Source organism: Coregonus clupeaformis, chromosome 19 (assembly GCF_020615455.1).
Source record: "Coregonus clupeaformis isolate EN_2021a chromosome 19, ASM2061545v1, whole genome shotgun sequence".
Classification (NCBI taxonomy): domain Eukaryota; kingdom Metazoa; phylum Chordata; class Actinopteri; order Salmoniformes; family Salmonidae; genus Coregonus; species Coregonus clupeaformis.
Window position 1 is genome coordinate 2,382,569 of NC_059210.1, and position 72,089 is coordinate 2,454,657.

Below are 72,089 nucleotides of genomic sequence, written 5' to 3' on the forward strand. Positions count from 1 at the left end.
GTAAAACAGTGGTGTGCGTCACACAGACCACGCTAAAACAGATTCATGAAGTAGAACACACAAAAGACAGTGTCCTGTGCCAGCATTGGGAAACAGTGGGCTTGAGTTTTAGTCAACAACTCTCAACACATGCATGCACGCACACGCACGCTTCGCGCGCACACACACACACACACACACATTGAGGACCACAATATATCCACCAAGTTCAGAAATAATCTGTTTTTAACTGTGGAGTAATCGGACATTAACCATTGCATTCCATCCATTCCACTTAAACTTAAACATTGGAGGAGAGAAATGTAATCCTTCCTGCACACACATCCCAGACTCCTTGCTACCCAGACTCCTTGCTCTGGCCAAACGCTACGCCACACCCACGGACGTTAGGTTCTTCTCCGCAATGACTCTGGATCTGAGTACCTCCCCAACGCGAAGACATTTGGGGCCGTCTGATTGGTCCAGAAACCAATGGGTTGGGGCTAGGCTTGGGCGATATACCGTTTATACCAGGGGTGTCAAACTCCATGGAGGGCCATGTGTCTGATGGTTTTTGGTTAAGACCTAGACAACCAGGTGAGGGGAGTTCCTTACTAATTATTAACCTTAATTCATTAATCAAGTACAAGAGAGGAGCGAAAACACACAGACACTCGGACCGCTGTGGTTTATACCATGTACCGGGGTATTTCGAAACAGTGTGCAAAGCTGTCATCAAGGCAAAGGGTGGCTATTTGAAGAATCTCAAATATAAAATATATTTTGATTTGTTTATCACTTTTTTGGTACTACATAATTGCATGTGTTATTTCATAGTTTTGATGTCTTCACTATTATTCTACAATGTAGAAAATAGTAAAGATAAAGAAAAACCCTTGAATGAGTAGGTGTGTCCAAACTTTTGACTGATAGTGTATATTGTGCCCCTTGTGTGCACATTCGGTAATACCGTATACCCCGGTATAGTACAGAAACGGTATGAAGGTATGAAAATCTGGATACCGCCGAACTCTAGTTGGGGCAGAGCCAGAACACACGTGGGTAAAGCAGCGGTTAGAAAATTCCTCATTGGCTTTGATACTCTGATTGGTTAGAGACGATCCAATCGCTGATGACTTTGTTTTGTATAACGCTCCTTGTGCCGCTCGCCACCACAAACGACTTAAATGATGGCAGTCTCAGACTAAAGTATGTAGCGAACGACAGAGCAGTGGAATAATTTAGTGTGAGTTGTCAGGCTAATTCCCAGTCACCTTGGCCAAGCTCCAGATATGGGATCCTATCACCACTTCATCAACGAAGTAATGGAATGGGTGTGTGTGTGGGAGGTGTGTGTGTGTGTGTGTGGGAGGTGTGTGTGTGTGTGTGTGTGTGTGTGTGTGTGTGTGTGTGTGTGTGTGTGTGCTACAGGGGTTAATCTATCCATAACAAGAGCCGGGGAATGGACACCATATGAAAATGACTGCATGAGTACACTGGATTGAGCACCCTTTGCTAGTGTGCACTGCGTAGTGCCTACCCAGCGGAGATCCCTGGACCCCTTCATGCTCCAGAGAGCAGATAGAGAACCTCTTATAATAGATGCTCAAACACATTGGTCATTCCCACTCGGGCCCATAACCTTCACTTCAAGGTCCGCCACACGTCCATTACCCCTCGCTGATATCCAGGAGGGCCGTAAATAATGCCTTAATACAGGGAGGGGTGTGTGTGTGTGTGTGTGTGTGTGCATGCCTGTGTGCAAGTGCTTTCCTGCACGTGCATGTGTGGCCGTGTTGCTATTCAAAGGCACAAAGGCATGCTGTGCACCTGCTCCTGTGATTGGGAAGGTCAGCAGAATAGGTTTGGATAGATTAGCTGTACTGCAGCAGGAGATAATGGATAATGATACAATGGAAAAGCACAGCCCGTACTTGAGCTTTACGATAAAAATGAAATAAACTGTAGGTGACATTCCAAAAACGGTTTACTGAAATGTAATTGTATGGTTTATTGGCCACTCCAAAGAAAATAACGTATATTTAAAAGCAGCCAAATTCTTCTGGTGTCTGGTATGTATTTAAAAAAATGTTTAAAAACCTTTCTATAGACAGGGAAATTCCATTGAGACACAGGCCTCTTTACAAGGGAGCCCTTCACACAATCATACAAATTCACTATATTTACAATACCAACGCAATTAAAAACACACTCAATTTAAGAAAAGTAACTTACAAAAAAATATAATGCAAAACAAACACATTCCTCAGGAAAAAGGTAATCAACCAGCTGTCTGAACTGCCCTAACGGCACCTTACACCTTTAGAGAGTTCTGGAGATCATTCCACAAGTAAGGTGCAAAAAAACTAAATGCAGATCTACCTAACTCAGTAGAGAGCGAAGGGACCTCCAGAGTACGCCATATCTGAGACCGGGTCTAGTAACTCATACAGTGGGGAGAACAAGTATTTGATACACTGCCGATTTTGCAGGTTTTCCTACTTACAAAGCATGTAGAGGTCTGTAATTTTTATCATAGGTACACTTCAAATGTGAGAGACGGAATCTAAAACAAAAATCCAGAAAATCACATTGTATGATTTTTAAGTAATTAATTTGCATTTTATTGCATGACATAAGTATTTGATCACCTACCAATCAGTAAGAATTCCGGCTCTCACAGACCTGTTAGTTTTTCTTTAAGAAGCCCTCCTGTTCTCCACTCATTACCTGTATTAACTGCACCTGTTTGAACTCGTTACCTGTATAAAAGACACCTGTCCACACACTCAATCAAACAGACTCCAACCTCTCCACAATGGCCAAGACCAGAGAGCTGGGTAAGGACATCAGGGATAAAATTGTAGACCTGCACAAGGCTGGGATGGGCTACAGGACAATAGGCAAGCAGCTTGGTGAGAAGGCAACAACTGTTGGCACAATTATTAGAAAATGGAAGAAGTTCAAGATGACGGTCAATCTCCCTCGGTCTGGGGCTCCATGCAAGATCTCACCTCGTGGGGCATCAATGATCATGAGGAAGGTGAGAGATCAGCCCAGAACTACACGGCAGGACCTGGTCAATGACCTGAAGAGAGCTGGGACCACAGTCTCAAAGAAAACCATTAGTAACACACTATGCCGTCATGGATTAAAATCCTGCAGCGCACGCAAGGTCCCCCTGCTCAAGCCAGCGCATGTCCAGGCCTGTCTGAAGTTTGCCAATGACCATCTGGATGATCCAGAGGAGGAATGGGAGAAGGTCATGTGGTCTGATGAGACAAAAATAGAGCTTTTTGGTCTAAACTCCACTCGCCGTGTTTGGAGGAAGAAGAAGGATGAGTACAACCCCAAGAACACCATCCCAATCGTGAAGCATGGAGGTGGAAACATCATTCTTTGGGGATGCTTTTCTGCAAAGGGGACAGGACGACTGCACCCTATTGAGGGGAGGATGGATGGGGCCATGTATCGCGAGATCTTGGCCAACAACCTCCTTCCCTCAGTAAGAGCATTGAAGATGGGTCGTGGCTGGGTCTTCCAGCATGACAACGACCCGAAACACACAGCCAGGGCAACTAAGGAGTGGCTCCGTAAGAAGCATCTCAAGGTTCTGGAGTGGCCTAGCCAGTCTCCAGACCTGAACCCAATAGAAAATATTTAGAGGGAGCTGAAAGTCCGTATTGCCCAGCGACAGCCCCGAAACCTGAAGGATCTGGAGAAGGTCTGTATGGAGGAGTGGGCCAAAATCCCTGCTGCAGTGTGTGCAAACCTGGTCAAGACCTACAGGAAACGTATGATCTCTGTAATTGCAAACAAAGGTTTCTGTACCAATATTAAGTTCTGCTTTTCTGATGTATCAAAAACTTATGTCATGCAATAAAATGCAAATTAATTACTTAAAAATCATACAATGTGATTTTCTGGATTTTTGTTTTAGATTCCGTCTCTCACAGTTGAAGAGTACCTATGATAAAAATTACAGACCTCTACATGCTTTGTAAGTAGGAAAACCTGCAAAATCGGCAGTGTATCAAATACTTGTTCTCCCTACTGTATGTCTGTAGGTTAACAATGAAGATATGGTGGAAGTTTGTGCAAGAGGGCTTTATAAACAAAAATAGTGCAATAAATCGATCTACGAGACTTCAAGGAGGGACAACCTACTTTCTGATACAGTAAGCAGTGATGTGTACTGAATCTGTCGCCTGTAATAAAGCGCAGTGCGATGTGATAAACTGCGTCCAATGGTTTCAATACAGCGGCAGCATTCATATAGATTATATAACCATAATCTATCACTTGTATGAATGTCAACTGAATGATTTGTTTTCTGCTATTTAACGAAAGTCATGGTCTATTCCTATACAGAAGCCCATTTTACTTTTTAACTAACTCATCAATATGCTTTTTGACAGATTGATTTTCGTCAATCCAGATACCCAGATACAGTATTTATAAGCGGGGACATGACCAATGTGGGCACCATCCAATGTACATATGCATAAATCATCAGATACATTTAAGCTGTTTGGTAAGTAACATATACTTAGTTTAACCTGCATTAAGTACCACTTTCAGTTCAACAAAGGCTTTCTGGAAAAGCAAAAAAGATTGTAGTTCTGAAAGAGCACTTATCAAGGACTGCCAGCGCCAGGACTGGCAGAGCTAAGAGCATGAGAGAGTGTGTGTATGACCTTTGAGTGATGCCAAGGTGGTCTTAGCACTGACACTGTAAACACACACACAGGCATACACACACACAGGCACACACACACACAGGCACACACACACACAGGCACACACAAACACACACACACTTCTGTTTTCCACACACATACTTCACAAAGTCATAATCATGTCCACTTGCTAGAGTCTGTTATGATAAGGGCCCTTGCCAGCTCTTACAGCATGTGGAATTTCCGGGCGATCAATCAACTATTTTGTAAAGAGCACTGCAGGTTGGTTTTGTTGTTGCTTTTCTCACTTGCAAAAACCTCTGAAAGACTCCATGTTGCTGTCAATGGGTTCCTACTAGCTCATTAGCATTGGAAGCTAGACCAATACTTATTTAGACTCATTTTCTCTAAGAACTGCCCTATATAGTAAAAAGTGCTGCTGCGGATCCAAAAACAGTACAGCATATCAGTGAACATGGAACTGATATTTTTGCTAGGAGGACACACCCTACCTGATACATTACCAGAAGTCTGCAGTACCCAAGACCTTAAACCTTGAGCGTCTGCTGTCTGTTCACCCCAGGCCTCCGAAAGGGCATTGTATAGGAAACAAGGATGGATGACCACTTCCCACTGATGGCCCAGATTCCTGCAGGCCACTTTTTAACAGAGGCCTGATTTAGCTGTTCAAAATATGTTTAAAAGCAGCCAAATTCCTCTGATGTCTGGTATGGGTTATTAAGGTCTACCAGGACTTGCAGAGCTAAGAGCGTGAGATAGTGTGACCTTTGAGTGATTCCAATGGAATCTTAGCACTGATACTGTAAACACACACACTTCTGTTTCCCCACACACACTTCACAAAGTCATAATCAAGCCCACTTATTATATTGTAATGATAAGGACCCTAGCAAGTAGGGCTGGGACGATACCAGTATCGCGATACTCGCGATACTCGTATCGTGGCAAGGAAACAAAACAAAAAGAGAAAAACAGCCCTAATGTTGGAAATAAACATTATTATGTTGTCATCCAGAGTAACATTTATTTATTTTCCAACCTATAGCACACAATATGTTACAAACAGCAGGTGTTTAAAGGACCAAAGTGTTTGGTCTGCTTCGTGTTTACATTTTTGCTATGGAAAAAATATTGCGATACTGGTATCGTCCCAGCCCTATTAGCAAGTTCTTACAGCACATGGCATTTCAGGCCTAATTTAGCTGCTGCACTGACCTGGGGCTGTTTTTAGCACCTTGTTGTTCAGGGTAACCAAAGCAGAGCATGCAGCCTTTGAGCTACTTTACTGTAATACTGATTATAGTGTTAGAAGTAATAATTGCTAAGATTTACTTCTTTAATTTACAGACTTGAAGGTTTAATGTGTTTAATGAGTGTTTGATTACTGAAAGGTTCTACTTTTGCAAAACTCCTTTGAAGCCTTTTCTGGTGTTAAGCCACACAAACGTTACGATATGACTTTCAATGAAAACTGCTTTGATTCCATTCATGTAGATAGTCAACACAAAGAGCACTTGATGCCTGTTCTTCTAAGCTAAATCAAACTAAATCCCCAGAAAAGTATTAACTCCACAACTTACTTTTGAAATTACATTTGAAGTACATAAGAGTCTGGGGTTAGACCTCTGAGTAGGTTAAGAGGGGCTAAGAGACTGGCTGACCAGAGAGACAGAGCTGGACGGTAAAGCCCTCTTCCTCCACTCCAGCCTTTTCCTCTGCCTCTCTATGAGTCTAGAAACGCCAGTCACTGGTGGCTAAACCCAAGCTGTCAGCCGTCCAGAAAGCCCCAGAAGAATGTCTTCGAGGTCAGACAAAAAACCTGGAGAGACTTAAGAAGAAAGAGCTGTCCGATCAAATGCCTGATTGTATTTTATTGGGAAAGAGACAAACCACCGGGGGGCACGCCTCTCAGCCATAAACACAAGCACTGTCTTTGTCCCATAGGGGGCTTCACAGGGGCCACATGCACACAGGCAGCCATTCAGGCACCATTCCACATAGACACACACACACACAGACAGACACGCACACACACACACACACACACACACGGCAACAAGGGCCTCCGGTTCCCACCCGATGCTATCGATCGCTGTTAGCGCGTTCCGTAACATGGAACTCCCCTTAACATACCGCACCGTTCTCCACGTACACACACATGCACACACTCCACCCGTCAGCTCTCAAGAGGGGGCAGAGCAAAGGCATTCTACGAATGTGAAAGATCTTTGGAACACTGTGCCTTAGGGGTGGGTTAAATAACTTTGATCCCACACCAATACAAATATGCTATTAGCTGTAACCCACAGGTCTCTGAGTGAATCCATGAGTGGGAGAACAGGGTAGGAGCAAGCAGCAGACAGTGATCTAGTGAATGTGAAGTGAATGTGCCTCGTAGAGGAAACCCACATAAGACCTCTCCTTCACCCCTAACGGTCATCATCATAATCATCATCATCTTCATCCTGTTGTCTGACCTGGGGTTTACCCCAGTCTACTGTACTGTACAGTACTGTACTGTGTTATAGGACAATATTATTTTATTATTTTCATTCATTGATCAGATGTTTTACTTTGGTCCAGTGTTTCCCCTACCTAAAATAGTTAGGCTTCAATAGGCGATATGTACAGGCGAGCATGACGTATTTCCGGTTAAATCTCAGGACGGATGTAAACCTCCGGTTATTGTAGAATGCTGTGCTACCGTATGCTAGCATTGAATGCTTGTCGTCAAAAACATCCGAAACGGTTAATTTTCGTCGTTGTTGTTGTTGATCTTAATGTTTATCTTCATGTTTTTACTTGTAATACTTCGTCTTGACTTATAACACGATGACGTGTAAACATACGAAAGTGTCCTTTCAAAAACGGGATGACAGCTCTTCCAGCCATTACTGCTGTGTGCCGCAATGTACAGTGTCTGCCAGATGCAATTCTTCTGTTAGTTTTTTTACTTTTCCCAAAGACAGTGAATTACATAAACGGTGGGTGATTAACATTCGACGAGTCAACAGTCTGATATAGTAATGCAACCAAATGATTGCATATCCCACACCCAGCCACACAGGAACAGTAGCTTTTAACAAGCACAACTGGCTGTGAATCACGCAATGTCATCTGAAATACACAGAAGCATAATTTAATGGGTTTTGAAAGACGAGGGTCTACAGCAGCAGGAGTAGGAGCAAAACTTGTTCTTTCTACTTTTTACTGGTGTAAGCAACGTATCTACTGTCTCGTGTCACTTTTGTGCTTTCTGCATCACTTTCCTACTGTCTTGCACCACTTGGCTATACTGTATCCCACCACTTACCTATTGTCTTGTGCCATTTACCTACCTTCAAACAGTATTGGCAGAGCAGTAGGTGTGTGGTGCAACATTGTAGCCTAGTACCAATAACAACAGTAGAGTGAAGGTTTTGCTCCTAATTCCTCTTGAAAAGTAGAAACATCAAGTACAAAAGCAAGGAAGTTGGGCCATATGTTTATAAGGAAAGAAGTAAAGATGACAGGACAGTTTCGAGTAGAACATCAGCAGTTTGAAGAATAGCTGAGTGGAATATGTTACTGTCATTGCAGTCATCAAGTCAGGAAAAAGTAGTAATCTCATTATTGTTTACATTTCAAACCAGACCCAACAACAAAGCATGGCAATTCCCACTCAGCTACCCTGGTCTGTATTAGGCTACCACTGTTCAGCTATCGTGAAAACCACTAAAGTTCTAAAGTGTTCTCTTAGCAATGGCAATCAAAGCTGTGGTAACATTAAACGAGTAAAACATGTTGAACTGAACCTTGACCAAGTTCAACAGAACTTTGAACGTGTCACTTAATCTAGTCCTACTCTCAGCTGGTGTGGTGGCTTTAGTTTCTTCATTGAGCGGTAGCAGTGGGCTCTCACAGAGATCTCATTTGTAGCCCTGTTTTTACCTGATACTTTCATAAAAGTACAAACACATGAAGTGAGAGGTATATACACATGATTAAACTTTAATTAAAGCAGGATTTACCTGAAGCAGGACGGAGTCATGACTTAAAACACCAAAGCAAGGCTTCTAGCTCAGGCTAGCTAGTGTTAGCATATTACCTTCAAAGTTGCAAAGAAAAGAAGAAACGTAAAATTTGAAGCCTTTATCCAGTTTGCTACGTGGTGTCGTACTGGATGTCCGGACGACCCTCCGTATATCATTAACAGATACTTTAGGCAACTCCAGCAAACACCTTGTAAACTTAATCTCTGCCATCATAACGGTCTACTGTCACTGTCTAATGATTTTTTCCGGTAACCGGAAATGCCCAAGCATCCTTAAGCCAATGCGGAAGTGATGTGTGCATAGAGCCTATTGGTTTCAATTTAAATATTGGTGCCAGCGGTCCTGGATGTTGCTTTGGGTGCCTTTGGAGCCCCACCTAGAAATAACATTGCACTGACGTTGTCCTAACTGATCCTCTGTTGCTGTCTGTCTCCCGCTCTCTCTTTGATCTTTTCATCTGGTCAGTTTCAGTCATCATGCCCATTTCATACTTTACAGACAATTGGTCATGTCCTAGAATAGGAGACCCACAGTAATAAGGAGAGAGCGAGGGAGAGATGGAGAGAAATAGAGGAATGAATGAATGGATGGATGGATGGATGAATGAATGAACGAACCAATGAATGAATGAAATCGATACCCACCTACTAGCTCTTTGCCATCAGTGGCATACTCAATGGTATTGACAAAATGGAGAGTGCTCCCTCATACTATATGAATGGGCAGCTCTCACTGTGTGTTCATAACCAGGGCTTTAGTAGTAATAACACCACCACGCCCCATGAGACATGTGTAAAGCTGGGTACTCTAACACTCAGCAGGGGTATATACCACACATGATATGATGAGTGAGTATGTGTCATCTCCATCAAACCTGTCACACCCTATGCTAATGTCTGCCCCATTTTGGTAACTTTTAAGCTAATCGAGGCGCATTAACATGATGTCATAGGGCAAGGGACAATCAAAGCTAGCTTTTTGCTATTCATCTGATGATATATAGCCAGGATTCTGATGAGGATGACACAGCAAAGATGCTAACTAAGACCAAAGGACAAAATGTACGCACATTGTAATTTACATCTTATTACCGTGCCATGCACCATACTTCGTCTTGAGCCTTGGCAACTGCTAAACTCAGAATAAAATGCTTAGTCATATCCACAGATTGGAGAGACACAGGAGGGAGCATACAGGGCTCCTGCTGCAGTAGAGAGAATTAACCCTTGAGCAAAACACTTTAACCTGAGTCTGGACTCACTAAATCTCCCGAAATATGGCCAAAACACGCAACCATTGCATACGATGCACTCTCCCTCACGTCTCCTTGGATACGCTGCATTAGGCAAGCTGGAGACCAAAAACACAGACTGAAAAATGTCCCAGTCAGAAAGTATGGCCACACACACTGATAAAATATACACACAAACACAGACAAATAAACACACACTCGTAGAATGGGTATGGGGTCCACTGTGCACACATATGTGGAGTCCACTGAACACACACGCCCACACAAACACACACACACGGGTACACATAGCCTCAGACCGCTCGTGCCCTTTGTGGTTTCACGGTGGAAGTAATGGCGGTCAGAAGAAAAAAGAGAGAGAGAGAGAGAGAGAGAGAGAGAGAGAGAGAGAGAGAGAGAGAGAGAGAGAGAGAGAGAGAGAGAGAGAGAGAGAGAGAGAGAGAGAGAGAGAGAGAGAGAGAGAGAGAGAGAGAGAGAGAGAGAGAGAGAGGAGAACAGAAAGTGGATTCACTAAGTTAACCTGACACACAGCAGCACTGTTCTTCTGTCTATACCACACCTGTCTGTCTGCACTCAAAAACTCTCGGACAAAATAGTTATTCTGATCATTATTGGGCTGAACTCCATCTGGAGAAGAGTCGGTTTCTATTCGTATTATGAAAAGAACTTGTACAATTAGACTGACAGGAATTGAAATGGAATTGACCCTAACTCTGATCCAAAAACAGATCTTAATGACTGTTATGTTATGGCATACGCCAATGCTATTCCGTGTTCTCTCAGTTTTGGGCAACAGGAGATCTTGCAAATACAGCTGATGTTCCATAACTGATTGCCTACCTGTTATGTATTTATTACATGTTAAATAATGCATGGGAAGAAATATATTCAGAAGTAGTATATATTTTCCACATGGCAGTCTATGTAGCAGTCATAGGTAAAGACTGTGGCTGGGTGGGATGGGGCATAGAGACCATGCAATGACTGTTCTCTTGTGTCCCTGGTGGTTGCATGGGGTGGTGACTGGTGGTGGGATCTGCTTTCCGCTAAAAGCATGAATCGACTAGGCGATTTCAATGACATCATTTCAAAAGTCATTGAGATGAGATACAGACAGGGCTGTACCCTCAACCTGACGGTCTCTCTCTCTCCCTCTCTATCTCCATCCCTCCCCCTATCCATTCTCATCCATCACTTCTCTCTCCCCCTTCCCTTTCTCATTTCTCTCCAGCCCTCCTTATCAATCATGTATGCCTTTCTCTCCTTCCCATTCTCCTCATCAATTAGCCACTGAGGAAATAGAATCAGATTGGCTGCTATGGCGACCACTGCAAAACAACCGCCTTCTTTTCTAAAATAATTGATCCAGCATTACCAACACAATGATATTACCACACTCATCATAAGATATCTATCTCGCTGTCGCCCCCTCGGCCTTGCCTCCTCTCTTTCCCCTTGTTGTATCTTTCTGTCTCTTTCTCTCTCTCCCACACGCCACACATACGTCACACACATGTGCATGCACACACGTCACACGTCACTGTTGCCGGTCCTGATTTTGTCACAATCTGGCCTTAACCGAGCCGGAAAGTGTGGCAGATGTCCTCCACGTGAACAGATCTGGTGACAAATGGCCTTTTACCTCACACTTCCGCCCATCCCATCCCCTGTCAGACTATCCTACTCATAAAGTCAAACGACCTACCATAGGTCCCTTGGTATAGGTACACCCATTACAATAAAGTACTAAGAACAGTCTTATAGTATTTCTAAATGTGTGTGTCTGAGGGTGTGTGTGTGTGTGTGTGTGTGTGTGTGTGTGTGTGTGTGTGTGTGTGTGTGTGTGTGTGTGTGTGTGTGTGTGTGTGTGTGTGTGTGTGTGTGTGTGTGTGTGTGTGTGTGTGCTTGTGTGTGTGCTGGTGCGTAATCCCACTGCCATATTCTCGACAGACAGCTCTGCCAAACAATCTGCTGCCATGGTGCTGGACAACTGTGCCTGCCCCCTGAGTGACACTGTGCCAGCTCACTCTCTCTGTGCACCAGCACCACACTGTCCTATACAGCAGGCAGGCTCACATAGACCTAATGATAGAAAGCAGAGATGATTCATATTCCTTTATCCATCATATTTACAGGATTTAGGCTCAGTGATTTTGTGTCATGTTTGTACACAAAATCCTATTTTCAAACTATCTTTGAGAACCACACACCCATAGGCAGCAATTAACTTGTACACAAAAGGTCTAGAGTTTATGTATGAATTTCTTGGATAGAATACAGGCCCACTGAACTGAAAATGTGATATAATAGTTGTATCAATAAATGGCCACGCCTCTTATTTGCATTGTTGTCATTGCATGTCATTCCACTATACTGTCCCTTTAAAATGTTGTTCCAAATAACAGACCATGTTAAAAGGCAACTAAAACCAGATGCATTTCTGCAAAGCCCTCCGCCCAGCCCTCAGCACAAACCTCTGGCTCCCAGGGCACATGACATCAATGTTTCATGCCATGACTGCTTTTACACAACCTCTCCAATTTAGCATGTCATGATAATACACAGGCCTAGTCCTGTAAAATTGTACTGTAATCATTCAAAATCGTATAACTAGTGGTGATCACTGACACTTTGGGGTGAGCTGTGATAAGTTCAAAGGTTACCACCCTTCTAATGACGTCTACTTGTTTTACAGTCTATGGTCAGAACGTAGGGCTGCAGGGCAGACAGTTACAAAAGAACGCAGAAACATACGGTTTCCTATTCCAGCCCTACAATGTGTTGGCTTACCTAGATGCAAAACAGGTGACCGCAATGCAAAATAAAAAAAGGTTGTCATTTATAGGCTACATCTAAAGAGCCGACGCAAATAAGAGTAAATGCCGATTGGTTTGCATGATATAGATATAGCCTGTGCTAGCATAGTTTGTGCTTGCTGCGGTGAATTTGCTGTTTATAAATTATTTGTAATTATGTTCCGGCCCCCTGACCATCTGCTCAAGAAAAAATCGTCCCGCGGTTTGGCCGCTCAATCTAGTTGACGCCACGGCAAATTGCCAGCAAATCCTCTTTAGAACCAGTGACATTGATACCATGATACACCTGTTTACCAGACTCTAAACCTAAGCCTAAACAAATTCACTGTCCAAATGTCATGTGTAAACAACTGTCCATGGAAAACATGCATTTTGGATCGTTTGTCTGTTATGGATGTGATGAATCTTCAATGAAATGCATAGGCTACCCTACTTGCAGAATCCAACAAATCACAATGAACAAATTCCTTAGTCGAGGAGGGAGTACATTGTACAGTGTAGCCGCTAACAACCACTGACACTAAACACTAATATTGCAACAAATAAACTGTAGGACAACTTTGTTTTCGACTGTGCTCAAGCCGAGCACCTTGAGGATTTGGTAACCAGGGGAACGTCTTCACGCTACCATCCTCGGACGTTTGGCAAGCCAAAGTATCTGTGAGCTATTCCACATCAACCACGAGGATACATTTAAATAACAATGTTTCTTGCAACAATGTAGAGCTAAATCGGTAGTACATGTATCCAACCCACCTGACGAGTGGTGGGGGTGGGCTCTTCATTCCCAGTAGGTGACGGTGTCGCTCCTTCAATCGATGCTGGAGTGATTGGGACAGGAGAAGAAGCCATGTTCCAGTCGTATTCACAACCCGTTCTTGCTGTCACATTTCTTGGGTCTCTTTACCATTCAGTGGAGACCGTGGCTGCACTGTCAACGTTCCAGGCCGAAACCTTGAGTTTCTGTCCGGCCTTACAATCTAGGTACTGTCCCCCATACGTCCTGTGCGGCTGCTCGCTTGCAGCGTGAAGTAGAGTCAGTGCCCAGTCGAGTCTATTCAAATGACGTTTCCCGAAGTGTGCGTGTGTGTGTGTGTGTGTGTGCTTCTGGGCTTGCGCTGCATCAGCACAAGCTCTCCCTTGCCAGCCACTGCCGCTATTTTGTCAGAGATGGTCTGTTTCTTGTTTCTGCCACTTCCCTTCTCTCTGTCAATGCTGCTCTGCTGTGACTGAAGAATAGGCTACAACGCTCGCGCACTTAAAGCTCTGATCACAGAGAATCTGATTACAGCTGGGAGTGAGTTAGAATTGTTGAAAACAAGCTGTGCCTGTGACATATTTCAAAATCCTATTCAGCTCGCTCTGTATAGCGAGGGGGAATACACAAATCAATCCTTGACATTCTTTCATGCAGTTGCATTATTTTTTGTGTAAACAAACAAAACAAACTTGTTATGCCTTTTCCATCAATGTCAAACTATACACACATAGCTTACTGCAAAGTCAATATGACAAATATTTTGTATTCACTTGCACTGAAGCCTTTTACCCAAATGAATAAATGCAAGGAGAGAGTTGACTTGATTTTGGCTGAACATCAGCTGGGTCATTAACTTGTGTGGCACTTGGCAGTGAGACTTACATCAGCAGTATTGGTCTACTGCAGAGTCTCTAAGAAAGAGCTAGAATACAAGACAAAAACACCCCATATACCTGCATGCGCTATGCTATTACTGCAACATGTATTTTATGACTGGGTCTATAAGGGCTATGGGGGTTGGGTAACTCAAGAAGGCCAGCCTCAGCCTCAGCCTCTCAACCTCCAATTTGTCACTGGAGACACTGAATGGGTGGGGGTGGGGGTAGGGAGGGGGTGGGGCTGGTGTCCCAGCTGGTGACAGTTTATTGGTCAGGGACCTAGTAAGGGGTAGTAACGTTGACAAGCCTCTCTCTCCTTCACCCCTTTGAAAGTGTCAGAGACAGGGGGATGGGCAGTACCCTGATTCTATAGTAAGCATAGAGGAAGATGAGAGATGAGCCCTCTCCTATCACCAGTAACTGAGACAGATGGATATGTAGGTTACTTTATGTATGTGTGTGTGTTGAACACGAGCTCAGGGCAATAGATTACAATGTAAAAAAAATACAAAATCTACTTGTTTTAACTCAATATTATTAAGTAACTGGTTCCTCAGCCTTTTTTTGGTTTACTCAACTTTTGGTCAAAGTGTTACCTGAATTTAAAGGAAAACTCCACCCAACAACTATATTTTGGTATTTGTTTCATTAATCCATTGTTGACATAAACCCTATTCGCACGGGACTAGTATTATTAGAGAACGTTGATTATGTAATTATTACCACAGAATGTCCGTTATTCCAGAGGACGAGTTGGACAAGATTCGTTTTTCCAAACTCCCCCCTGTAATTCTTGATTTTTTTTCATTAAATTGACAGTTATGACAGAAGCCTGGAGGTTTTTTCTAGGAGTGAAGATATTTCAGGCGATAATAGGGCTACACTGATAACTCGAGCTTGGTTCCCAAGTTTCTAAACCATACCAAACCCTACTATTTGAATTGAGGAAGTGTGATCATAATCATTAGGATATTTTAGCGATTCGCAGTAGACATCCTAAATGCCCGCCCAGCCTTCAGATGTGAGCTAAACAGTGCACTTGTACTTGAGATGCGATTTAAGGCTATGGATGATAAAGTGAATTTATCATTTCCGAAGGTTTAGGTCAGTTGTATGCTGCTTTGCCATTTATTAACCGCAAGATTTACATTAAATAGTCAAAATATTTTTTACTGATGCATTTGGCAATATTCAATTAATATGCACAAAACATACATATAAAAGCATTAACTGTGAAAGGTGATACAAATAGGCCCTTCATAGGCTTTGCGCAGCACTTAGTTAAATTGATCAAATCAGTTATTGTTTTCCTGTCAAACTCAGACATTTCTCTCAAAACACAGGTATGTCGATTCTCACGGGACTAGTATTTTCAGGTAGGTTATTCTGTCTGGAATTGTTACCTCCTGCCATGTATAAATTACTGCCATGGCAGATTCAGATGACACTAAAATTACAAATGTGGTGTTTTGTGTGCGTGCACATAATTACATTACCCGACCACCCCCAGTAAAACTAATCCCACCCGAATCAAGTTTTTAAGACATGTAACTTTCAAAATACAGAAATATATATGGAGACTGTTTAGCGCCAAAAATAAGGGGTACATTTTTTTTATGTGATCTTTCTTATACCTCTCAGATATAGGACAGACACTTCAGAACAAACTTCAACAAATCTACTTTGAAACAAAAGTATACACCTCACACACATGGTTATGGGCTTTTAAAAAAAGAACACCTTATAACATTTCAGACATCCAAATTAATTACTTAAAAATCATACAATGTGTTTTTCTGGATTTTTGTTTTAGATTCTGTCTCTCACAGTTGAAGTGTACATATGATAAAAATTACAGACCTCTACATGCTTTGTAAGTAGGAAAACCTGCAAAATCGGCAGTGTATCAAATACTTGTTCTCCCCACTGTACATCACAGAAGACTGAACTATAACAAAACCGTCTGACATTGAAACACCAGATTTCCGGCTTGTTTTTTAAAATAATGTTAATTAATTATGAAATTCTGAAAGATATTAATAACATTCACCCATGAGGCCACTAGGTCATTTGACTGCAGGAAATGGCTACGGTAACACTTGGACTGAAAAGTTGAGGAAACTAAAAAAAAAGTATGTGGAACCAGTTACTTATTAGTAATTAGTTAAAACAACTACATTTGTGTTTTTTTTTTTTTTTTTACAGTGTACAACATTCTCCGCACTGCTCTAGAATCCCCTGGGTCTCTGACATTGAACTGGATCAATTTCAAATCCAAATGTCCAAAGTGAAATGAACCACTTTGCGGCACCCCAGTGACTGACACCACAGTAGGTATTGGTGTTGCATATTGCAGTGGTTAAGCCACATTCATGCTTAGCAGCCCTGCACGTAGTAGCCCATGTCCTCCCAATGCCTAATATCCAATTACAATGCTGCTAGCTACTCCCTACTGTGCTGACTGGGTGGACGTTGTCCAGATTGATGTGGTCATTACAGCACTATGTCCGAATTACATTTCAGGCTATCGTAACCATACTAATATGATCGAATCACCGAGGTGGGATCACAGAAGGTCACGACGGGGCATAATGGGAATCGCCATGGTAATGCTGACTGTTTTCTTTCCTTCTGAGTCATGTGACCATCCCATTATTGTAGAGAATATTTGTGTTGATGTGGAGGGACCACAATGTCCAGTTCAACTCTGTTTTGCTACTCATACCATCAGGGACAAGTAGGATGGTGGTACCCCTTACCACAGATCTAGGATCAGTTACCCTAACCCCAATCCTAACCACGTTATCTAGTCCTGTATCAGTGGGTGGGGGCAACTACCAAATCCCCCCCGTGGTGCAGTGGGATTTACAGGCAGGAATGGATTGGATTATTAGCCCAATAGCCGGGGTCTTGTGCTGTAACGGGGCAAGAGAGATAATTGGAAGAGTGATGGATTATCTATTATACTTTAAAGGAAGAAGGAAACCATAGAAAGGAAGACCTAACCTGAAAGAGAGATGTCTCGGTATTCCTGAGAGAGACGTAGGCGCCAATAAATCCTTATTGACTAGACAGAGACCTCTCGGCTCTCATTCACTGAAATACTGAGACATGAGCAGAAAACCATTAGCTCACCTGAATATACTGTATGTCATCCATTGGACTGTACACGTGTGTCCATCCCCTATAGAATATTTATGTTCATCGCAGGACCTCCATGTTCTGTGTCCATATATCTGATGCAGTGAGCTGGGCAGAAAGAGAGAGGCATGGTACAGGGTCTATTTTTACACAGTGTTTGGTTGGAATGACTCAGTTCACCTGTCAGTGAGCATCACACTGAGGTGCCCTCACAGTCTAACACTACAGAAGAACCTCAATGGGCCTGGGGATAGAGAGGAGAGGATAGGACAGGATCGACAGAGAGAACGTGTGTGTGTGTGTGTGTGTGTTTATGCATGCATGAACTCTTTAACACACATGGATCTCAATACAGACGTCATTGAAAGTGACAGAAGTGGGTCTGGTTTTGGGTTTGTGTGCTGTGTGCTGTGCATGTACACTGAATACCCAAGGTAGTGTGGGCATACACAGCTATAGGTGCTTGGAAGTGGAATATATTTACCTGCTTCCCAGAATCACCTGTAACCGCTGTAGGGTCACTGTTGTCTGAATGAGTTAGATTTACCAACATTCATTCTGCATGCCAAATACTGTATTACAAATAGCTCCATAGCCCAGTAGAGAAAATGGCTGAATGGAATCTCATGGAAAACGTAAGGGACGTAATGGGAAGCCTGACTGATCTGTGAGGGGGATACCCTTTGACCTTTCATCAGTGATATACGTTTCAAGTTTCAGTTTCAAGTTTTAATGTCACATGCACAAGTACAGTTAAATTACTTTCTTGCAAGCTCTAAACCCAACAATTCAGTAAGCAATATCAATGTAGTACTAAAAATAACATAAGGTAGAACAAAAACAGTTTATTGTATTTTTTATAAGATGAACATAGGAAGTAAGTAAGCTATATACCGGGTCAGTTCCAATACCATATTTACAATTTGCAGGGATACTGGAGTGATAGATATAGATATATATATAGGGGTAAGGTGACTAGGCATCAGAGTAGCAGCAGCGTAAATGATGATTGTATGTGAGTGTGTGTGCGTGTGTGTAGAGTCAGCACAAATGTGTGTGCATGTTATGTGTGTGTGAGCAAATTAAGTGTGTGTGTGTGTGTGTGTTGGAGTGTCCATGTGTGTGAGTGAGTAGAGTCCTGTGAGTGAGTAGAGTCCTGTGAGTGAGTAGAGTCCTGTGAGTGAGTAGAGTCCTGTGAGTGAGTAGAGTCCTGTGAGTGAGTAGAGTCCTGTGAGTGTGCATAGAGACAAATAAAATACAAGGGTCAACTCAGATAGTCCGTGGGGCCATGTTGTTAACTATTTAGCAGTCTTATGGCTTATGGACAGAAGCTGTTCAGGAGCCTGTTGGTGTCAGACTTGATGTACCGGTACCTCTTGCCTGTGCAGAAGCAGAGAGAACAGTCTATGGCTTAGGTCGCTGGAGTCTTTAACGATTTTCCGTGCCTTCCTTTCACACCGCCTGATATAGAGGTACTGGATGGCAGGGAGCTCGGACCCAGTGTTGTACTGGGCTGTCCGCACCATCTTCTGTAGCACCATGCAAAGCAGTGATGCAGCCTGTCAAGATGCTCTCAATGGTGCAGCTGTAAAACTTTTTGAGGATTTGCCGGCCCATGACAAACCTTTTCAACCTCCTGAGGGGGAGAGGCGCTGTTGCGCCTTCTTCATGACTGTGCACATGTGTGTGGACCATTTTAAGTCCTTAGTGATTTGGACACCAAGGAACTTGAAGCTCGCGACCGATTCCACTGCAGCCCAGTCGATGTGGATGGGGATCAGCTCCTTGATCTTACTGACATTGAGAGGAGAGGTTGTTGTCCCAGCACCACACCACCAGGTCACTGACCTCCTCCCTGTAGGCTGTCTCATCGTCGCTGGTGATCAGGCCTACCACCGTCGTGTCGTCAGCAAACTTGATGATGGTGGTGGAGTCGTGCGTGGCCACGCAATCGTGGGTGAACAAGGAGTGCAGGAGGGGACTAAGCACACACCCCTGTTGGGCCCCCGTGTTGAGGGCCAGCGCGGCGGAGGTGATGTTGCCTACCCTCACCACCTGGAGTCGGCCCGTCAGGAAGTCCAGGATCCAATTGCAGAGGGAGTGTGTAGAGATTTAAGAGAGAAAAAGAGAGACAAAGTGATACAGTCTATGTTCCCATCTTTCAACATGTATTTCTGTCAATGAAGTGAGCCATCAACAGTCGTGTTGAGAGTATTTTTCCAATGCTTTGCATGCTATTAGTAAGGGATGGGGATGTGATTCACAATGCTTAACAGGAAAAAACATCTGTAATCTGGAAGGCTCAGAGAGAGTTAAATTGGGCCTGCAGAATCCATCCGCCTATCCATAGCAAGCCTCAGAGATCTGAATGAACACACACACACACTCTCACACACACACACACACACCAATACACACACACACACACACTCATACACTCATACACACACAAACACACACACTTTAGGCTCAGAGAGGGTTAAATTGCAGAGGCCCATCCACAGCTAAGCTCAGAGATCTGAATCATCTGAATCAACATTCACACACACATGGTAGTGAGAGATTAAGACCCTTCCTTTAGAGAGGAAGTACACAGCGCATCACTTCCACATTTTCCATCACAACAGGAGTTACCAGGCGATCGCTGCACAGGAAACACACTCCTCACAACAACACACCCTGGAGGGAGCCACAGTAGGATAGCATGTTATTTGGTACATGTGTTGGATGGAGAGTATTTGTGTCTGATATTGCATGCATACGATAATGTGTGACTTTGCAGTGGATGTTTTGGAAAGACAAACCAAATACTGGTTTGTATCTGTTCAAACAAAATCATGAAATTGTTGATCCACGACAGTAATGTTGTAAATGGTGTATTCCAGAAACACTTGGTGTTTTTGCTGGCACTGTGTTATTTGCTGGGAAATGTTAATAAGCAATTTCAGATACTTCTCTACGGAAGTGTGGAAAGGCACGAGTCAGTAATGAACTGGAATACCAAACCATTGAGGCTTCTCATTTGATTACTCATCGCTATGCTGCCAGCGTGACAGCAACGTGTTTAAAGTAGAGTAGAACTGGCACCTTCATCTGATTTGTGCCTCTTTCCTTGTAGCCTCAGGCAGAGGAACAGTGTGTGTCACTGAGGGAGCAGAGCAGGGCCTCGTTGACAAACTAATGTCGAACACACATAGATACTTTGTACTAACAGGGTACTAGCCCTGCTACACTGAGCACTGCATGCACTTTCTCATTTTCGCTACATAAATGTAACAATAGATAAACAGAATCCAGCAATTTGTCAGACTTCTGCCTTTTTTCCTAGTTGTTTTCTTATTGTCGAGCTATGTGCTGTCCCTACCCTTATGGGCAGCACTATAAAGAATGCAATAGGTTATGAGTGATATCCAAAGGCCTTTGTAACATGACTAGGTTCTCTCTATAAATTATAATAATAATAATAATTGATTACATTTGTAAAGCGGTTTTCATTATACAAGAATAATCTCAAAGTGCATAAAATAAAAGTTTAAATATAATTTAAAAAAGACAAAAAAAATGAATATATACAGTATAACCATATCATAAAAGCAACAATCAAAGTCTAGGAGGAAGGGTAGGCCAGCCGATAAAGATATGTCTTAAGGCCTGCTTTAAAAGCCACAACAGCATGAACACCAAAATTGCACCACCTTTCAACACATGCTGGTGTACAGTATAGAGTAGGCCTAAATGTAACACACAGTCCTTTTATATTTGTCATTATATGGAACGCCAGCACATGATGGATGTCATATGCGTTCTCCCCATCTGTATTCAACACATTATGTTTCTGTTATAGAGTGTATCATAATAGACTGAGATGCCAATACAGTGATTGTAAATTATAAATGTTTTTAGAGGAATCAGTCTCCTACTGTTTTATGACTTTCACCTTCTTCCTAAGGATTTATAAGCCTGTAGCTATTGATGAGCATACAGTATGCACCGAATAAAGCTATAACAAACCTGTAATTCTGTCAGCCAGCAAAAATTAGCGCAAATCATAATAACACGTATGACAATACTATTCATTTGACCTGCCTTAATATACAGTTGAAGTCGTAAGTTTACATACACTTAGGTTGGAGTCATTAAAATGTGTTTTTCAACCACTCCACAAATTTCTTGTTAACAAACTATAGTTTTGGCAAGTCGGTTAGGACATCTATTTTGTGCATGACACAAGTAATTTTTCCAATAATTGTTTACAGACAGATTATCTCACTTATAATTCATTGTATCACAATTCCAGTGGGTCAGAAGTTTACATACACTAAGTTGACTGTGCCTTTAAACAGCTTGGAAAATTCCAGAAAATGATGTTATGGCTTTAGAAGCTTCTGATAGACTAATTGACATAATTTAAGTCAATTGGAGGTGTACCTGTGGATGTATTTCAAGGCCTACCTTCTAACTCAGTGCCTCTTTGCTTTTCATCATGGGAAAATCAAAAGAAATCAGCCAAGACCTTAGAAAAAAAATTGTAGACCTCCACAAGTCTGGTTCATCCTTGGGAGCAATTTCCAAACGCCTGAAGGTACCACGTTCACCTGTACAAACAATAGTACGCAAGTATAAACACCATGGGACCACGTAGCCGTCATACCGCTCAGGAAGGAGACGCGTTCTGTTTCCTAGAGATGAACGTACTTTGGTGTGAAAAGTGCAAATCAATCCCAGAACAACAGCAAAGGACCTTGTGAAGATGCTGGAGGAAACAGGTACAAAAGTATCTATATCCACAGTAAAACTAGTCCTATATCGACATAACCTGAAAGGCCGCTCAGCAAGGAAGAAGCCACTGCTCCAAAACCACCATAAAAAAGCCAGACTACAGTTTGCAACTGCACATGGGGACAAAGATCGTACTTTTTGGAGAAATGTCCTCTGGTCTGATGAAACAAAAATAGAACTGTTTGGCCATAATGACCATCGTTATGTTTGGAGGAAAAGGGGGAATGCTTGCAAGCCGAAGAACACCATCCCAACTGTGAAGCACGGGGGTGGCAGCATCATGCTGTGGGGGTGCTTTTCTGCAGGAGGGACTGGTGCACTTCACAAAATAGATGGCTTCATGAGGAAGGAAAATTATGTGGATATATTGAAGCAACATCTCAAGACATCAGTCAGGAAGTTAAAGCTTGGTCACAAATGGGTCTTCCAAATGGACAATGACCCCAAGCATACTTCCTTAGTTGTGGCAAAATGGCTTAAGGACAACAAAGTCAAGGTATTGGAGTGGCCATCACAAAGCCCTGACCCCAATCCTATAGAAAATTTGTGGGCAGAACTGAAAAAGCGTGTGCGAGCAAGAAGGCCTACAAACCTGACTCAGTTACACCAGCTCTGTCAGGAGGAATGGGCCAAAATTCACCCAACTTATTATGGGAAGCTTGTGGAAGGCTACCCGAAACGTTTGACCCAAGTTAAACAATTTAAAGGCAATGCTACCAAATACTAATTGAGTGTATGTAAACTTCTGACCCACTGGGAATGTGATGAAAGAAATAAAAGCTGAAATAAATCATTCTCTCTACTATTATTCTGACATTTCACATTCTTAAAATAAAGTGGTGATCCTAACTGACCTAAGACAGGGGATTTTTACTAGGATTAAATGTCAGGAATTGTGAAAACTGAGTTGAAATGTATTTGGCTAAGGTGTATGTAAACTTCTGACTTCAATTGGACAACTGTAGCAGACCCATTATGATTGGATACCAGTACCAGTAATTCTATTGTAACTGTAACCCCACTGATCATGTGACTTCCTTTCCAGAGTGTGTGTGAGGAGTGTCTGTCATGGAAGGTTGACGTCAGGAGAGCGTGTCGAATTGTTCCAGGCGCTAGACATTCGGTTGTGGTGGCTAGATCGTGGAAAACTGTCCTCTCATTGAGAATGTCACAGGACAGGAGCAGGCTGGCCTGTCACTCATAGTGGACAGAGTCACCTTTTAACAGTGGGTCTGACATTGACAGAGGACATGTGGGTGTGTTCCTGTGTCACAAAACGGTGTCAAATCACCCTCAATCAGAATCACCCCTGGACACACGCACACACCCACACACACACACATCCACACATTTGCTCTCTCTCTCTTCTCTGTCTTTGTTTCTCTCTCTCACTCCAACTGTGTATATGTGCATGAGTTACTCAATGTGTTAAATAGAGAGCCCTACAGTAATATCTCACTGAATATTTCAACTAAAAAACTCCAAGGACAGCTTTATGTAAGCAACATTTGATTCATGTATTGAAAACACTGAACTATTTGATATGTAGAGGATTGGTTCCGGTATTACAAACCCTCTCTCCAACATAATTTATTCAAATGACTGCTGTGCTTCCAGAATGTGACTACTACCAGGATATGAGTCAGAAGATCTTCTTTAGCTTATTATTAGCTAAAGCAAAGTTTTGCAATTAACATATCTGTCATCCTTTCAATGGCATATCTCCACCACTAGGAAAACCAATTGGATTAATTTATCTTACATGATCAATGGACCAATCACATTTAGTCTATTATAGGTTCTAAAGGGTAAGGCAATGTCACCTATGATATTAGATCAATACATTTCCATTTCTCACTTGGAGAGAGTGACCAGGTAAACAGAACCAAAGCATGGATTGCTGTCTTGCCTTGTCAGACTGTTTACAGGGTAAGGAAACCAACTTGTGATTTTGTAATTTGGTTGAACTATCCCGGGTGTTTACTGAAGGGGCTGAAGTGAAAAACATCAACACTTGACCTTTGAAGTATCACAACATCTCCTTGGGTAAGAGATACTTAACAAGATAACATACTGTATGAGTAGCCTAGATACAGTTTCTATTTACTGCTATTTATCTGTCATGTCCCCCACATGAGGGCAGCATGCAGTTGTTTAATAGGTGTTACAGATGAACAACTTTTAGAAGTGAAACTCAATCTCAAACTCAGCCAGCAGATGAAAATAAGAACTTGATGTCAATAAATGTATCTTAATGAGCATATTGCATTTCATTTCAGTGTGCACTCACTCATTGCACTGTAGAATACATCTGAGACCTTGATGAAGTTACATAAACATTGACATTTTAGTCATTTAGCAGACACTCTTATCCAGAGCGACTTACAAGGGCAATTAGGGTTATGTGCCTAGCTCAAGGGCACATCGACAAATATTTCCCCTAGTCGGCTCGGGGATTCAAACCAGCAACATTTTGGTTACTGGTCCAAAAACCCTCTTAACTGCTAGGCTACCTGCCGTCCATCCAACTGCAGCAGTCCATCCAACTGCAGCAGTCCATCCAACTGCAGCAGTCCATCCAACTGCAGCAGTCCATCCAACTGCAGCAGTCCATCCAACTGCAGCAGTACCATAAACCTGGCTTGTTAAACTATGTATGGCCAACCACCAGGCTATATGTCCCGTGTAGCTCATTTGGTAGAGCATGGTGCTTGCAACGCCAGGGTTGTGGGTTCGTTTCCCACGGGGGGCCAGTATGAAAATGTATGCACTAAGAGCGTCTACTAAATGACTAAAATGTAAATATGTGTAGGCATATGTGTTAGACCTCGACTCACCCTTGATTGGTGGCTATTTCAGGGTGGAAGGGGGTGGGTACTCTGGTACAGTGACTGGCAAAGACCTCCTTATATAGAATGACCTATAATGCCTCCATGACTCACTTTTATGGCATGGACAATTACATAATAGCATTATGTGGTGGAGATGAACCCAAATAATATTTCTGACAGGAAGGACTAATAAAGTCATAGCATTTAGAGTGGGTGTGAAAGACTAATGGATTCAATTGGGCCCCGTGGAGCTCAGTTGGTAGAGCACGGCACTTGCAACGCCAGGGTTGTGGGTTTGATTCCCACAGGGGGCCAGTATGAAAAAAAATGTATGCACTCACTAACTGTAAGTCGCTCTGGATAAGAGCGTCTGTAAAAAAATAAAAAATTTAACCAAAAAATAACCAAAAAAATATGAAAACATTTATAATACAAAAAATAGGTCAACAATGACATCTGCTGGACGCTTGAAGACAATACAACAACAAAGACTTGAAAGCATGGCAGGGTGGCGCTACTTCTCAAATCAACCACCCATTTGCACAAAAATCTGCACTTGGAACTCTGTGGCGCATGTCTGGATGTCTAAACCCAGATGCGATCGGGGGATTTCTATTGCAGAAGCAGTTTCAGCCTATCTTCATATTCTGTACCAAAGACAGTACAATATAAAGATAGGCAGAAACTGCTTCTACAATAGAAACCCTGCTCACACTTGTAGGCGATATCATTGCGACGTTGGCTAGCTAAGCTCATGCGCAGAAACACGTCTTTGGTATCACCAAAGATGTTTATAACTAACCCAAGATATACCACAGCCTGTTGTTTCCAATGGGAACAAATGAGTCATAGTGGGCAGAACAAGCATGAGCTAGCGAGATCCTATTGGCGCGTTCTAGCATGCATTTGCATATTTCCGTTAGGGAACGCATACCCTGTGAAGTGCGCGTGTGCAATAACTCAATTCGCCCTTGCACTCCTAAACACCGCAGTTTTTGGAAACTTTGGCAAAGAGTAAAGTCTACAAAACGTAATCCACTCTGTTCTTAACAGATTCTAGTTTTGGGAACAAAATACAAAACTTCATCCACTCTGTTCTTAACAGATTCTAGTTTTGGGAACAAAAAACTGTATTGAGATCAAATGTTTCATAGATGAGAACATTTGCAGAATGTTGGCCAAAATTCATCTCGTTCCATCTTCTCCCACTGCCAGACGCTGGGCTTCCTCTCACCACAAGTGAGTGGAAACGCCAAGCGGATGCTTCACATTTATACATCTGGTGAAATATCTGTCTCATTGTTCTATCTGTGGTAGAACGGTCGTCTCCCGCCAAACTGCGCATGTGCAGGCCGTCAAATCAAAGGCACTCCTTCGATATAATGTTGTTTTTAACGAAAATTAAAACGTGTCAGTTTGTCACTTTCACGAGGTTGGAGTAATAACATGTTCAACTACGTAAGACATTCGCTCGAATCTAGATGTGCCTTTAGATTTCGAGAAAATTAACAACTAAGGAAGAATTTTGCGGTCCTCTGTAGCTCAGTTGGTAGAGCATGGCGCTTGTAACGCCAGGGTAGTGGGTTCGCTCCCCGGGACCACCCATACGTAAAAATGTATGCACACATGACTGTAAGTCGCTTTGGATAAAAGCGTCTGCTAATTGGCATATTATTATTATTATTATTTAATTATTGACTTCTCTCATTGACTTCTCAAATCCCAAACCCCAGCCTGGTCTGTTTGGTATGTTTCGCAAGCCTTCCCGGAAGTATTGCGATGTTGCGCCTCTGGGTTTAGAAACTCTGACTGTACTGTCACGGCAGCAGCACTAGCTGGATCCTATCCACATCAAGATTTCCGGTTTTCGGATTATGTCTTTAAAATAAAAGACTGCGATAAAATGCGATGTGTATGATACGAAATCAATATTTTTTTGCAGCTTTGCATAGTGCATAATGTTAACATTATGTATAAAAACAGTTAGAACTACATGGGGGAAACATCTAAACTAAAGAGAATTACTACTTTATATAAGATAAATAATTTTATAAGGTGGAGCACATTGAGAAATGGTTGGAGCTTAAGTAAATTAATGACAAGAACATAATAGCCTACTGGTAAACAATAATAAAATAAAATAAAACATTATTATTGTTTATTTACTGGTGCTACTGTTCAAGGATGCAATTTTGAAATGTATTGTTTAAGAAAAGTCTTACTGTATTTCTGTTGTATTGCACAAAGAAATTGCACTGTACAGGAAAAAAGATTGATTGTGTGTCCATAAAAACAGGGTGCAGTCTACTCACTAGAGATCCTAGAATACAAAACAGGTGAGTTTGAACAAAAAGCCAGGTCATAGCAAGTGTTGCTGGACTTTTACTTTGGTTAAATAGGTTGCATGGGTACGGGGACACTATAAGTACAAATATAGCACGGTAAAGAGAAAACGTTACTACCTGCCTCAGCTAAAGTGCGGTGGGAATATAGGGTCTCTACTAACCAAATATGATTCGTTTTTTAGGAGGACTGTGTCATACATATCCAGCAACACTTCGTTCGCCACCCCCTCCATAGCCCCCAATGCAATACACTGTAATACACTGTGCATGGGATACATATTGGCTTGTGGAGAGAAAACTTTTCTACCTGTCTCAGCTAAAGTGGGGTGGGAAATACTCAATAGGGTCTCTACTAATCAAATATGATTAGTTTTTTATGGGGACCGTGTTCACCATTATACTCAATGAATCTGATATACACGTTCTTAAATAACATTCATGCAATAATCTTTTTTTCGGATAATTTATACAAAATACAACATCTCATGTTATTGTGGATTAATTCATTGACGTTATTGCCAAATAGGACTGCTTTAGTGAACCAACACATGTCGGGACCACAACTACTTCCATCTACCTGAGCTTTGAAATTCCCACAATTATGAGAAAATGCATATTTCAGAACAATGTCCACAACCTTTTCATGTAATGCCAAATACTGTAGCGCCAGATATTTCTGTAGTCAGTGAAGAATGACCTCCAGTTCCTTCTCATACTGCTTTAAGGAGTTCATTACTTTAACACTCAATGTTATACTATTACGACCACATCCTTTATTTTTAATGTTTATAGCTATGGCCATCCAATGTGCTTTTAAATTCACCTGTATTATTACGTTCTCAAAACGCCACCAATTCCAGGTACCTTAGGTAGAACATCTATCCTCTCAGAACAGAGATTTTGTAAGTGAATACAGTTTCCTCTGAGTTGGTTTAGGAATGTCTTTATGTTTTGAGGAATCATATTCCTTGCATTTGACGGTGCATAAGTGAATTACTTCTTTCAGACCAAAGTGGAGAACCTCTACACTACATATCCTGTCATATACAACTAGACAAAATGTGTCTGTGCAGCAATTTGTTGAGTAATTCTAAACTATGTCCTTTACACCACTGTAATGAAGTTGTTCCTGATTATTCAGAGCCCCATGAAATCACACCAGATATAGATTCCACAGACCCTACTGAGTACTCCCCAGCAGTGGCGGCTCCTGAAAAAATTCTCAGGAGGGGCAATTTTTCTGATGATTTAGGTGACCTACACACATTTTAAAAAAGATATGTCCAGCAACAACATGAAGACAGGGGCAGCATATAAGTCAATACCAGAAGCATTTATTGACTGATCTGGGGAGATGGATTCCAGTTTCTGTGACAGATTATAAATAATCTCTGATGCCTTTGTTATATTAGCTTTTGGTTGAATGTACTGTCGTAGTAAATATATAATGTTATAGCTTGGTCTGACTAAAATCTTGTGCATGACCCATTTTGTGTTGGGCGTTTGTTTTCAATCAATGCTGTTCCTATCCTATAACAATGGACAAAAGAGTCCTATCTTGTCAGCCTTGTCAGCAGGTGGCCAAGGACAACACCCACGCCATAGGTCTCTCAGTTCTTCCAACTCACGAGTTCTTGCTCTGAGGACACACACACACACACACACACACACACATCATCACTGATAACACACACACACACACACATCATCACTGTTAAACACACACACACACACACACAAAAATCCCCTCTCTTTAGGCTGAACATTTGAAGACAGAGAACCCGACTCAGAGCCAATGCAACAGTGGAGGGGACCTCGCCCAACTCATCAGGACCAATCAGAAGATCAGAACTACTAGATTCAACCTACATCATTTATTGTATAAAATGTCTGCACACAATGTTTTCGGGGCTCTCTTCAGATAGCTCCCTAAGAGTTTGACGAACGAGTCCGTGCACGCGATTCCAGATATCTTTACCTCTGAATAAACTGCCTTTATTATACCATATCCACCCTGTCCAAAGTCTCTACTTGGTCTCAGTTCTCCAGTAAACTTGTGATTATCAACAGTACACAACGGTAACAAACAATTGGGGGAACTCACGGGGCAGATAGTAAGGTCGCAGTGACACAGAAAGCAGTTCAATGTCGGGGGTACAGAGTCGCTCTCTTACCAGGATCGATTTTCCCTGTGACTGTCAGATCGCGGTCCGCTCTGACCAGGGTGAAGCCGGCCGGCTCCACTTCTCTGTCCGGGACTCTGTCATCCAGCCAAGTCTCCCAGCTGTATTGGATTCCGCTGCCAGCAGCGTTTCATTATTTAGTCCGTTCAGTAGCGGGTATGTACACGATCAACAAGATCAGTCCAAAACCCACCACTGGAAATCCATGGTTGGCAGAATGTTTGTAAACTAAGTGTACAAATTAAAAACATAAAATAACGCCACTAAGTGTACAAATTAAAAACATAAGATAACGCCACACTGCAGGTCGCAACAGAGACGCTGCTAGCCGCTATTTTCTTAGTTACGTTCATGGTTACGTCACGTATGACGAAAGCGCGTAAGTGCAAGCCCTCAGAAACACATAGAGATTGTATTGAAAGCTTTGAAATTTGAAAAAAATAGATTTTACATCAGAGTCTATGACAGACTTCTGGGCGATTTTCAACTTGACTGAAATCGCCCCAAAAACGGGCGGGGCCATTTGAAGCACGACTTTAGCCTGATTTGACATTTAGTGGCAGTCAGATCAGATTAGAACACTGATAACTACTGTTGCCGTGATATAATTGATTAGAAAAAAAATCCCTTCCTTTTCCCGTTTGGCAGTGCGTCGCCCATATCGCCCTATTGAACACACCGCCCCTGCTCCCCAGCCACTTTTACATCGGCACAAATAATAGTTTTTCCTCTATAAGACAATATATGTAATGCATATGGGGGCATTTATTTGACCTCTGAGCATGTGCTAAACCTAAAATGTAATACAAATGTCACTTAAATATGAACAAATATGAATCATTGTTAATGTTTAGACAATTATTTTTCATACATCATGAATAAATAAATACAGGTTAATGACACGTTTCTACTATTACCTGGGTACTTGTATTTTGAACGTTTCCGAAATTCCATGACCCGGAAGTTATTTTTTAAGTGTTGCTGACGAGACGCTGATTCTCCCAACCACAGTAGCTAGTCTGCTAGCTAGCTAACTTTAAAGCTTCCAAAGACATGAACCGCAAAAGAAACCACAGTTTCACTGAAACAAGCCTTTCTCCCGACGCTCAAAACGCATTCATGGACACGCCGGGGCCTGCGGTGCGAGCCGACGATGATTTCTTGGAATTCGAGCCCGACGAGGAGATACTCTGCTCGGTGAGCGACATCACCGAACACCTTGGAAGAAACATAAAAGTGGTGCTCGAGACTGCATTGTCCGAAATCAGGAAAATGGTCAGCGTCAGGATACGGGTTCTGAAAATTGAGCTTCGGGAGAAAACAGACGAAATTGAAGTCCTAAAAGCAAGACTGGAGGTACAAAGAGACGGTAGGGACCCGTACCCCGGCGGAATGACCACCGAGGCATCATCTGTATTCCGAAAATCTGACTTGTTCCATTCGGGCAGCAAGCACAACAACGACCCCAAGAAAGCCAAACCAGCCATGCCTGGCGTAAAGAAAGAAAACATAAATGCCATTTGCGACTATCTGATGAAAGATAAGAATTCACGGGGTGCTGAAGCGGACAGCGACCCGAGCAATCCTCCGTCTGGTAGCGACAGGGACAGCCGCCACGATCCCCAGCCGCACTCCCTCAACCTGTGGCCGGACACCATCCCTGACGCGGGGCCTGGAGATGAGGACTCGGACTCGAACACGGATGACATATTCGGCATGCTACCATCGGGAAGCAAACGGATCTACGACTACGAATGGATGACGGGGGTGGAGTACACGTCGGATTTGAAAGGTAAACTTATCAATCACTCACTGCACCAATCAATCACTGTTATGTGCATTGGTCATGGAGTAGGGGAGAAATTGGGAATTGATATGCTGGATGTTATCCAGTCTTGCACCGTTGCATGTGTCTATGTAAAGGCTGTATAGGCCCACTCTACTTTTCTCTAAATGGGCATAATAAAACCCAAACCATGTGTTTGTTTATGCAGGTATGAGGGAGCCTAAATGTGAGACAACACCAGATGAAGATGAAGAAGAAAAAGATGAGGAAGAGGGTGATGAGTCAAAGAAAGAAAGGGATGGTGGATTGGAGCATCCCTCAGCCCCTTTTTCCCATGACGCCCACACCCCTGACTTTCCCTTAGCCCTCCAGGGCTCTCCAGGAGGGGAGGGTAACGGTTCTATGGAGGACCATGTGGATCGACTAGAACCAGGTGAGAGGAGAGGGAGAAGACCTTTACACGTCACTTCATGTCATCATTCATTTGTGATCTGTCATCTTCATCTTTCTTTGCACATGTAACTTTTTTACTCCATGCATTTTGCAAATATAAAACATTTTTTTAGTTTTTCAGTGTGTTGACAACCTTCTGACCAATCCTTATTGCTGCTGCTTTGGCTGCATGCTTCAATTCCATGCTTAGGAACTCTAGCGGACTGAGTGCAATAACTGTAATCGTTAATGTGTCTGTTCACAGGACAGCAGTTTCCCTCCCACACATACCTCTGCCCACTGTGTGGAACCTTCTGCCCCGACTCCTTGTTCCTGGAGGAACACCTCAAGCTGATACACGGCAACACCACCGGCACCCACAGCGCCCTGCAGTCCACATCCACCGCACCCCTCACTCTGGGGGAGGGTAGCAGTAACGCCAAGCATGGGAGCATGGGGGCCGGAGCCGGGGGGATGAGCCTAGCAAGAGGAGGCGGGGGAGGGACGAGGGAGAAGAAAGTGGAAGGGGGCTACGAGTGCGGCGACTGTGGCCGCCATTTCAACTACCTGGGCAACCTGCGGCAGCACCAGCGCATCCATACAGGGGAAAAGCCCTTCATATGCCCTGAGTGTGGGGAGAGGTTCCGGCACGCTGCCCGATTGAAGAGTCACCGGCTGGGGCACAACGGCGGGCAGAGCCCCTTCCCTTGCCCCCAGTGTGGGAAAGGCTTCCCGGTGCTCTCAGGCTTAAAGAGGCACCAGCGGGTGCATACGGGGGAGAGTCCCTACGCGTGCCAGCAGTGTGGGCGGCGCTTCAAGGAGCTGGGTAACCTCTATACCCACCAGAGGATCCATAGTGGTGCCACGCCCTATTGCTGCCAGCAATGTGGGAGGAGCTTCCGTCACCTGGGCACCTACAAGAGCCACCGCTGCACCCCCATACAGTGACAGTGACACTTGTTACCTTGGAGCTAGGCTGGCTAATTGCTAAGTGTAGCCTAGCCTAGCCATCACAGGAGCCTATTGATATGCTGTTGAGGAGACTGAGGCAGGAACATTGAGTGAGTCTAAAGACCCATACAGACTCAAAAAGGGAGGGTGCCATGATGGGAAAGGTCAAAGTGCATCATGAGAAAGAGATGAAAGCATGACCCTGTTCCAATACTTCAGAAACACATCCTTCCTTCCCACTTCTGTGAAATAATCCATGATTTATTAACTGGGTGGTTCGAGCCCTGAATGCTGATTGGCTGACAGCCGTGGTATATCAGACCGTATACCAAGGGTAAGACAAAACATTTATAATAGCAATTAGGCACCTCAGGCCTTTAATGCTTAATGATAGTATAGGTGAAAGCAATATGCTTCGCCAACCCAGTCAGCTCAGATCAGGGATTACTTCTAGGAAGGAAGGATGCATTTTAGTTGTATTCAAATAGGAACCATGCAGGCATATCCTGTTGGGAAGAGGACTCACACTACTAACAGAACAGTGTGACTCTGCTGCCACCTTTTGGACTTCTTATATTACTGCACAAATGAAGTTTCAAGGTGGCACTGCTGACTGTTTTAACCTCACTTACCTACCAGCGACTATTCTGCCCAGAGCAGATGAGTTGGCATTTTATCTTTTTTTTTTTTATGACATAACCTATATTACTGACCCTATATTCTTTACACCTTTTTGGTATGTCCACCTACATGATGATGACAACATCACGTGAGACATTCTTTGTTCAGTTAAACATATGCTATGTAGAACAAACATATACCTCTCTGGCATGTAGAACAAGGAAGCACGTCGGCTCTATGGCATTTCTATCTGCAAAGTTTGACAACTGAACGCATTCCTGATAGCTGTAGCCCTTTCAAATTCACCCCTCTCTTAACAGACTAGTTATCTACACGGTTCAGGAAAACGTTCAGTTCAAGGTCAATTATATTTCAGTAAAAAATGACCCCTCTTGTCTCTATTCACTCCAATTGTGTAGCTAAAAATATCCTCAATACTGTATGTGACTGTTGAACACATAACAAAAGAAGCACCAACTTGTCAAAAATGTCCAGAAAACAATGAATATTAAAACGGTAAATGTGAAATGCTAATAATTGACAATCTGCATCCTAATAAACATTCTTATATGGTGCTTGTGTTGTGTGGGTGTACTTTTAATAATAATACTTTCCCACATCAATTTCCCCCATTGACAAAGACTTCCTTATATCTATGGACTTAAGAGTAGGATAATGTGAAGGAGAGGGACGTGATGGCATACTTGGAATATCATTTTTTTAAAATTGTGTATATTTCTAAGAAACAGTCAGTGCCTAGAGTGTGTTGGTGACTCACTTGAGATGGTAGGTTAGTGTGTGTGTGTGTGTACTTGTTTGTATAACCAGAGGGCACTGCATTTCTGTGTCTGTGTGCAGCTGAGTCCTCATCTGCTCTCTGCAGAGGGACAATCAAAGTGAGATAAACATTACTACACTCCATCACTGATCACGACAAGCCCCTCACACACACACACTGTGGCTCCCGCTAAAGACATCAGAATTGTTGGAGAGAGAGACAGAGCAGGAGAACGCTAGTAGCATTTTGGCCCAGTAGGCCTACATAAGAGACACTTCCATTGAAACATGAAGGTCAATATATTTGCAACACAAAGTGATGAATTCAAAACAGACCGCTGACTGTAGAAATGTGGTTCTTTATTCTTTGCTATTCCTGATGATATCTAAAGTAAAACAGACTCGGCTGGAAGTATACTGAACAAAAATAGAAACGCAACATGCTATAATTTCAAAGATTGTACTGAGTTACAGTTCATATAAGGAAATCAGTCAATTTAAATAAATAAATTAGGCCCTAATCTATGGATTTCACATGACTGGGAATACAGATATGCATCTGTTCACAGATACCTTTAAATAAAGTAGGGGCGTGGATCAGAAAACCAGTCAGTTAAATGTGATCACCATTTGCCTCATGCAGCACGACACATCTCCTTCGCAGAGTTGATCAGGCTGTTGTTGATTGGCCTGTGGAATGTTGTCCCACTCCTCTTCAATGGCTGTGTGAAGTTGCTGGATATTGGTGGGAACTGGAACACGCTGTCGTACACGTCGATCCAGAGCATCCCAAACATGCTCAATGGGTGGTGACGTCTGGTGAGTATGCAGGCCATGGAAGAACTGGGACATTTTCAGCTTCCAGGAATTGTGTACAGATCCTTGTGACATGGAGCCGTGCATTATCATGCTGAAACATGAGGTGATGGCGGCAGATGAATGAGACGACAATGGGCCTCAGGATCTCGTCACGGTATCTCTGTGCATTCAAATTGCCATCGATAAAATGCAGTTGTGTTCGTTGGCCGTAGCGTATGCCTGCCGATACCATAACCCCACCGCCTGACATCAGCAAACCGCTCGCCCACACAACGCCATACACGTGGTCTGCGGTTGTGAGCCCTCTCATCTCTCCAGTCCTCATCCTGTCCTCCATGTTTTTTATTAAGGCCTGACAAAACTCCTGCCAAGTAATTGCCCTGGCTCTATGATGGCTGAGCATGTCACTTGTTATCTCAAATTGTGAAAGAGAGAGAGAAAGTGTGTGTGTGTTTGTGTGTGTGTTTGCGTGCAATGTGTGTGCGTGAGAGAGAGAGAGTATACAGGAACGACTAATTTTGGTCAACTCTCTCTCTCTCTCACACACACACACACACACACACACACACTATACAGTACCTGCTCAATGGACCTGAGAGCTTGTAAGTGCTCTACAAGGAACACATGTACCAGCAGTAAAATACCAGGTTGTACATTAAAAGAAAATCATTATTGAATGATGGAAGAAAGTGTATGGACAAAGGAGGGAGGTGACAGAGAGGTTAAGTATGATTCAGTATGAAAGCTACCACCACTCTGAAAGAGCCATGCTGTGCAGATTGCACCATGATACTAGCCTTTATTTATTTATTATTCATTTTTTAGTCATTTAGCAGACGCTCTTATCCAGAGCGACTTACAGGAGCAATTAGGGTTAAGTGCCTTGCTCAAGGGCACATCGACAGATTTTTCACCTAGTCGGCTCGGTTACTGGCACAACGCTCTTAACCACTAAGCTACCTGCCGCCTTTATGCCTTGAATTGAGTGATACTGTGTGAAAAGGCATCTGGCATTGAACAAATATGTGTATGTGTTGTTTTTTTTGTTTGTGTGTGTGAGAAATGGCAGGCTCCGTGTTCACTGTCCCGTACCCCATCTGGTAACACTGCAGGTCGTCTCACACACAGCCTGTAGGAGGCACTGACATTCTGCTGTATACAGCCTGTTAATCTGCAGTGTGTGTGTGTGTCATGCACTACCTGAAAAGACCTGCTCAACCACAGAGCCGTGCAGCAAGTGAATGGGCGTGCATGCACTATACTGCAGCTGCACTCAAGTACTCCTTCTTCTACTTACATGGCAATCAACATGCATCAAATGGAGATGTCCTGATGACACCTCTCCCTCCTTATCATTCGCTATTTTCACATTCTCTATCTCCCTCTCTCTTGCTCTCTCTCTCCCTCTCACACACACACACACACACACACACACACACACACACACACACCCACACACAGTCTTGTTTAACTAACCTTGTGGGGGGACAAAATTGATTCCCATTCAAAATCCTATTTTCCCTAACCCTAAACCTAACCCCTAACCCAAACCTAACTCCTAACTCTAAATCAGAGATGATACCCTTAGGGATTTCCATCAATCACTGAGCCTAGCCATGCATCAGCTCTCCAATTGATAGAGACACACTGACATATGGACAGGGGCCTAACTTTGGTTTTAGAAGTGGGGGGGACATAACTTGTTTAACACATTTGCCTTGTTTTGTATCACATTCCATTGATAAAACTGGGGGGGACAGAAATACAATTTCAGAATGTGGGGGGGACATGTCCCCGCCGTCCCCAGTGAAAGTTGCGCCCCTGCATATGGAGACACAACTTTGAGCACTTCTTCACTAACATCTCTCAGCAGGGGGCCCTAGAGGCCCTCAAGTTCTACCTCAATGAACGTCCCCCTAATGCTCTTCCCAGCGCTAATTGTATTGTGGACTTGGCTGAACTGGTGCTAACCTCCAACTATTCTCTCTTCAGAGGATACTTTTTCTTCCAGACCAAAGGGACAGCGATGGGGAGCACCATGGCTCCTAATTATGCTAACATATATCTAGGAATGTTTGAAAGAGAGGTGGTGCTGAATCCAGACCTTAACACCTTTCTCTCCAATATTCTCCTAATTCGAAGATATTTGGATGACATTATAGTGATCTATGCAGGGACCCAGGAAGAACTCTTGGAATTACATGCCTATCTAAACTCTATGAATGAGCACCTTCCTTTCACCATTAACCTATCCCAAATCAGTTTTCTTGATGTGATGGTTATTAAGGACAAAACCTCCCTCTCTACAGATCTCTATAGGAAACCTACGGACAGGAACACCCTCCTTAGAGGTGACAGCTTTCATCCACGTCCAATTATAAGGTAAATCAATTCAGTCGCATCAGAAGAATATGCAGCGATGATGCTTCTTACCAGAAACAGACCACGGACCTCACACAAAGGTTTAAGGAAAGGGGGTACAAAGACAATTGGGTAAAACATGCCAATGATCGTTTTGAAGGGCTAAAGCCTTCAACCAAAAGTAAAAGAAATGTCCCCTAATGCTCATCCAATACCCAACATTGGGGAAGGCATTTAAGGACATTATCAGGAAGCACTAGTACATTATTGATACTGACCCACAATTCAAACCCATCTTTAAATATCCCCCACGTATGGTCTTTAAAAGACCCCCAAAAGTGAGAGTCATTGTGGTGAAATCTGATTATCCACCAGAGAAAAGGGAAACTTTCTTGGACAAGGTTCTGGAGGGTAATTACAAATGTGGCTAATGTGCTCAATGCAGTTTCACCTACGAATGTGACTCATTTACCCACCCCCACACAGGACAAAGATTTAAGATCAAAGGCCTGATCAAAGGGAATCTTTCTGGATCCACAGGCTCAACACACTGTCTCCTCTTGGCCTTAACGAGGAGTTCGTCTTAAAACCGTTTTTATAGTTCCGAACGTCCAAATTATTGTGTTTTTTATCCTAATTGAATATTGTGTATGTATATCACTGTAAATATTGATCACATTCCTTGTGTATGATCATATATTTTGATACATTGAATGTTCATTTTGTGAACCTATGTTATATATTTTGACCTCCTGTTTACCTCCTGTTATATGGATGCCTGATTAAGACCGAAGGGTCAAAATGTTGTTATAAATAAAATCACTTGGGAGCATGAGCAGCAGTGTGTGGCGTTTTCCATTCTGTTTTCCATGAGTTCACCTACAACTCCATCACCTGCAGAAAGTATCTGGATGTGCGTATGTTCTTCAGCTTTTGTACACTTCTTCTGTTGCCTCATACATATATGCAGTCTTATATTTTCCCTTTTACTTCCTTTTTCCCAGTCTTATATTTCCTCTTTTCTATCTCTCTATCCCCTTACTTACTAACTCCCCTTCTGCTATCCCTCTATCTTCTCTCCCTCTCTCTCTCCTTTCCTGTTTCGTTCTATCTGTCCCCCTCTCCATTTATCCTCTTTCCTCTCTCATTCCTAAGCACTATAAAGGAGGCTAAAACACCCTAATAATTGCAACAGGCAACATGCAGTGGTGTAGGCGTATAAGGACAGATGCAGAGACCTCATCACTGCGACTAGAGCCATGGTAATGATAACCATTAAATAAAGGCCTCTCTCCCCTGGGCCTTTCTCAAAGCCGTCGTCCCTCCCCACGTCGTCCCTCTCCCCCCCTTCTCTACCATCGATTTCAACGGTCATTTACAAAGGCTTAGCTTTCTTTCTGCTTAGCATTTTAACCCCCGTTGCCTGCCATGTGTTCCATAAGTCAACAGACGCAGCAGGCTGGCGGCACTAACCATTTATGATGAGAGAAGCCGACCCTGGCCCCGGATAGCTTTCCCTGTGTGTTGTGATGACTTGTAAGGCATGTTACGTAGGTACTGTTTCAGGAGGTTGGCAGGGGGGTGGGGTGTTGGCAGGGGGGGCATGCTGCATACACATGGAAATGCCAGGATTTCTAATTAAACTCTCACCTGCCAGCGGGTATATGCCACGCCAGATGGATACCGGGTATGGATCTGTAGCAGAAAGGATGGAGATGGAGGCATTATTATTCAAAAAGCATGTGCTGGGTTGTAGTTGTCAACTGCCATTTACCCCTCAGAGTAGGTCTACACAGGGCTGTACCTGTACCTGTGTTTTGGGGTTCTATGATACTGTGTTCTACTGTACTGTGTTTTGTTGCACATTGCTGTGCTGTTTTAGGCCAGGGCCATATCCACAAAGCGTCTCAGAGTAGGAGTGCTGATCTAGGAACAGTTTAGCCTTTTAGATCATAATGATTAAGATTATATGGACAGATCCTAGATCAGCACTCATATTCTGAGATGCTTTGTGGATATGGGCCCAGGCCTTATTTAGGTGACACACTGTAATAATATACAGTGAATATGCAGCACAATGACTATGAATTATACCAGGTAATGCATACCTCTTCATGTCACATGTAAAAGGTCTCCGCCACCGCAGATACATAATAATAAATATGAAGTACACTCTGACATTTAGCAGATACCAATAACTGAAAAGTGAACCCATAGGATGGCTATGACTATGAAAAAGACCTGTCTTTCTAGTGATACGGGTTAGCGAACGCTTTCTTCCGTAGCATGACTTCCAATCCCCTGACCCAGATAGAGACGCCCAGGTGTGCGCTTTCCCTTTATCTGTAAATCCCTGGCAAAGCCCTAATACGTTCTCCAAGGTGAATGCGGGAGATGGAATTTAGATGTGCCCATCTTCAAGTAAGGTCAGGTGGTCGTTGGGGAGGGGTGCGGGGGGATAGAAAAAAGTCTGTCTGTAACAAATGTGTGTATTTACTGTACACACCCACACCTACGGATGATGCTTCGCTCCTCGGGCGCCAGTTGCCGCTGCAACAACGGCATCACTTAATTGATGTTGTTGCAGTGTGGGGCCCCAGTGATGCAGAAAGGGAGGGTTGCAGATGGTACAGACACACACTGCTACACACACATCTGCCAGTTTTCTTCCACACACGTTCACACGCACACATACACACACACACACACATTAGCATTTTTCTGACTCCACACACATTCACTTCTTTGAAATGGTTCACAGAAAATACAGCAGCTGTATACTTCAACAGTACAGAAACTAAATCAATTGAACGCCAACAAAACAACAGAATATTAGAAAAATGCCATTGGCAATTTAATCAAACACACTGTAACATTCTCTACTCATGAACAGAAACACACTCCAACACTCCACAGATATTAATACAAAACACATGGGAGAGACATCTGCACCTTCTTTTTCTGTTTACCTACATAAACACACTCCCTCACACACACTGACGTTATTCCTCAGAAAGGTGTGTTAAGTGGATAGATCACTCACTCATCTTTGATAATAACCCCCCCACACACACACTAATTAGTGTGTCTTTTAGTGTGTCTTGCGTCAGAATTTAGAACAGAAATATCTTCTACCAAATCAATACAACTGATTTAGTAACTACATCAAATTCCAAAGTGTCTCTCTAAGGACTTAGAAGGCATTCAGAGATGATGCTGCCGCATCTTTGGCACTCCTTCTCATCTCTGGAGAGCAGGCGGGATGAAGCCACAGCCAAGACCTCCTGCATGACCACACAAGTCCTCTGCAAGAGTTTCTAAACCCTACACAGAGACAGTATGATCTGAGGAGTTCAAGGCAATACTCTATTACTTTACCAATCAAACGATACAGTTGTTTAACTAACCGCATTAACTTAATAAATGTAGCTTACTTCCCACTGTTGAATTAATTGCCATGGAACTTTCAGATTATATAACTAGGGGAGCACATTCTAAGACTGATTATCCCACTCAGCTCACTCCTACCCACTAGCTATCCCACCACAATAGCTATCCCACTTATTATAGCTAACCCATATGATTACCGGACTATAAGTATACCCAGGGGCAGACTTAGTGATTTGGAGGCCCCAAACAGAGGCCAGGGTTTTATAGTAAACACAGGTGTATTTCCTTTTAATGTGCCATGAACACAACCAGTGTTCATCTGATTGTCCAACAAATCACTTCAAAAAGTAGGTGACCTTCGCACATTCATCCAAAATAATTCCAGCATCCGAACAGTGCACTATGCACCCACCAACTTTCCTTCAATTCGCAAGTGGCTGAAACTATCTCACCAGACAAAGCATTAGAGTGAGCGAAACAGCACCCCTCTGTTGTACTATGGGCTCTATTTTTGGCTGCCGTTAAGGCGGCGCTAGTGTCAAACGCACATTAGTTAGCAATTTCGTCATGTAAAAACTGGCGCACTGGTATTTTCCATCTCCAACTCCAGGTTCGGCAATTTACCTGTCTTATATCAGCTCACTTGTGCTCAGATGAGTGGGGTGGAAATATTAGAGATGTGTCCTTAAAAACATGATACAAAGTGCTAATTTCAGGCAGCGCTGATAGGGATATTTAAGACCAACCAAAAGCTGGTTTTAGCGGTAACGCAGTTTTTTATGGCATGTATTTTGACAGTGGAAACGCAGCCTATTCAGCCGTGACGCACACTGCCCATATGCGCATGGAACAAGAGTAGCTTAACATGCTTTTGGTGCCTGTATACTTCATATTTAGAAACATAAAAAACATTTGTTTTTCCCATTTTGTTTTATTTGATTAAAAACCAAGCATAGCCTCACCTCCTCTTAATGAAGGCTGTCCAACGCAATCACAAAGTAGTCAAGACTGTCGATAAAGAGTTTGGCTCCTGAGACAGCTTGGAAATAAATCTTAATCACCAAAGCTTTATTAAAATATGAAGTTTGAGAGGAGTAAAACAGTGAGCTGACATTCAGTTTATATTGTAGGCAGGCCCACATTATTTTAGCCATGAAGGTCCTGTTTTGGACGTGCTTAAAACTCCCTCCATGATGTAGGCTACGTGGCCCATGCCCATCATGAAATGAGAGACAACAACCTTGGTGAATACCGGTGAACCTCGTATTTAGAAGTTATCTGTAACCTGTAAAAATGGCTTGTTTTCTGTTTCGTATGTTCAAAACCCAAGCCCTCCCTTCGGCCTACTATAACAGCAATGCGTGTCTTTTTTATCCTGCCGATTTTATGATTACATTACATTTGACATTACAATTTGTTGTTGAAAAAAACAATGGATTGCTTGTTTTTTGTTTAATTTTATTACAACCAAACTTATTAGAATGATTCACCTTCCTGGTTTTATGGTGACAATGTCCGTGGTGCGCTTGCAATGCAACTTCTGGAGATATGTGATTTCGATCTGATCTGTAAGATGGTTCCGATTATGTAAATAAGACACACAGTTGAAGTCGGAAGTTTACATACACCTTAGCCAAATACATTTCAACTCAGTTTTTCACAATTCCTGACATTTAATCCTAGTAAAAATTCCCTGTCTTAGGTCAATTAGGATAACCACTTTATTTTAAGAATGTGAAATGTCAGAATAATAGTAGAGAGAATTATTTTTTTCAGCTTTTATTTATTTTATCACATTCCCAGGGGGTCAGAAGTTTACATACACTCAATTAGTTTTTGGTAGCATTGCCTTTATATTGTTTAACTTGGGTCAAACGTTTCGGGTAGCCTTCCACAAGCTTCCCACAATAAGTTTGGAAGTTTACATACACTTAGGTTGGAGTCATTAAAACTTGTTTTTCAACCACGCCACAAATTTCTTGTTAACAAACTATAGTTTTGGCAAGTCGGTTAGGAAACCTACTTTGTGCATGACACAAGTAATTTTTCCAACAATTGTTTACAGACAGATTATTTCACTTATAATTCACTGTATCACAATTCCAGTGGGTCAGAAGTTTACATACACTAAGTTGACTGTGCCTTTAAACAGCTTGGAAATTCCAGAAAATGATGTCATGGCTTTAGAAGCTTCTGATAGGCTAATTGACATCATTTGAGTCAATTGGAGGTGCACCTGTGGATGTATTTCAAGGCCTACCTTCAAACTCAGTGCCTCTTTGCTTGATATCATGGGAAAATCAAAAGAAATCAGCCAAGACCTCAGAAAAAAATGGTAGACCTCCACGCCTGAAGGGACTACGTTTATCTGTACAAACATTAGTACGTAAGTATAAACACCATGGGACCACGCAGCCGTCATACCGCTCAGGATGGAGAAGCGTTCTGTCTCCTAGAGATGAACGTAGTTTGATGCGAAAAGTGCAAATCAATCCCAGAACAACAGCAAAGGACCTTGTGAAGATGCTGGAGGAAACAGGTACAAAAGTATCTATATCCACAGTAAAACAAGTCCTATATTGACATAACCTGAAAGGCCGCTCAGCAAGGAAGAAGCCACTGCTCCAAAACCGCCATAAAAAAGCCAGACTGCACATGGGGACAAAGATCGTACTTTTTGGAGAAATGTCCTCTGGTCTGATGAAACAAAAATAGAACTGTTTGGCCGTAATGACCATCGTTATGTTTGGAGGAAAAAGGGGGTCTTGCAAGCCGAAGAACACCATCCCAACCGTGAAGCACAGGGGTGGCAGCATCAAGCTGTGGGGGTGCTTTGCTGCAGGAGGGACTGGTGCACTTCACAAAGTAGATGGCATCATGAGGAAGGAAAATGATGTGGATATATTGAAGCAACATCTCAAGACATCAGTCAGGAAGTTAAAGCTTGGTCGCAAATGGGTCTTCCAAATGGACAATGACCCTAAGCATACTTCCAAAGTTGTGGCAAAATGGCTTAAGGACAACAAAGTCAAGGTAATGGAGTGGCCATCACAAAGCCCTGACCTCAATCCTATAGAACATTTGTGGGCAGAACTGAAAAGGTGTGTTCGAGCAAGGAGGCCTACAAACCTGACTCAGTTACACCAGCTGTGTCAGGAGGAATGGGCAAAAATTCACCCAACTTATTGTGGGAAGCTTGTGGAAGGCTACCCGAAACGTTTGACCCAAGATAAACAATTTAAAGGTAATGCTACCAAATACTAATTGAGTGTATGTAAACTTCTGACCCACTGGGAATGTGATTAAGTAAATAAAAGCTGAAATAAATAATTCTCTCTACTATTATTCTGACATTTCACATTCTTAAAATAAAGTGGTGATCCTAACTGACCTAAAACAGGGAATTTTAACTAGGATTAAAGGTCAGGAATTGTGAAACTGAGTTTAAATGTATTTGGCTAAAGTGTATGTAAACTTCCGACTTCAACTGTAGGTCTACATTTGGTTATTTCATTTCTGTAAGCCATTTAACACACTATAAAGGACTAACATTGGAATTGGAGTTGATTCCAAGGGAATACATAAAAGACCGTAAATACACAACTTGAAGCAACCACATATTTAACCATGGAGCACATTCTGATTGGCCAGCGAGGGGCCAAGCCGCGACACACACATAACTTGTTTATTCATCAAAGCCAGCCCTTCGTGCGCCGATAATTATGATAGTGAAAATAGCAAATACAGTGGGGGAAAAAAGTATTTAGTCAGCCACCAATTGTGCAAATTCTCCCACTTAAAAAGATGAGAGAGGCCTGTCATTTTCAGCATAGGTACACGTCAACTATGACAGACAAACTGAGATTTTTTTTCTCCAGAAAATCACATTGTAGGATTTTTAATGAATTTATTTGCAAATTATGGTGGAAAATAAGTATTTGGTCACCTACAAACAAGCAAGATTTCTGGCTCTCACAGACCTGTAACTTCTTCTTTAAGAGGCTCCTCTGTCCTCCACTCGTTACCTGTATTAATGGCACCTGTTTGAACTTGTTATCAGTATAAAAGACACCTGTCCACAACCTCAAACAGTCACACTCCAAACTCCACTATGGCCAAGACCAAAGAGCTGTCAAAGGACACCAGAAACAAAATTGTAGACCTGCACCAGGCTGGGAAGACTGAATCTGCAATAGGTAAGCAGCTTGGTTTGAAGAAATCAACTGTGGGAGCAATTATTAGGAAATGGAAGACATACAAGACCACTGATAATCTCCCTCGATCTGGGGCTCCACGCAAGATCTCACCCCGTGGGGGTCAAAATGATCACAAGAACGGTGAGCAAAAATCCCAGAACCACACGGGGGGGACCTAGTGAATGACCTGCAGAGAGCTGGGACCAAAGTAACAAAGCCTACCATCAGTAACACACTACGCCGCCAGGGACTCAAATCCTGCAGTGCCAGACGTGTCTCCCTGCTTAAGCCAGTACATGTCCAGGCCCGTCTGAAGAGTGCATTTGGATGATCCAGAAGAGGATTGGGAGAATGTCATATGGTCAGATGAAACCAAAATATAACTTTTTGGTAAAAACTCAACTCGTCGTGTTTGGAGGACAAAGAATGCTGAGTTGCATCCAAAGAACACCATACCTACTGTGAAGCATGGGGGTGGAAACATCATGCTTTGGGGCTGTTTTTCTGCAAAGGGACCAGGACGACTGATCCGTGTAAAGGAAAGAATGAATGGGGCCATGTATCGTGAGATTCTGAGTGAAAACCTCCTTCCATCAGCAAGGGCATTGAAGATGAAACGTGGCTGGGTCTTTCAGCATGACAATGATCCCAAACACACCGCCCGGGCAACGAAGGAGTGGCTTCGTAGAAGCATTTCAAGGTCCTGGAGTGGCCTAGCCAGTCTCCAGATCTCAACCCCATAGAAAATCTTTGGAGGGAGTTGAAAGTCCGTGTTGCCCAGCAACAGCCACAAAACATCACTGCTCTAGAGGAGATCTGCATGGAGGAATGGGCCAAATTACCAGCAACAGTGTGTGAAAATCTTGTGAAGACTTACAGAAAACGTTTGACCTGTGTCATTGCGAACAAAGGGTATATAACAAAGTATTGAGAAACTTTTGTTATTGACCAAATACTTATTTTCCACCATAATTTGCAAATAAATTCATTAAAAATCCTACAATGTGATTTCTGGAAAAAAAATTCTAATTTTGTCTGTCATAGTTGACGTGTACCTATGGTGAAAATTACAGGCCTCTTGCACAATTGGTGGCTGACTAAATACTTTTTTTTCCCACTGTATATTTCTGACACACCCCTGAAGCTATAGTGCTACCGCATGCGCTTAGATTTACCATTGTGTTAGGTTTGTTAAAATAGAGCCCTGTATGTATCCCTTGTATCTGATGCTGTCTGTCCAAAAAGAGTATGAAATGCCATTTTTATGTTAAATCTTGATTTATTTGTATTTTCTTTGCCCTGCTCTGAAAGCACCTCATTACTGCAGCTTCATTTTCATGAAAGTCACGTTTGCAATCATATTGCGTGAAACAATGCACGGGAACTCTGTCAGGGTGGAATACTCCATTATTATGAACCAGTCCGTGGCTGATTAATGACACTTGTTTCTACTATTATGAGAAAACAATATTAATATTGCCTCGAGCGGAGCATGGGGGGGAGGGGCATCAGCAGGTAAATTATTCATTATTAGAATTTTTTTATTTTATTTTGCCCAGCTCACAAGGCCCCTTGATGATGTGAGGCCTAAGGGGCAATTGCCTATTCTGCCTAATGGTAAGTCCGCCACAGTACACTGCAATATTACTACTGCAGTGTACTGCAGTGTACAGCTACTATTATCTACTACTATTATGCCTACTTCTACCCAGTGTTGGGATTTCAATCAAAGTAACGCATTTGGAGATTATTATTGAATCATTCCAAGCAGAATTAAAATAGTGCGATTAGGTCTCATTGTGACAATAGCTTGTAGCATAATAAAACACCAACACTTGTGAAATGTTGATTGGTCTTATCATAGCAGTGATAATAAATGAAATGTCCATCACTGAAGAAAATGTTTTCGAACCTTTCTGAAATAGCCTGGACTATAGGCTACAATATAGGTTTACTTGCAGCCTCTAAATGAAATACCGTAAACTTCAATTAATAGCCTGGGCCTTTTTTTTGCTTAAATCACTGAACACCACGGACGCTTATTAGAGACAGGCTTCTATTTGAGCCAGGCATCAATTTCCTTAATCCACACAGCTTTTGCTAATTTGCATAGTTAATTGTTGAGCAGTTTACGAGCAGCCTCTCTCCCAGACAATGGAGAATCAAACACTTTTCGTACCTCCGCCACGAACTCCTCCAGACTGAGGCAAAAGGTAGACTGTTGCTCCCACACCGCCGTAGCTCAGGCGAGGGCCCTCCCGGACATCAGCATTATCAAGTACGCCATCTTCGAGCGGTCAGAGCGGCTCGAAGATGAGGGAGCACTGGGAGAGAAACGCCCGGCATTTTCCAGAATCTCCAGCATAGCGCTCCGGAGGAGGTAAGCGAGGTTCTCGGGACTTAGGTAGGCTGGGAAGAAGCGCCGCTGGTGGCGGGGTTGCTGAGAGTATGGGGGGTTACTGTTGTGGCTTGCTGCCTAGTTGGGAATCCGCTGAATATTTCCAGCAATGTATTGAACGCATGGTCATGGCGTTCTGCCAGGGTATGGAGTCCCTCCATAAGACTTTGTAGTAACCCCTCGTGTCTTCCAATGGTGGCTCCTTGGGAGACAGGTACAGGACGGCAGGCAGGATCAGGGTCAGGACAGGCAGAAAGGTCAGAACTGGGAAGACTAGAAAAAGCAAAAACTAGAGCACTGGAAACACGGAACACGCTGGTAGGACTTGACGGGACAAGATGAACTGGCAACAGACAAATAGATAACGCAGGTATAAATACACATGAGGTAATGGGAGACACCTGGTGGGGGTTGGAGACAATCACAAGACAGGTGAAACAGATCAGGGTGTGACATAGCTAGCAGTTCTCAGCTGTTAGCAGCCAATTGCTAGCAGTTTGTTACTGTCGATAAAAATGGATGATTGCCATAATTTCTTTCGAGTCATTACTCAATTATTTAATGTAACAAATCAAACATTAAACCTCGTAAACAATTCATGGTAATTCATGGTAACAATTCATTTAGACCTGCCGTTTATTTCAAACAGGCGTTTATTTGCTGAAATGTACCATTGCCCGGCTACTAAAAGAGACAGGCGGCTCTTTGAGACTCACCGTTTAATTGAAGTTGTATGGTAAACTGTAAAATAAATAACATTAGAAGGCTGGCATAACCATCATGAATTTACTTGCTGTGACAACATCGTTTCAGAACATAAGGCCCATCTTTTCAGTAAGGCTACTTTGAGCAATCAATTTATAACAGGAAACGAGTTACAGCATGAACTTGGTAGAGACAATATATATATAACAAGCTGAAAAAAACTGTAATAATATTACCCCATTTTTTTAAGTAATGCGTTACATTACTACGTTATCCCCCAACACTGCTTTTACCACAGTCAATCCTACTACTACTACTACTACTGGGATTCAGTAACTATTTACACCACTACTGCAGTCACTTCTACTGTTACTATCCCACTAAAGGCTACTATCCCACTTCTATTTAAAATTAATACAAAAAACTGTTTTAAGTGAAATATTAGCTTTTGTCTGAAGCTGAAAAAGACAGGGAATTCAAAAGCTAATTTGACCAGTGTTGTGGAAATTCTAATCAATAATGAGGAGAGACAAGGTCAATCACCAATCAGGATATTACTTTATTCAAAACGTATTAATAAGGTAGTAAGTGAGGCTGGTCGACCCAACACTCTTGGGTGTTGGGCGGAGAGCTCTGAAATACAGACAATACAAAGATATGTTATAGCAAAGATACATGACAAACAGCAGATGTGTGGAATGAATAAAAAGGTTAGGATTTCTATGAAAGAAATGAATAATTCACAGCAGACAGTATCTGCTATGAAGACTGTTCTCATTGTATGGAAACCAGGGTTTGGCCCCCAAGACAAGGTTCTTATCAACTATTCATAACAGATCTCATCCCTGGTACCTTCCCAGCTAACAAAATTACGTTCCAGGACGTGACCACAAAGTTATTTTAGTCCCTACATAAGTAATGATAACGTTATTGTGAAATGTTCCTTCTACGTACAGTAGCTGTGGTGTCCGCTGACAAAACTTTTTTTTAAACAGTTAAATAACGTTATTCAATAACGTTATAAGAGATGAATCTTGAATCTTCCCTGAACGTGCACACTGTTACGTGCCTTATTGGTACTATAGGTACCCACTGACAAAAGTTACCTTCCCAGTGGTTACCAGAAACCGCATTTTGTAGGGCTCTCAATGTACTTTGACGTTTAGCAACGTTATGGCGTGCATGCGCCCGGCCTGCCACAGGAGTCGCTACAAAATTACGTTCCAGGACGTGACCACAAAGTTATTTTAGTCCCTACATAAGTCATGATAAAGTTATTGTGAAACGTGCCTTCTACGTAGCTGTGGTGTCCACTGACAAAACGTACGTCCCAAGTCTTTTTAGGACGTAGAAATGTGGGGGATGTTAAACAGTTAAATATGTGTATTTTTAGGTCAACCTCATAACGTTGCTAAACGTCAGAAAGTACGTTGAGAGCTCCATAAAATGCAGTTTCTGGTAACCAATGAGATCGTAACTTTCGTCAGTGGGTACCTACAGTACCAATAAGGTACGTAACAGTTTGATGGGACAAGGACATCCCGGCCGGCCAAACCCTCCCCTAACCCGGACGACGCTGGGCCAATTGTGCATCACCTCATGGGTCTCTCGGTCACGGTTGGCTGCGACACAGACAGGTATCGAACCAGCATCTGTAGCAACGCAGCTTGCTCTGCGATGCAGTGTCTTAGACCACTGCGCCACTCGGGAGGCCCCTTAAAACACGTCATTTAATCTACCCTGAACATATACACAGTATCCTGTCGGTAGGTGTCCACTGACGAAATATGCAAAATTCCAGAAAATAAGAAGGTCTTTTTTCTATATTTTATTTTTTTTACTTAAACTGTATCACAATAGATTCGTAAACAAAATCACAGCAATAAGCTCACAAAATAACAAGTCAGTAAAAACATGAACACTGCACTCCAGTCAAGAACTGTAAAACTGCTTAAAGCTAAAAGTGAATAACTATGTTATGTTTATTCAGGTGCTGCTGTTCCATCCTCATCCACTGTCGCTTCCTCGACCCGCTCCTGGAAGTCACAATAACACAAATTGGTCATTATTTTCCGTAAACAAATGATCTAAATGGTTTAACGTCGACTCTCTACTACATTCCTTTTGTAGTAGCACAATAATTTACCTACACTGACCGACTGGATTAAAGTGAAGTAAAAAAATAAAATTGTTATTTTTAATCATACCTTTCTCTTACTCTTGAGCCGAGCTGGTGCATGTTAGAGAGCATCTGCTATTTTGTCATCTACATCTTGGTAGGTAGCCTTGGGGTGTGCTTTCAGGGACACTCCTATGTTGTGAAAAAGAATTGAAATGGTACATTATATGTCATATCATTACTTTTCCACCTATGCTGGCTGAGGCAGAGATTGTGTATTGTGAGACCTCTCTCATTGAGACCTCTCTCCTTCACCTTTCCTTTGTCCTCTCTCTCCGATCTTAACAGTTGGTAGGATTTCACATTTAGTTTGTAACTGCCTTGTTACTGATTTAAGTCATTTGAAATGTTAATAAATACACATTTGACTTACCATCACTTGACCAATTATACTATCTACTAAATAATAATAAATAACGATCTAAACTTGTGCATTTACTTACTTGTGACAGCATCACAGATTGATAGCTCATTAAAGGCCCTCTTCCCCTTCCTGCCCTTCAAGGAGTAGCCTGTCCACAGCTCCTCTGTTCCAATTTTTCTCATCATTTGTCTGATTCCTGAGCAAAGGTCCAGGCCACAGCAGAGGGTCAGGTATCGGATCTGAGAAAAAATAAAAAAAATATTTTAAAAATCCCACTAATTTGTGTGTTCCTAAGCTAAAACAGCTGGCCATACAGTTCTGTTTGATAGTAATGAGAAATCATATTTGTAGTGTATCATGTAATCATGGGCTAAAACTTGTGTAAACAGGCAGAGGGCTGATCGTTTCTTCTTAAGATAAGTTAAGTGTTCATTGGGAAATCAATCCAAACACTAAATAGGCATATAGCATATATGACAACTGCATTTCATTGACATTAAGATATTTGGATTCAATAATATTGCAGGTTGCAATCTTCTCTCAAATCTGGACGCATTCAAGGGGCTCTTGATAAACAGCTAACTTATTTTTGTAAATTGCTGTTAAAATACTTGATGTAGATTTCCCATCTTTTACAAACAGATACATTTTAAATGGTGTTTCACAGATATCACAGATATCCTTCCGTTCCTCATTTGTTTCTGCAGGGTTTTGCAGCATTTCAAGTTGCCCCAAGGATTCCGACTCCTTTGGCTGCCGGGCCTCTATGGCCTCCATAACTTGGTTCAGAGCGGTCCTGAACTCTGTACGGATCATCTCCAGTTTCACCATTATCCTCATCTCCACTACTTGAAGATCTGCAAAATAATAAAAGACTCAACAGTTTAGCTGCAAGCAGCGTGACGATACAAGCCATGAGTACCAGGCAGGACATGGATCAAGGCCATGTGAAATACCTCGATCAAAATATCCACCCTTCATATATATTAGTAGTATTGATAACCATATAGCTGCTGACAGCCATACAATTTGGAATTTATGTTGATAATACAAGAGAAGCAACATTTTGTAACATATAGGCTAACATAATATATTTAATGTATCCAGCGGGCATCTCAGAAGCCACAGGATCATCAAGCAGGGATGGCAGCTTTTGGTCTAAAATATAAGTAAAAAATCATGCTGTTATTTAAACTTTCTACATTTACAATTTCGAGATCAATATCTTGATGGCTAAAGAAACCTGATTCTGATGCTCTGTCTTGGCCAGCTTCTTCCTGGCTGCCACTTGGACTAACTGAGAAAACAGAAGGGAAAACATTAAGACATACTTTGCATGCTTTTGAAACTGGCACAGAACCAAAAGTGAAGGGATGTCAGTCAGGAGCTCAGTCGGAAGGTTAATGAATCCCAACAAAAATAAATGCTAAGCATAATTTTTTGTTTTAAATAATGCTTTTAGTTTGATGGCAAATACATACAGATATTTACAAACATGGCATCACACTTCTGTTTTACCCCAGAAGAATATGGTGATTTCACTACTGTTTTAAATACAAGTTTCACCCATACACAGCACCACAAGTATTTGGAAAGTCCAAATATTATGCACAAAGTAGTAATAAGACTTTAAATAACCTAATATGCAAAAATGTGATGGTAATTGTATTCTGTTGAGTTGCTTTTAAAGGTTTGTAAAGCTATAATACTTCATACAATTCAATTGTTTACCCTAACAAACTACAACCAGACACTTACTGTTGCTCTGGCTTGAGGTGGCACATGGCCTCAAGTCCTCTTCATCTGTAACTTCAGAGAATATCACAGATTACCACATTTATAGTACACACAGATTTTCCTGTTCATCCCATACAGTTGGTGGGAACAGAACTTTGAGAAAGGAGGCTTGTTTATCAGACTTGAAACATTATGTACCTTGTAGGGTCTTTTCAAAGACACTGGCTCTTGAAGTTGCTAATAAAATAAAATAAAGAACTGTTACACTTTGGTAATGTGACTAATAATCAAGTATGTCAAGATCAGATGGGTGTGGTAATTTCTTGTCATATCAAATGTCATTAGGTTATGATTTCATGCCGTCTCAATTTAAGACTAGTACTTGCATTAACTGTAAGCTTTTCTTCACCCACATACTTGAATGTGTGTCAAATTTACCATCAACTTGCTGATTATACATTTAATGACCTAGTAGCCTAATGCAGGATCTTACCACTAGGGGCTGGTGGAAGATGGGGCACTGTAAACTGGGCTAGTCTGGGTTCATTTGTCTTTTTCTGGAGTGCTTCACTTCCATCATCATCTTACGAAGCACAATACAAAAAAATTGTAATTTATTTCATCTACTTCCTGATGGATGTAATACACACAATGGAATAAGAGCAGTTAAGAAATCCTCACCAGGTGGCTCTACACGGAATCTGATTGGTTTAGTCACTGCCCTCTTCGCTGGTTCCTTGTCAGATTCAACATTGGAGGTGTCAACCCCCGTTTGGCTCGTTGCTCTGCCACAGAGTAATTGTCTGTACATGCAATAAACATAGTCATAAATACTTTCCTATTAACACTGGCAAAACAGGGTAATGAGGATTTGTAATTCACATAGTAATACTTTCAGCAAATACATATAGTACTTAAGAGGGGGAAGTTACTGACTCTACTGACCAGGAGTGTGTTGCACCAGTTAGACGCTAATAAGGTAGAGATAAGTTGGGCCTACCTACGCCCGACATAATGATTTAGAAAATTGAACAAGATGCGACATGACTAGTCATGAAACACTTACCTTGGAAACTATTTATAGATTTATACTATACGTCTACCCCACATTACACTTAGTTTTTACACCCTGCCGTAGCAAAAGCTATTACTTACAACCAGGTGTTGACACAGGTTTAGGCCTGGCTTAGAACATGTTCTACGTTGTAACTAGCCTTACGTATAGGAGTATGTTCAACTGATGCAACCTGCTCCAGAGCCACACAACCAAGCATGCATTGCAATATAAACGGGAGTGGATGGATACAGTCAAATATTATTTTACCAGTGGATGAAAAGATGGAAATTCTGTACTTCTCCCATAATATTTTGTCAGGCCGGTCTCCTCTCTTAATCATTGTTGCGCTGGCATTTCTTGGCCAGTAGCAACACAGGACCTGCAAGATATGAGACTCTGTTTAAGGTTAACTATTTATCTATCTCTTTGCCTGAAAAGGGTAAACCATTTAACTGATTAACTCACCCCATCTCTCTTCTCCACCCACTGCTCTGGTACAACTTCAACAGTGTTCTCTTTTACAAAATGTACAACATAATAACGCTGTGTGCCCTGAGCAGAAAAACAAAACACCAATTCCACACTGTTCAGACTCTTGATTTACCAGCCAAGATAGTTTGCAAAACTAGCTAAATGGGGCTTGCTACAGGCTGTGCAAGATGGTAAGCACAACACGAGTGCCATGGCCTGCTTAACAAGACTGCTCTTTGCAATGAGATGCATTTGTGTGCTCCTTGTGGTGGTGTGTAAAGTCCAATACAGTCTTGAGTCACAAGATGCTGAAACACCCCGCAGAGGTCAATGTTGTTCTTCATCAGGACCTACGAACATGATTACTGAACCCTGTAACACAGGCTGTGGTTACACGCGGCACTATCCAAATAATGTAGCTAGGCTAAACTATCTTTTAGCCAACTGGCTAATTAGCTAACTGGCAAGCTTCCTCGCTAGTTAGATAGCCTGACATCAAAATGTATTTATCTGGGGAGCTGGGAGTACACTAACTTACTTGGTTTATATAGTACACGCTGGATAACTTACCTTTCGTAAAAACTTCCAAGAAATGAACTGTGTTCGGTCAGTCGGAGTCGATGGCGTCTTCGCTGTTCAGCTGTGTTGTTTCACTTTTACCAATTAGTATTGTTAGTTGCCACATCCACTTTTATATTTGCAATGACGGATAATGGAGTCAAAAGGAATATTCAGGATGAACCGTCATCAGGCCACCACTACTGCTAGCTGCTTTATAATGATTTTAAAAAATTAGTATTATTGTTATAGGCTACATTCATAAATTAATATAATACAAAAATATTATTTTTAGGTATTGTTCCCTCTTCCATAGGCCTATACTAAGGTCAAAATTACATTATGAATTTCCATACATTTATTAAATCAGTAGAATTATGGACAAATAAATTGCATAGGGGAAGAGCTGGATCCACTTCCTTTACTCCAAGCACAAGTATGCTGGCCCCAATATCTTGGGATCTAAAGTACTTATTTAGAACGTAACAAATGTTCCTACACACTTAGAAAGACAATGTTACAAGTGTACCACCACTTGACTTACAGACGACGTTCCAAAATGTATTTCTATCATTCCGATTGTAACGTTATATGAAGACAAACCATAGCTCTAAATGTAACGTTATGAAATATTCCTAGGATATCTCCAAAATAACATGATATTCAGAACCTTTCATGGACTACCAAGGAACGTTTTTAATGTTCCCATGATGTCTGTATAGCGACCAGATATTTATAACCTCTATAATACTTATTAGAAACGTTATGAATGTGCCTATAATGTCTCAAACGGGCTATGACATTCAGTACCTCTGGAAGACTTAGGGGGAATGTTACAAATGTCTCAGTTACGTTCCTTGTTAGCTGGGTTACAGACACAATTCAGTCTATGAAAATGTATGCTCAGTCAGACCAGAGACATCGCCCTCTCACACACCATTAATCCTGAAATGAAATGTGGCTGTTGGTTTTATCACCTAGCCATTCATAAATCAATTGCCAGCTCCAGATACCCCTATCTTGAGTAAATCCCATGTCCTTGACCACACGCCTAGACTAGCTGCAGGGAGCTTTAGTAGAAACCATCCCTTTACAAAACACAGCATTAGTAGGACAGACATTTCTTACTATTTGTTAAACAAAGCAGGCAAACATGTTTCATGTTAATTTTTCTCTCACATTCCCCTCTCAAGGGACTTTGTTCCTTCCAGGAAAAACAGAAACATGGCAAATCTTACTAACATTTGTTGCAGAATATATGAATTATTAAAAATAAGAAAAACAGAGAATCAAAACCCTTCAATGTCGAGTACCTTATTTCCATGTAACCTCCCTCCGTTGGTTCATTGAACTTTTAACCTTAACATAAATTATCTTTCATTGGGAATGATTTAACCATTCAAATATAGTTTAAGTACGAAACAAAGTCATCATGTTGATACTGAGCATACGCCAATTGGTCAGCATGGTGGAGTTAACTATTTCCATCCTCATAACACCATCTGTAGAAACTAAAATTAGCATATATTGTTGGACAAATCCAGGTAGTGACTCCCGGTTTAAGTAACATTTATTAAAGTTTAGTGCCTAATGAACAATGACCCAGGACAAACATCATGATCCCATTATTTGTCACGGTTCAGACAGACGACAAGAGGACCACAATTGCGTCACACCAGAAAGTTTATTTAAACTTAAGGGGAAAGGGATGTAGGGAGTGAGTGAAGGCTCCAGGGGTTATCCCGTCCGATGTGCTGGGTCTGTGCCTCCCCCAGTGGCAGCGATGCGTCCGATGACGCCGGTGGTTGGTGGTCCAGAAGTCCTGGGGGAGGAAACACAGACACAGGGGCGGATGAAAACAGGCAGAAGTACAGTTCAAGGGAAATCCAAATACGTTGTAGCCAGGCAGAAGGCTGGTCAGAGTTACCGGGGTCGAAGAGTAGTCAGGAGTCGTAATGGCAGAAAGCAGGTCTGGTTTTCCTGGGGCAGAAGAGTATCCAAGAATCAGGCAGGTCCGGGGTCACAAAACAGGGGGTGAGCCAGAAGCGCGAGCACACAGGTTCCGGGTGTGAGCTTTGCAGACGATCTGACAAAGGAGAGCTGAAAGACGGGACTTTAAATACTGGGAGAGGTTAGTGGGTAATGCAGCGCAGCTGGCAGAGTAATTAGAGCCGAGCAGAGCAGGGACAGGTGGAGCTCGTTAGGCTGAGTAGAGAGAGAGAGATGAGCAGAGTGGAAGATAGTGGAAACACATTAAGGTGGTAACCCGGTGGAGTGAGAGGGCTCATGACAGAACCCCCAGGGACGGCCCCAGAAGTCCCAAGAGCAACACCACGCCGGGCGGGAGGAGGGGAGCCGGAGGAGGGCTAGAACTCCTCCGAACGGTCCCGAGCGAACGCCCTCATCCTCGGAGGAAGCCGGAGGGCCGTGGTCGGGAGATGGGACAGGTCCCGAGACAGGATCAGGCACAGGACAGGAAGCCGAGCGGGCAGGACGGTTAGGGATCCCTCTGGGGCGGCCCCTACGGATTGCAGGTTGATCAGGATGCCGTTGGTGGAAGGCGGTGATGAGAGTCCTATCCACAATCCGACTAGCTGGCACCCAGGTCCTTTCCTCAGGTCCATAGCCCTCCCAGTCAATGAGGTACTGGAGACCCCTACCCCTCCGTCTGGACCGAAGCAGGCGGCGGACGGTGTAAACCAGACCACCATCGACGAGCCGTGGAGGAGGAGGACAAGGCGCAGCAGGGACCAGCGGACTCTCATGAATGGGCTTAATCTTAGACACATGGAAAGTGGGGTGCACCCTCATGGAATTAGGCAGTTGGAGCCGGACAGCAGTTGGGCTAATCACTCTTATGATAGGGAATGGGCCAATGAACCGAGGTGCCAACTTCTGCGACTCCACCCTGAGTGGCAGGTTCCTTGACGACAACCACACCCTTTGACCAACATGGTAGGTGGGAGCAGGGATTCTCCGACGGTTGGCCCCGGTAGTGTAGCTGGCAACGGATCTGAGAAGTGTGGCTCGGGGCCTGTGACCAGGTGCGGCGACATCGACGGGCAAACGCAAGTGCAGATGGGCAAGTAACCTCCCCTTCCTGACTGGCAAATAGAGGAGGCTGGTATCCATAAACACATTGGAAAGGGGGACATACCGATGGCAGAGCAGGTCAGAGAATTGTGTGCGTACTCACCCATGTCAATTGCTGCGACCAGGAGTGGGGGTTGCAGTGAAGTCATGCATCGCAGTGCCTTCTCGAGCTCCTGATTTGCCCGCTCTGACTGCCCATTGGATTGGGGATGGAATCCGGAAGTCAGACTGACTGTGGCTCCCAGCAGGTGACAGAACTCCTTCCAAAAAGCGGAGGAGAATTGTGGACCACGGTCAGAAACTACATCCTTTGGCAGTCCGTGGATCCGGAAGACGTGTTCCAGGACCACCTGGGCGGTCTCCTTGGCGGTTGGGAGCTTGGGGAGGGGAATGAAGTGTGCCATCTTGCTGAATCGGTCAACTATGGTGAGAATGACGGTCTTGCCCCTTGAAGGGGGCAGCCCGTGACAAAGTCAAGGGCGATGTGAGACCAGGACGTCTGGGCACAGGCAGGGGCTGCAGCAATCCGGCTGGGGGCTGGCAGGACGACTTGTGTTGGTTGCAGATGGGGCAGGCTTGGACGAATTCCCGTACATCCTTTCTCAGAGCGGGCCACCAGAACCTCTGGGCGAGCAGGTTGTGAAGTGCGGGTGGAGCCAGGGTGACAAGCTAGGCGGGAGTCATGTCCCCACTGAACGACCTGGGACCTTAGGTTTGGGGGACAAAAGGCGGTCAGCTGGGCAAGTGCTGGGACCGGGCTGGTTACGGAGAGCTTCCAGCACCTGTTCCTCAACAGCCCAGGTCAGAGCTGCTACGATGCAGGGACTTGGCAGAATCGACACAGGATCCTTGGAGGGGTTGTCATCCTTCTGGAATTGACGGGAGAGGGCGTCTGGCTTGGTGTTGCGTGATCCAGGCCGGTATGACAGAGTGAAATTAAACCTGGTGAAGAACAGGGCCCGAGCGGGACTGCCTGGAGTTCAACCGCTTTGGCCGTGCGGATGTACTCCAAGTTCTTATGATCGGTCCAAACGAGAAATGGAATGGTGGACCCTCTCAGCCAGTGACGCCACTCCCTCCAAGGCAAGCTTCACAGCCAGCAGCTCTCGGTTCCCTATGTCGTAATTGCACTCAGAGGGGGACAACCGGCGTGAGAAAAAGGCACAGGGATGGAGCTTCCTATCCTCCGCAGCCCACTGAGAAATCACAGCACCAACTCCCACATCCGAGGCGTCCACCTCCACAATGAATTGCCGGTCCACGTCAGGCATCTGGAGGATGGGAGCGGAGGTGAACCTTACCTTGAGGGTACTGAAGGCCTTGTCGCTGCTGGGGTCCAGGTGAAGGGTTGCTTGGTGCTGGTTAGAGCAGTGAGAGGGGCAGCAACGTACTGTAGTTCCGGATAAACTTTCTATAGAGGTTAGCAAACCCCAGAAACTGTTGCAGCTTCTTTCTGTTCTCCGAACTGGCCATGACGTGACTGCTGATACTTTGGCAGGATCCATTTGGATACTTCCCTCTGCCACTATGTACCCCAGGAAGGCCACTGTCTTGACGTGAAACTCACATTTCTCTGCCTTGGCGTGAGGGAATTCTCCAGAAGACGATGAAGGACTTGCTGGACATGGCGGGTGTGTTCAGACAGGTTTCTGGAGTAGATTAAGATGTCATCCAGGTAAACGAAGACAAACTTGTTTAACATGTCCCCGCAGTACATCATTCACTAGAGCCTGGAACACAGCAGGAGCATTGGTGAGGCCAAAAGGCATAACCAGATACTCGTAGTGGCCTGTTGGTGTATTGAATGCGGTCTTCCATTCATCTCCCTCCCGGATCCGCACTAGGTGGTAAGCGTTTCTGAGATCCAACTTGGTAAAAACAGTGGCTCCCTGGAGCAACTCGAAAAGCAGAGGTGAGCAGAGGGAGAGGGGTAACGGGTTTTCACTGTGATGTCGTTGAGTCCCTGTAGTCGATGCAGGGCGAAGAGATCCGTCCCTCTTCCCCACAAAGAAGAAGCCAGCACCAGCCGGAGATGAAGATGAACGGATCAATCCTGTGGACAGAGAGTCATTGATGTAGTCCTCCATGGACCTTCTTTCAGGAGCAGACAACGAATAAAGACGGCCCCTTGGAGGGGCTGTTCCAGGGAGGAGGTCGATGGCACAGTCGTACGGTCGGTGAGGGGGCAGAGATGTGGCTCTTGCTTTGTTAAACACTTCTCTGAGACCATGGTAGCATTCTGGGACATGGGAGGTCAGGGGCGGAGTTAGTAGGTACTGGCCGAGGGGGGTAGTGCGGCAGCAAGCAGGCAGGTTCGGTGGCAGTCCTCTCCCCACTCCCTGATCACCCCGGTCACCCAGTCGAGCTGAGGGTTGTGCCGGGCGGAGCCATGGGTAACCCAGGATGAGGGGTTGGCCTGGAGAGGGGAGCAGGTGAAACTGGATAGTTTCCTGATGGTTTCCGGACAGACCCATCAAGACCGGGGCCGTGACATGAGTGACCGATCCGAGTAAGTGTCCGTCCAGTGCCCGGGCAGGAATAGGAGGTGTCAAACGGAGGTTCTCCAGTCCCAGTTGGCGTGCCAGCTTGATGTCCATTATGTTGGCTTCGGCGCCAGAATCCACCAGAGCAGCCAGGGTGTGAGTAGAGTCAGAGAGGCGGAGGTGAACTTGCAGCAAGGGTTTGCGGTCGGAGGACTGGGTGGTCATTGAGCTCAACCGACTCCCCTATGCCCGGTGAGCTTCGGCTTTTAAAGGGCAGGTTACCACACGATGTCCATCACCTCCACAATAGAGGCAGAGGTTTGAGGTGAAGCGGCGCTGGCGCCTCTGCAGGAGTGAGAGAGGCTCGCCCAATCTCCATAGGCTCAGACTGATCAAGCTGACTTGGGTGAGTGGCAGTAGCGGACAGGAGCCCAGTCGGATCTCCCGAATGCCGGTAGTTGGTGGACCTTGGCGCCCCCTCTACGACGACGGGTCTGTATCCTTCTGTCGATCTGGACAGTCAGTGCGATGGCTTCATCAAGAGTGGAAGGCAGTTCATGGGAGACCAACTCGTCCTTGATATAGTCAGCCAAGCTATGGAAGAACGCAGCGTCCACCAACGATGGTGTGTTCCAAGAACTTCGTCTTGCCAGGGTTCGGAAGTCGATGGAATGGTCTGCGACTGCACGTCTGCCTTGTCGAATACTGAACAGTTCACGAGACGCCTCTGCGGTTGGTGAATCCAGGTCAAACACCTTCAGCATCTCCTCAGCAAACAGGTCGAAGGTTGCACATGCGGGGGTTTGACGTTCGAACTCTGCTGTTCCCCAGAGTCGAGCTCGGCCCGTCAGGTGAGTGATGGCATACCCGACCCTAGCCCCCTCCGTGGCGAAGGTCCTTGGCTGCAAGGAGAACTGAAGTCGGCAGCTAGTCAGGAATGGCCGGACCTGGGTAGAATCGCCGTTGAACCGCTCGGGGTTTCCAATCTTGGGTTCCGGGGCAGCGGCTGAAATGACCGGGGCAGGTAACTCGGAGGCAGGGCTGGTGGGCAGACTGGCTGGGGTAAGGTTGGTGAGGAGTTGGATGATCCTGGCGAGTTGTTGTTGCTGCTGCTGGGACTGCTGCTGGTGCTGCTGGAACTGCTGATGCTGTTGGTAGCCGACCTGAAGCAGAGAGGTGATGTCGCCGCTCATGCGGCCTAGCTCTCTCTCAGTGTATTCCAGGCGTAGCATGGCGGTGGGTTGCTCAGGTTCTTCGGTTTCCATGTCGGGGAAGTGTGCGCTGAGTCCATGATGGTCAGATCGTACTGTCACGGTTCAGACAGACGACAAGAGGACCACAATTGCGTCACACCAGAAAGTTTATTTAAACTTAAGGGGAAAGGGATGTAGGGAGTGAGTGAAGGCTCCAGGGGGTTATCCCGTCCGATGTGCTGGGTCTGTGCCTCCCCCAGTGGCAGCGATGCGTCCGATGACGCCGGTGGTTGGTGGTCCAGAAGTCCTGGGGGAGAAACACAGACACAACGGGCGGATGAAAACAGGCAGAAGTACAGTTCAAGGGAAATCCAAATACGTTGTAGCCAGGCAGAAGGCTGGTCAGAGTTACCGGGGTCGAAGAGTAGTCAGGAGTCGTGAATGGCAGAAAGCAGGTCTGGTTTTCCTGGGGCAGAAGAGTATCCAAGAATCAGGCAGGTCCGGGGTCACAAAACAGGGGTGAGCCAGAAGCGCGAGCACACAGGTTCCGGGTGTGAGCTTTGCAGACGATCTGACAAAGGAGAGCTGAAAGACGGGACTTTAAATACTGGGAGAGGTTAGTGGGTAATGCAGCGCAGCTGGCAGAGTAATTAGAGCCGAGCAGAGCAGGGACAGGTGGAGCTCGTTAGGCTGAGTAGAGAGAGAGAGATGAGCAGAGTGGAAGATAGTGGAAACACATTAAGGTGGTAACCCGGTGGAGTGAGAGGGCTCATGACATTATTTATAAGGCAACACCTATGGATTCTATGTTCCATTAGCATAGTTCCTGAGTATTATCATTACCATCAAAAATGTAATTTGGTTATGGATATAGGTCAAATAGATTAGGATAAGTTTCACTCTCAGGATCAGAGTTTACCCTCTCCATTCACCAGGGCATGCTGAGAATAGTGTCAATAACTTTAGTACACAACTTCTTTACCCATGTCACAATTAGCATAACAACAACCAAAACAATAATCCCTAATCCATAAATTGCTTCACTCATATATTTATTAACATACTATACACTTACTCAAATCAACTAGTCAGTTTTCAAAATCATTCAGTTATCCAACCCAAATTTAGAATGACAATACTTCAGTGATTCACATTAGTCCTATCACTCAAAGTTAAAACCCTAAACTTAGCACACATCGACACTGGCAGAATGTACATTCATATTAACATACAGTATAATTCATTTTATAATTTTAGTATTAACTTTCTCAACAGGATTATAATTACAGATCAGTATCTTAATGCATTCTTAATCTAAATTATTATACATTTAGCAGTGTATAGACCTCCACAATCAACCTGATACCCCAAAATATTTTTTTTAGACAAGCCTAAATCAATTATGGGCACAGTTGACCAACCCCCCCCCTTCAGGCACTCATTCTTCTGGCGTCTCTTCATTGTCTTCTTCAGAGTGGAAGGCCCATGATAATGTCCCAATTTTAATGTCTGATTTTCCCAGACAGACTAATGTCTCATCTGAGCCCCACCACATGCCTATTATGTATTGTCCATTTGCCAACCAGTATACCAGCAACATGGGAGAAGTTTGGAACAGATCTCTCTCCATGCTCACTCCACGTGGACTCCTGTCGCACTCCTGAGAGAAAATGCATGAGAGAAAAAGCAGCTGATAGCTTCGATTGGATGCTGTGCACAGGTTGCTGGAAGTGGTGCACCACCATACTGAATGCCATTTTCTTCTTCAGCCAGTCAGAGAGGGTTTTGAGGTTCACACTGTACTCTGCCAAATTATCCCTTCCATGCATCTACAGTTAAAGTCGGAAGTTTACATACACTTAGGTTGGAGTCATTAAAACTTGTTTTTCAACAGCTCCACAAATTTCTTTTTAACAAACTATTGTTTTTGCAAGTCGGTTAGGACATCTACTTTGTGCATGACACAAGTAATTTTTCCAACAATTGTTTACAGACAGATTATTTCACTTATAATTAACTGTATCACAATTCCAGTGGGTCAGAAGTTTACATACACAAAGTTGACTGTGCCTTTAAACAGCTTGGAAAATTCCAGAAAATTATGTCATGGCTTTAGAAGCTTCTGATAGGCTAATTGACATCATTTGAGTCAATTGGAGGTGCACCTGTGGGTGTATTTCAAGGCCTACCTTCAAACTCAGTGCCTCTTTGCTTGACATCATGGGAAAAGAAATCAGCCAAGACATCAGAAAAAAAATTGTAGACCTCCACAAGTCTGGTTCATCCTTGGGAGCAATTTCCAAACACCTGAAGGTACCATGTTCATCTGTACAGACAATAGTATGCAGTATAAACACCATGGGACCACGCAGCTGTCATACCGCTCAGGAAGGAGACGCGTTCTGTCTCCTAGAGATGAACGTACTTTGATGCGAAAAGTGCAAACCAATCCCAGAACAACAGCAATGGACCTTGTGAAGATGCTGGAGGAAACAGGTACAAAAGTATCTATATTCACAGTAAAACGAGTCCTATATCGACATAACCTGAAAGGCCGCTCAACAAGGAAGAAGCCACTGCTCCAAAACCGCCATAAAAAAGCCAGACTACGGTTTGCAACTGCACATGGGGACAAAGATTGTACTTTTTGGAGAAATGTCCTCTGGTCTGATGAAACAAAAATATAACTGTTTGGCCAAAATGACCATCGTTATGTTTGGAGGAAAAAGGGGAAGACTTGCAAGCCGAAGAACACCATCCCAACCGTGAAGCACGGGGATGGCAGCATCATGCTGTGGGGGTGCTTTGCTACAAGAGGGACAGGTGCACTTCACAAAATAGATGGCATCATGAGGATGTGGATATATTGAAGCAACATCTCAAGACATCAGTAAGGAAGTCAAAGCTTGGTCGCAAATGGGTCTTCAAAATGGACAATGACCCCAAGCATACTTCCAAAGTTGTGGCAAAATGGCTTAAGGACAACAGAGTCAAGGTATTGGAGTGGCCATCACAAAGCCCTGACCTCAACCCTATAGAACATTTGTGGGCAGAACTGAAAAAGCGTGTGCGAGCAAGGAGGCCTACAAACCTGATTCATTTACACCAGCTCTGTCAGGAGGAATGGGCCAAAATACACCCAGGTTATTGTGGGAAGCTTGTGGAAGGCTACCCGAAACGTTTGACCCAAGTTAAACAATTTAAAGGCAATGCTACCAAATACTAATTGAGTGTATGTAAACTTCTGACCTACTGGGAACGTGATGAAAGAAATAAAAGCTGAAATAAATAATTCTCTCTACTATTATTCTGACATTTCACATTCTTAAAATAAAGTGGTGATCCTAACTGATCTAAGACAGGGAATTTTTACTAGGATTAAATGTCAGGAATTGTGAAAAACTGAGTTTAAATGTATTTGGCTAAGGTGTATGTAAACTTCCGACTTTAACTGTGTCAAGGCGTCAGTGTAATGCGGTAGGACGAAGTCAGGCGCAGGACACAGAGCTAATCAAAAAACGTACTTTACTCGTAGGTAACTTAATGAACATACCTCCACGCAGTGAGGAACAAACCCGCTCACATACGACAACCAAAACATGAACAAACACGCACAACACACAGTGTGAGCCAGAGGGTTAAATAGGAAAGACATAATTACATAATGGGAAACAGATGAGACCAATACTGACAAAACCAGTAGAACATAGAAACATGGATCGGTAGCAGCTAGTACTCCGGTGACGACGAACGCCGAAGCCTGCCTGAGCAAGGAGGAGGAACAGCTTCGGCTGAATCCGTGACAGTACCCCACCCTTGACGCGCGGCTCCAGCCGTGCGCCGACACCGGCCTCGGGGACGGCCAGGAGGACGCGGTGCAGGGCGAGTCGGATGACTCCGGTGGAAATCCCTCAACATGGAGGGATCGAGGATGTCCCTCCTAGGGACCCAGCACCATTCCTCCGGACCGTACCCCTCCCACTCCATGAGATACTGCAGGCCCCCCACCCGATGCCTCGAATCCAGGATGGAACGGACCGAGTACGCCGGTGCCCCCTCGATGTCCAGTGGGGGCGGAGGAACCTCCCGTATCTCAGACTCCTGGAGGGGACCAGCTACCACCGGCCTGCACATGGAACGAGGGGTTAATATGATACTCAGGAGGAAGCTGTAACCTATAACATACCTCGTTCAATCTCCTCAGGACTTTAAATGGCCCCACAAACCGCCGACCCAGCTTCCGGCAGGGCAGGCGAAGGGGCAGGTTTCGGGTCGATAGCCAGACCCGGTCCCCCGGTGCATACACCGGGGCCTCACTGCGGTGGCGGTCGGCGCTCGCCTTTTGTCGCCTGATGGCCCACTGCAGGCGTACATGGGCAGCGTTCCAGGTCTCCGAAACCACTCATCCACCGCAGGGACCTCGATTTGGCTCTGATGCCAAGGTGCCAGGACCGGCTGATAACCTAACACACACTGAAATGGAGAAAGGTTAGTGGAGGAGTGGCGGAGTGAGTTTTGGGCCATCTCTGCCCAGGGGATAAAACCTGACCACTCCCTCGGCCGGTCCTGGCAATAGGACCGCAGAAACATAACCACATCCTGGTTAACTCTCTCCACCTACCCATTACTCTTGGGGTGAAAACCTGAGGTCAGGCTGATCGAGACCCCCAGACGTTCCATGAACGCCCTCCAGACCCTTGAGGTGAACTGGGGACCCCAATCCGATACAATATCCGATACAATATCAGGTACCCCGTAGTGCCGGAAGACGTGTGTAAATAGGGCCTCAGCAGTCTGTAGAGCCATAGGGAGACCGGGCATAGGACTTAGAAAACCGATCCACAACGACCAGGATCGTGGTGTTCCCTTGTGAGGGGGGAAGGTCCGTAACAAAATCCATGGCTGTTGTGGAACGGGTAGGGGTTGTAATTTCCCTCTGGGCAGGTGTCTAGGTGCCTTACACTGAGCGCACACCGAGCAGGAGGAAACATAAACCCTCATGTCCTTGGCTAAAGTGGGCCACCAGTACTTCCCACTAAGACAGTGCACTGTCCGATGCCAGGATGACCAGAGGAGGGTGACGTGTGAGCCCAATAGATCAATCGATCGCGAACCTCGAGCGGCACGTACATACGACCCTCTGGACACTGGGGAGGAGTGGGCTCGGTACGTAACACTCGCTCGATGTCCACGTCAACCTCCCATACCACCTGTGCCACCAGACACGATGCCGGAAGTATGGGAGTAGGGTCCATAGACCTCTCCTCTGTGTCATACAGTCGGGACAGGGCGTCTACCTTAGCGTTCTGGGAACCTGGTCTGTAAGAGAGAGTGAACACAAAACGAGTGAAGAACATAGCCCACCTTGCCAGGCGAGGGTTCAATCTCCTCGTCGCCCGGATGTACTCCAGATTGTGGTGGTCAGTCAAAATGAGAAAAGGGTGTTTAGCCCCCTCAAGCCAATGCCTCCACACTTTTAGAGCTTTAACCACAGCTAACAGCTCCCGGTCCCCCACGTCACAGTTGCGCTCCGCCGGGCTGAGCTTCTTCGAAAAGAAAGCACAGGGGCGGAGCTTTGGTGGCGTACCCGAGCGCTGAGACAGTACAGCTCCTATCCCAGCCTCGGACGCGTCCACCTCTACCTGGAATGCTAAGGAGGGATCCGGATGAGCCAGCACTGGAGCCAAGGTAAACAGGTCCTTCAGGTGACCAAAAGCCCTGTCCGCCTCAGCTGACCACTGCAGTCGCACCGGTCCCCCCTTCAGCAAGGAGGTAATGGGAGGCTCTACCTGACCAAAGCCCCGGATAAACCTCCGGTAGTAGTTGGCAAAACCCAAGAATAGCTGCACCTCCTTCACCGTGGTTGGAGTCGGCCAATTACGCACGGCCGAAATGCGGTCAATCTCCATCTCCACACCTGACGCGGACAGGCGGTGCCCTAGGAAGGAGATGGACTCTTGGAAGAACAGACATTTCTCTGCCTTGACATACAAGTCATACTCCAACAGTCGACCAAGCACCTTATGCACCAGGGACACATGCTCGGCCCGTGTAGCGGAGTATATGAGAATGTCATCAATATACACCACTACACCCTGTCCGTGCAGGTCCCTGAAAATCTCATCAACAAAGGATTGGAAGACTGATGGAGCATTCATCAACCCGTATGGCATGACGAGGTACTCATAGTGCCCAGAGGTGGTACTGAATGCTGTCTTCCACTCATCTCCTTCCCGGATACGCACCAGGTTGTACGCGCTCCTGAGATTTAGTGAAGAAGCGCGCCCCGTGCAATGACTCCGTCATACTAGCAATCAGAGGTAGAGGATAGCTGTACTTAACTGTGATCTGATTAAGACCACGGTAGTCAATGCACGGGCATAAGCCACCATCCTTCATCTTCACAAAAAATAAAATTGAGGAAACAGGTGAAGTGGAAGGCCGAATGTATCCCTGCCCCAGAGATTCGGAGACATATGTTTCCATAGCCGCCGTCTCCTCCTGTGACAGAGGATACACGTGACTCCGGGGAAGTGCAGCGCCTACCTGGAGGTTTATCGCACAATCCCCCTGTCGATGGGGTGGTAATTGAGTTGCCTTCTTTTTACAGAAGGCGAGAGCCAAATCGGCATATTCAGGCGGAATGTGCATGGTGGAAACCTGGTTTGGACTTTCCACTGTAGTCGCCCCTACGGAAACACCTACACACCTCCCTGAGCACTGACTTGACCATCCCTTGAGAGCCCTCTGTTGCCATGAAATAGTGGGGTCATGAGAGGTTAACCAGGGAAGCCCCAACACCACTGGAAACGCAGGAGAATCAATCAGATAGAGACTAATATTCTCCTCATGACCCTCCTGCGTCTTCATCCAGAGTGGAGCTGTGACCTCCCTAATCAGACCTGACCCTAAAGGGCGACTATCTAGGGCATATACAGGGAAGGGCACATCAACAGGCACAATAGGAATCCCTAAACTACGGGAAAACTGACAATCAATAAAGTTCCCAGCTGCGCCTGAATCTACTAGCGCCTTATGCTGGGAATGAGGGGAAAACTCTGGAAATACAACTTCAATACACATATGCGCAACAGGGAGCTCTGGGTGAATCGGGTGCCTACTCACCTGAAACGGTCCACCAGTGCTCTGCTTACTGCCTCGACTCCTTAAAGACCCTCCCCAGCACCGACCAGCAGTGTGTCCTCTGCGGCCACAGTTGGTGCAGGGGACGGCCCCTCTACCGGTCTCCCTAAGAGCAGTACCTCCGAGCTCCATAGGGGTAGGATCGGAGGTGCTGGGGGATGGAATGGACGACCCCTGATCCGGACGTCCGCGGGTGGCCAACAGATTATCCAGCCTGATAGACATATCCACCAGTTGGTCCAGGTTAAGGTTGGTGTCCCTGCAGGCTATTTCCCGACGAACGTCCTCCCTTAGGCTGCATCGGTAGTGGTCGATAAGGGCCCTCTCATTCCATCCTGCGCTGGCAGCCAGAGTCCTAAAGTCCAGTGCAAAATCCTGTGTGCTCCTCTTCCCCTTTCTGAGGTGGAATAGACGTTCGCCCGCCGCTCTCCCCTCCGGTGGATGATCGAATACCGCCCGAAAGCGGCGGGTAAACTCCTCATAACGTACAGATGCTGTGTCTATTCCTCCCCACTCGGCGTTGGCCCACTCAAGCGCTCTCCCCGACAGACAGGAGATGAGGGCGGACACACTCTCATATCCCGAGGGAGCCGGGTGGATGGTTGCCAGGTATAGCTCTACCTGGAGCAGAAAACCCTGACACCCGGCAGCTGTACCGTCGTATGCCCTCGGGAGCGAGAGCCGAATCCCACTGGACCCAGGTGGTGAAAAGGTGGACAGCAGTATGGGTGGTTGTGTAGTTGGAGGAGGTATAGGAGAACCACCTCTCTCCCATCGCTCCATGGTATTCACCACGCGTTCCATTGCGGTGCTGAGAGCCTGGATCATGGTCGCCTGTTGTTGGACGCGTTCCTCCATCGATCCGGCCGGAATGGCTGTACCTGCTGACTCCATATTGGTGCTTGTTTCTGTCAAGGCGTCAGTGTAATGCGGTAGGACGAAGTCAGGCGCAGGACACAGAGCTAATCAAAAAACGTACTTTACTCGTAGGTAACTTAATGAACATACCTCCACGCAAGGAGGAACAAACCCGCTCACATACGACAACCAAAACATGAACAAACACGCACAACACAGTGTGAGCCAGAGGGTTAAATAGGGAAGACATAATTACATAATGGGAAACAGATGAGACCAATACAGACAAAACCAGTAGAACATAGAAACATGGATCGGTAGCAGCTAGTACTCCGGTGACGACGAACGCCGAAGCCTGCCTGAGCAAGGAGGAGGAACAGCTTCGGCTGAATCCGTGACAAACTATAACTAAAAAACGCTTAGGGGATTTTCTCAGTCTGGGTACTACAATTCAAATAAAACTGCCCATGAGGCCTGAAATTAGTTTTTTTCTGCAGTAAGAGAGGAGTTGCTATATTTATCGAATAATTCCTTTTCCCATACTGTTAGAGCGAATTAAGGTGGAATCTCAACGTAACTGTCACGCCCTGGCCTTGAGAGGCCGGTTGTATTTAGCTGGTTTGGTCAGGGCGTGAGTTTCTATGTTATATATTCTATGTTTATGTTCTAGTTAGTCTATTTCTAGGTTGCAGTTCTAGGTTGTGTTTCTATGTTTGGCCAGGTGTGATTCCCAATCAGAGACAGCTGTCGCTCATTGTCTCTGATTGGGGATCATACTTAGGTAGCCTGGTTGCCTACCTTAGTTGTGGGATCTTGTTCCTGTTAGGCTGGTATGTGTATAGCCTTTTGGACTTCACGTTACGTTGTTTCTTGTTTTGTTGAATGTTTATTTAGTTAATAAACATGTACGCTTTTCACGCTGCACCTTGGTCCGACCCGTCTCTCAACGTTTGTGACAGAAGATCCCACCACCGAGGCGGAGCGAATAGCTTTGTCACAGGTGGGCAAATGGTGGTCATGGGAGGAGATATTCGCTGGGAAAGGACCCTGGGCGAAGGTACAGGCCTTGGCAAGAGAGGATCAATGCCATGCCAATGGGACCAACCGCTGAGGAAGCCCGAGAAGCAACCCCAATAAAAATGTTTGGGGGGGCTAGAGGGGTGGTCGGGGATCGAGAGAGAAGAGCCCTGACCACTGCACCCATGGGAAGAGGAATGGGAACAGTTTTACACTGAGGAGTCTGAGGATGAGGCCGACGATGAGTTTCTGTTCCCTAACTCGTGGGGGCTCCCGGAGGAGTCCTCACTGGAGGAGGATTGGGTGCAGAGAGAGAAGGACTGGAACAGTCGTACATCTCCAACGCCAGTTCCCAGCCTGGTATGCCCCGTGCCTGCTTCTCGCACCAAGCCAGTGGTGCGTGTTCCCAGTCCGGCACGGCCCGTGCCTGCTCCTCGCACCAAGCCAGTGGTGCGTGTTCCCAGTGCTCCTCGCACCAAGCCAGGGGTGCGTGTTCCCAGTCCGGCACGGCCCGTGCCTGCTCCTCGCACCAAGCCGGTGGCGCGTTTTCCCAGTCCGGCACGGCCCGTGCCTGCTCCTCGCACCCAAGCCAGTGGTGCGTGTTCCCAGTCTGGCACGGCCCGTTCCAGGACAGAAACACGCACCTAAAATGGAGTCAGCAGGTACAGTCGGTCCGTCCGGATCTTTGGAGGAACGTATCCAACGGCAGGCAGGATCCAGGCTCTCGGCAGCGCAATGGAGCGCGTGGTGAGTACATTGGAGCGATGGGAGATAGGTGGCGTTTCTACACCTCCTCCAACGACACAACTCACCCGAACTCCAGCGACGGTCCCCTGCAGGGAGCACTTTAGCGTGTCGGTGCCCAGTCTGGGGCCGGCAACCAGCCCTACTACAGGGTTGGAAACCACCTCTGCGTCGGTGCCCAGGGTGGGTACGACGTACAGCCCCGTTTTGGAGCAGGAGCTCCTAAACGTGTCGGTGCCCAGTCTGGGGCCGGCAACCAGTCCTACTACAGGGCTGGAATTTTCCTCTGCGTCGGTGCCCAGGCTGGGCACAGCGTTTAGTCCTGCTCCAGAGATGGGGATGGATACGGGTCCGGAAGTTTGCTCCACTCCAGAGCCAGAGCAGACCGCTCCACCGGGGTCCAGTTCAGCTCCGGTCAGCTGCTCCACTCCGGAGCCAGAGCAGTCCGCTCCACCGGTGCCCAGTCCAGTGCCGGTCAGCGGCTCCACTCCGGAATCAGAGCAGTCCGCTCCACCGGTGCCCAGTCCAGCTCCGGTCAGCTGCACCTTTCCGGAGCCAGAGCAGTCCATTCCCCTGGTGCCAAGTCCAGCTCCGGTCAGCGGCTCCACTCCGGAGCCAGAGCAGTCCACTCCACCGGTGCCCAGTCCAGCTCCGGTCAGTGGCTCCACTCCGGAGCCAGAGCAGTCCGCTCCACCGGTGCCCAGTCCAGCTCCGGTCAGCGGCTCCACTCCGGAGTCAGAGCATTCTGCTCCACCGGGGTCCAGTCCAGCTACGGTCAGCGGCTCCACTCCGGAGTCAGAGCAGTCCGCTCCACCGGTGCCAAGTCCAGCTCCGGTCATAGGCCCCACTCCGGAGCCAGAGCAGTCCGCTCCACCGGTTCCCGATCCAGCTCCGGTCAGCTGCTCCATTCCGGAGCCAGAGCAGTCCGCTCCACCGGGGTCCAGTTCAGCTCCGGTCAGCGGCTCCACTTCAGACCCAGAAGTCAGCCCCTCTCCAGGGTCGGGGCCTCCCACACCAGGGTCCGGACAGGGCTTGGTGCATCGCGGGAGGATTGCCGA

General features: G+C 44.6%; 1 protein-coding gene and 1 long non-coding RNA gene across 2 annotated transcripts; one reads left to right on the top strand and one right to left on the bottom strand.

Annotated features, from left to right (window-relative positions):
- Nucleotides 1–30,661: 30,661 nt before the first annotated feature.
- On the top strand, nucleotides 30,662–34,063 carry LOC121554288 (zinc finger protein 16-like). Its single transcript, XM_041867782.1, has 3 exons — nucleotides 30,662–31,490; nucleotides 31,693–31,917; nucleotides 32,182–34,063. Exons 1-3 carry the CDS (start codon nucleotides 30,752–30,754, stop codon nucleotides 32,862–32,864), a joined length of 1,647 nt encoding a protein of 548 aa, XP_041723716.1. The 5' UTR covers nucleotides 30,662–30,751; the 3' UTR covers nucleotides 32,865–34,063.
- A 15,984-nt stretch (nucleotides 34,064–50,047) lies between these two features.
- On the bottom strand, nucleotides 50,048–51,040 carry LOC121554166. Its single transcript, XR_005997649.2, has 3 exons — nucleotides 50,757–51,040; nucleotides 50,342–50,445; nucleotides 50,048–50,170 (listed from the first exon to the last, which is right to left on the bottom strand). It is a non-coding gene; the product is annotated as an uncharacterized LOC121554166 (long non-coding RNA).
- Between the last annotated feature and the right edge of the window lie 21,049 nt (nucleotides 51,041–72,089).

Coding starts and splice junctions, on each gene's coding strand:
- LOC121554288 (XM_041867782.1), top strand. CDS start 30,752: ATGAACCGCAAAAGAAACCACAGTTTCACTGAAACAAGCCTTTCTCCC. Junction 31,491..31,692: donor GTACACGTCGGATTTGAAAG/GTAAACTTATCA, acceptor TTGTTTATGCAG/GTATGAGGGAGCCTAAATGT. Junction 31,918..32,181: donor TGTGGATCGACTAGAACCAG/GTGAGAGGAGAG, acceptor GTCTGTTCACAG/GACAGCAGTTTCCCTCCCAC.